Source organism: Myotis davidii, unplaced genomic scaffold (assembly GCF_000327345.1).
Source record: "Myotis davidii unplaced genomic scaffold, ASM32734v1 scaffold1, whole genome shotgun sequence".
NCBI lineage: Eukaryota > Metazoa > Chordata > Mammalia > Chiroptera > Vespertilionidae > Myotis > Myotis davidii.
This window is the reverse complement of record NW_006294681.1, coordinates 4,408,736-4,460,715: the sequence shown is the minus strand read 5'-3', so window position 1 is coordinate 4,460,715 and position 51,980 is coordinate 4,408,736. Positions and strand designations below refer to the sequence as shown.

The window sequence follows — 51,980 nt, the reverse complement described above, 5'->3', positions numbered from 1 at the left end:
TGAGAGAGAAACATTGATCAGCTGCCTCCTGCACACCTCCTACTGGGGATGTGCCCGCAACCCAGGCACATGCCCTTGACCGGAATCGACCCCGGGACCTTTCAGTCTGCAGGCCGACGCTCTATCCACCGAGCCAAACCGGTTTCGGCAAAATTCGACATTTTTAAGCGTAAAAATATCTATGGTGTTAACACCTTCAGCAAATTTGACATGAAGTTTTGAAGCTTGCTGTCAATACAGCAAAATAGCATACATATCAAATCACATATATGTCAACATATGTGTAACTCCATCTTTTGGAAAAAATCCTCATTATTAACCGGTACACCTGGTATATCCAGTTTTTCCAGCATCATTTGTTGTAAAGTCTTGTCTTTTTCTCATTGAATGGTCTTGACACCTTTGTCAAAAATCAATTCACCAAATATCTGAGGGCTTCTCTCTAGGCTCTCTAGTCTCTTCCATTGGTGTATCTGTCTTTATGCCAATATGTACCATACTGTTTTTATTATTGTAGTTTTATAGTATATTATGAAATCAGGAAGTGTGATCCTCCAGTGTTGTTATTTTTCACATTGTTTTGGGGATTTGGGGTACCCTAAAATTTCATATGATTTTGGCTTTTTTTATTTCTGAAAAAAAAGTCATGGAGATTTTTATAAAGATTGCATTGAATCTATAGATCATTTAGGCTAGTGTTGATATTTGAACAATACCAAGCCTTAATCGATGAACATGGGATGTGCTTCCATTTATTTATATCTTCTTTAATTTTTTCAGCATTGCTTTGCAGATTTCATTATACAATTCTTTCACCTCTTTAATTAAATTCCTAAGTATTTTATTTTTTGATGCTCTTGTCAATGGAATTGTTTTTGTAATTTCCTTTTTAGATAGCTCATTGTTTATGTATAGAAATGCAACTGATGTGTGTGTGTGTGTGTAGTCCAGGGTTTTTTATACCTTAAACATAGAAGATTGTATCATCTGTAAACAGATAATTTTTACTTTTCCATTGTGGATGCCTTTATTTCTTTTTTCTTTTTCTTTCTTTTCTTGCCTAACTGTTGTGTCTAGAACTCTGTTGAATCTAAGTATTTTATTTTTGATGCTATTGTAAATGGAATTGTTTTTGTAATTTTTAGATTGCTTATTGTTTATGTATAGAAATGCAACTGATTTTTGTGCATTGACTGTATCCAGCTGAGTTTGTTTATTCTAACAGCTGTGTGTGTGTGTGTGTGTGTGTGTGTGTAATCCAGGGTTTTCTATACCCTAACATAGATGATCATATCATCTGTAAACAGATAATTTACTTTTCCAATGTGCATGCCTTTCTTTTCTCCTTTTCTTTTCTTGTCTAATTGCTGTGGCTAGAACTCTGTTGAATAGAAGTCGTGAAAGTGTGCCTCCTTGCCTTGTTCCTGATCTTAAAAGTATTCAGCCTTTCACCATTGAGTGTGGTTTGCTTTGGATTTTTCATATATGGCTTTTATTATGTGGAAGTAATTTCCCTCTATTTCCATTTTGTTGAGTGTTTTTATTATAAAAGATTGTTGAGTTTTATCAAATGCTATTTATTATTTATTATAAAAGATTGTTGAGTTTTATCAAATGCTATTTCTGCATCAATTGAAATGATCATGTGGTTTTCCCCCATCCTTTTGTTGATATGACATACTATTTTGATCATTTCACATGTTGAACGATCCTGCTCTTACAGGAATAAATCCTACTCGCTAAAGATATATAGCTGTGTAATTCTTTTAACGTGCTGTCGAATTCTGCTTGCTAATATTTTGATATGGGTTTTTGCATCAATGTTCACAAGGAATTCTGTAGTATTCTTACAGTACCTTTGTTCTAGCCTTGATATCAAGGTAATGCTATCTTCATAGAGTGAGTTAGGACATGTTCCCTCCTCTTCATTTTTTAGCAAAATTTTGAGAAGGATTGATATTAACTCTTCTTAAATGTTTAGTAGAATTCATCAGTGAAGCCATCGGGTCCAAGGCTTTTCTTTGTTAGGAGATTGTGATACTGACTCCATCTGTTCACTAGTTATAGGTCTATTCAGATTTTATGTTTATTTGTGATTTAGTCTTGGTAGGTTTTGTTTCTAGGAATTTGTCCATTTAGGTTATGTGGTTTGGGTGCATATAGTTGTTCCTAGTACTCTCTAGTAATCCTTCTGATTTCTATAGAGTCCATATAAATTTACCACTTTCATTTCCAGTTTTAGTATTTGAGTTTTCTCTGTTTATTTCTTAGTCCATCTAGATAAAGTTGATCAATTCTGTTAAAGAACCAACTTTGGTTTCATCAATTTTCTCATTTCTCTATTTCATTTATCTTTGTTCTAATCTGTTTCCTTCTGCTCACTTTGGGTTTAGTTGGTACTCTTTTTCTAGTTTCTTAACACAATTGTTCGCATATTTATTTATTTATTTATTTATTATATTTTATTGAGTTTTTACAGAGAGGAAAGGAGAGAGATAGAGAGTTAGAAACATCGATGAGAGAGAAACATCGACCAGCTGCCTCCTGCACACTCCCCACTGGGGATGTGCCCGCAACCAAGGTACATGCCCTTGACCGGAATCGAACCTGGGACCTCCCAGTCCACAGGCAGGCGCTCTATCCACTGAGCCAAACCGGTTTTGGCAATTGTTCGCATATTTATAGTACAGTGCTGTAAATCATGTTTTTCTCTACAGTTAATGATAATATATTGAACCTCTTTCAATATAGTGTATGTAGAACTTCCTCTTCTATTTCTTGTGTTCTGCTAATACAGTCAGTGCTTCAGTGAATAAACTTCAACATATGTCACTGTATGTGCAAATGTATTTGTAGACTAAAGACCTGAAGTAATATTGCTGGATTGGAGGGTATTTGCATTTATAATTTTGGTGTTGCAATGTCACTTTCTATGAAAATTATACTAGTTTGCACTTTCATGCGTAATGTGTGAGTGTTTCTTAAAGCCTTATTATCAGAGAATGTTGTCAAACTGGATTTTTACCAGTTCAGTAGGTGTGAAATAGAATCTTTTAGATAAAATGAAATTCTTCTTAGAGTAGACTTTATATGACATATTAAAAGGAAGAGTTCCACTGTTCTTCCATGAAATATGTGTCAGCCTGGGAACTATTTTAACTAGTGTCCAGGTAATTCTGATTTGATGCTTAGACACATTTAATAAACATTGCTCTAGATGACCGTTTAGGACTTTATTGAAGTATACATGTTCTTTGACACTATATATGAGCCATCTGAATGCTTATTAATTCTCAATACATTAGAAAAGACAGCCATCACTGTTTACCATTGTGGTCCATTGAACATTTAAAAAAATACTTTAGGACATTTTATGAATAATTTTGCAGAAGTGAAAATAAAGGGATAGTAAAAAAAAATTAGTAACAGTCTGAACATACGAAACCCAGATTTTTATTATAAACTAGAGGCCGGGGCACGAAATTCATGCACTCGGGGAGGGGGTCCCTCAGCCTGGCCTGCACCCTCTTGTAGCCTGAGAACCCTCCGGGGATGTTCAACTGCTGAGGAGGCAGGAGAGGCTCCTGCCACTGCCTCTTGCACTCGCCAGCCCTGAGCCTGGTTTCTGGCTGAGCGGCACTCCCCTTGTGGGAGCACACTGACCACCAGGAGGCAGCTCCTGCATTGAGCATCTGCCCCCCCAGTCGTTCTGCTGTTTGAGCAATTTGCATATTACCCTTTTATTATATAGGATTTTTCTGTTTGAAGGTATCTCTAGCTGAAATGGGCGACGTCTTTTGAGTACAAATAATTGCTCAACTGTCATGAGTGATTTTGGAGCATATACATCTTATAAATATAATTCTACATACATCTCTAATATGTTCTAGCTTATAATTGCTGTTGGTTCTTTACTCAGTTGTCAAAATAATATACTAATTCTAGATTTCAAATAAATCTCTAATAGGTTCTGACATTACTATCTGGTAATTTTTCTACTTGAATTGTCAAAATGCAATACTTTTGCAAACTTTAATGGCACATGATTTTATTGAGAGGATGATCATGTGTGTTCTATATTTGCAAGTAATTTTCATTTATACTTTTTATGAACATCAATTAGAATAATAAGTGCAGTAAGTTTTTAAGAATATCTCTATTGTTTTCTTTTACTCACCTTGTTTGAACATTGCCTTCATTTGGCCACTTACAAGTCATATCAAGTAAATTTTGCTGCACAAATATAAAAGATTGAAGAAGATGGTAATATCCTTTTGTTACCCTACTGCTTCCTTGCTGGCCTTGCCCCGGCAACATCTGACACCTTTCATGTGTCAGGTGACCTCCAGGTTCTTAACTCATGCAGGAAAAATTTTAAGACACAACTCTAGGTGAAAGTGAGAGTAAGTTTATTCAGACCTAGCTCGGTGAGGTAAAGGAATGGTCCCTGGGGACAGGATTAGGAGGTAACTCCAGCACAAGCTGCCACTGTCTATTTCTTCCCTGGGTGCAAGCTTCATGGGGACTCTTAGAGCTTAGCTTAGCGTAGAAACAGCAGAGGGGGTGAGGCTGTGCTCAAAGAAGACAGTGCACTGTCTTTCTTAGACGTGTGGGTTTCTATAGGCAGGAATATTATGGGAGGTCCCAGGAGAGGATCTCAACCGAATGTTCATTAGATTTCCTGATGTGTAGGTTAGTCTGCTGATGTATAAAAATGAGCATATAGTGGGAACAGGGGTCGGTCATTCTCTGGTTTTACCTCTGTCTTGAATTAGACTGGCTCTAATTGTGTGTTTTTGTTGTTATCTATCTTTTTGACTAAGGTTATTTAAATCACTGGTGCTTAGACATCTTTGGTTTGGGAGAATACATTTAGACCACCTGCTCTTAGACATCTTTGGTTAGGGGGATGTAGTTTTGTGATTTATCAGCCAACTGTTAATTGCTCAGCCTCAGTTTTCTCATTCCACTTGCCTGGAAACATTCCTAGTTTCTTACTGACCTGTCCCACTTTAAGTAAAACAGATCCCAGGGACTTGTTTCAGAATATTGCATGATAAAGTCATTCCTTCTGAATGACTGTCTGAATGAAAAATCATATTTCTTTTATTAATTAAAGCTATATTGTTTATGTAATGATTCTTAAGTTTGAGGAATTTCAATTTTAGGCTTTCGCAACATGGAAACTCATATTTTTATATTAATATGATTATTTTTCTCATCATAAGAGTCTAGAATATATCTCCTTGTCTCTTTGTGTTCATCTTCTGACTTGTCTAATAAATGTCTTCCTCTTTTAGTTTTCTCACTGCCACCCTGAGTGAAAAATTCTAAATTATCTGCTGTGTTCAATGGATACTTTTTAGAAAAAAACAGCTACAAACATGGTATCTCTACACTTTACCTTCTTGGAAGAGGAGGCAGTACTTTGGGCAATACAAACTGAAGGGTGACTGTGTTAGGACCTTAAGATGGTTTTATGGTTGTACTTTAGGTTACTACCCCGGTATGCATTTCCATTATTTCCTGTGCAAATTAAAAAGATTTTGTACCGTTTTATTTTTGCACTAATTGAAGCTAATAGGTTACTCTTATGTTTAAAAGGGGAATAATTTGACATCCTGGATTCCTGTGAAAATGATTTATGGGAATAGAATGTTTAAGCACTTTGCTGTTGAGTTAAAGCAGTTAGCTTATAGAAGATTTTTTTTTTTTAAAAAAAACAAGTGTGTTCTAACTTTTCCACCTTACAGAAAAGATTTATTGATTTACTAGATCAACTTTAAGCTGAGACACTGGAAAGCAAATTAAGTTGGTGGCAGAGCTGGGGCTAGAACTTGGGCTGTTAAAAATTTTCCTTTATTTTTGAAATTCAGGAGTAATTGACATATTAGTTTCAGGTGTATAACATAGTGGTTCAATATTTGCATTACTACAGTAGGTCTTGATGACACCTATCACTGCACATAATTACAAATTTTTTCTTGTGATGAGAACTTTTAAGATGCACTCTTTTAGCAACTTTATACAGTACAGTATTAACTATAGTCATCATACCATATATTACATCTCCAGTACTTATTTATCTTATAACTGGAATTTTATACCTTTTGACCCCTTTCACCCATTTTGTCCATTCCTTACCCCTGTCTCTGACAGCCACCATTGTATTTATAAGTTTAGTTTTGTTGTTGTTATTTTTCACATATAAGTGAGACTATATAGTTTTCGTCTTCATGTGACTTATTTCACTTAATGCCTTTGAGACCACATGAAGCATAACATCTGCATCATCAGAGTATGAGAAGAAGAGAGAATGTAAGGGATCATGAACCTATTTGAAGAAATAATGACTGAAAACTTCCCTAACCTTGTGACTTCACACAAGTCCAGGAAGCACAGAGTCTCCCAAATAAAGTGAACCCAAAGAGGGCCACAGCAAGATATATCATAATTAAAATGGCAAAGGCTAAAGTCAAAGAGAGAATCTTAACAGCAAGATAAAGACAGTTACCTTCAAGGGAGCTCCCATTACTGTCAGCTGATTTCTCAACAGAAACATTTCAGGCCAGAAGGGATTGCAATGAAATATTTAAAGTGATGAAAAGCAAGTACCTGCAACCAAGACTACTTTAGTCAGCAAGGCTATCATTTAAAATTGATGGAGAAATTAAGAGCTTCCCAGACAAGAGAAAGCTAAAGTAGTTTGTTACTACCAAACTAGTATTGCAGGAAATGATAAAAGGTCTTCAAGAAGAAGGAGAAGAGGATTAGTTAAAAGATATAAGTACATACCTATCAGTAATCTCTTTAAGTGTAAATGGCTTAAATGCTCCAATCAAAAGACTTGGATGGTTAAGAAAACAAGACCCATATATATGCTGTCGACAAGAGACATGCCTCAGAATGAAAGATACACTCAGACTTAAAGGTATGCTAACGGAATGGGGAAAAAAAGCTGGGGTAGCAGTTCTTCTATCAGACAAAATAGACTTTAAAGCAAAGGCTATGGTAAGAGACAAAGAATGACAGTACCTAATGATAGATATAACCCCTCTAAACATTTCTTTACCCAATATAGAAGCACCTAAATATGTAAAGCAAATCTTGATAGACACAAAAGGAAAGAGTTACAGTAGTCAGTTACACTAAGGCATTTTAACACCCCATTGACATCAATGGGTAGATCTTCCAGACAGACTATCAAGGACAAGAAAATGGTGATCTTAAATGATACACTAGATCAGATTGACTTAATTGATATCTCTAGAGCATTTCATTCCATAGCAGCAAAAGATACATTCTTTTCAAGGGCATATGGAACATTTTCTAAGATAGATCATATGATAGGACACAAAGCATCTTCTCTGACCATAATGGTATGAAATTAGAAATTGATCACAAGAGAAATACTGAAAAACACAAAGACATGGAGGCTAAATAATATGTTACTAAATAATGAATGGGTTAACAGTGAGATCAAGGAAGAAGTCAAATGATACCTGGAAACAAATGAAAATGAGAATACAACAACCCCAAATCTGTGGGACACAGTGAAAGCAGTCCTGGGAAGGAAATGGATAGCATTACAGGCCTATCTTAAGAAACAAGAAAAACCTCAAACTAACTTGGCATTTCAAGGAACTAGAAAAAGAACAGCAACCAAAGCCTAAAGTGAGTAGAAGAAAGGAAATAATGAAATCAACAAAAATAAGTGAAATGGGGTCTATAAAACAATACAAAGGATTGGTGAAACCAAGAGCTGGTTCTTTGAAAAGATAATGTTGACCTTTTTTTTTAAATATATTTTTTATTGATTTCAGAGAGGAAGGGAGAGAGAGCGAGAAACATCAGTGTTAAGAGAGAATCATTGATTGTTTGCCTCCTGCACGCCCCCTACTGAAGATTGAGCCTACAATCTGGGCATTTACCCTTGACCAGAATCGAACCCGGGGCCCTTCAGTCCACAGGCTAATGCTATGTTCACTGAGCCAAACCGGCTAGGCTAGGGCAATGTTGACAAACCTTTAATCAGACTCATCAAGAAAGAAAAGAGAGAGGACCAAAATAAAATCAAAAATGAAAGAAGAGAATAAGAGACACCAAAGTAATATAAAAGATTGCAAGAAAATATTGCAAACTATATGCTAATGAATTTGACAATTTGGAATAAATGGATAAATTCCTGGAAACATACAGTCTTCTAAAACTGAATCAGAAAGAAGCAGAAAATATGAGTAGACAGCTTTCAATTATTGAAATTGAAGCAGTAATAAAAAAAACTCCCAACAAATTAAAGTCCTAGACCAGAATGGTTCACATGTGAATTTTACCAAACATTCAAAGAAGAATTAACACCTATCCTTAAACTATTCAAAAAAAATTCAAGAGAAAGGAAGACTCCCAAGTTCATTTTATGAGGCCAATATTATCTTAATTACAAAACCAGATAAAGACACTACAAAGGAAGAAAATTATAGGCCAATATCCCTGATGAACATAGATGCAAAAGTCTCAACAAAGTATTAACAAACCAGATCCAGCAACACATAAACAACAACAAAAATCTGAAATACCCATTTATCTTCTTGGCTTGAGTGTGTTGGTATGTGAGTTATCTCAGAGTTGGTCAGATAACTTCAGTTAATATTTGGAAAAAAAAAGCTCGTATGGGAGAAAATTTAGAATACTCAAGTTGTTTTTTTAAAAAAATACTGATTTTAGACAGGAAGGGAGAAGGAGAGTGATAGAAACATCAATGATGAGAGGGAATCATTGTTGGCTGCCTCCTGCACCTGCCACACGGGATCAAGCCTGCATGTGTCCTGACCGGGAATTGAACCATGACCTCCTGGTTTATAATTGATGAGCCGCGGCAGCAGCCGGGCTACTCATTGAGCTTTGAAATGAACCACTCATACAGTTCATTTCTTACAAGTAAAATGTAATCTTTTAGGTTACATTTAGGTTACTGGCAGAACTAAAAATAGAAATAGTATTAGATTACCAGCAGGAGCTGAAGGAGCCTGGCTATAAAACAATCTTTCTCCTCCAGTGTACCTTCAGTTCAATGCTGACAATGCTGCCAGCTGGGAAAGAGCAATATGTAAAGGCCCATCTCCATTTCCACAGAGCAGCCAGTAATGGGTGGATGTGGATATAAAAGGTAATAAACTGGTAACCGGATCCAGAACCTATGTTAAACCCTATACAGTTTAGGATATATTGTTATTTTGGGTTTAAAGAAAGTGCCAGACATTCATCTCAAAATAGCTAAACAGAATTTTAAAGTATATATCCTTGTAATACTTTTAAAAAATGTTTTATACTACTACAAAAAACAATTCATGGTGACTAAAAAAAATTGAATAATATAGAAATATTGTAAAAATTTACCTCTTATTCTTCAGGTCCTTACTCTCCATTTTGTTCATGTCTTCTGAAGATAAAACTATTATTAATAGTTGGTGTGCAGTGTATTTTCTATATGCAGTTAGTTGACCGTTGACCAATAAGGGTGTTAGGGTCATGGACCACTCTTGCAGAAGAAATCTGAATATAACTTAAGTCGGCCCTCCCCATATTCAGTTTCCAAACTGCAAATGGAAATACAAGTTGACTTTGAGAGGTCAACTGTACATATATTTGTATATTGGGATGGGCAAAATTCGGTTTACAGTTGTATTAATACAATAATTAATAAATAATAAAAGAATAATCTGTTTTGTGTATTCACAGCTGTAAACCTTTTGCCCACCCCTGTATATATGTATTTTCCCCTTGTGATAGAGGCTTTATAGATAGGTAAGCTAGATAAATCACATAACCCTTCTTTCTGATTTTCTAAACTTTTTAAATGGAGGACTTTTATTAGAAGGGAAGTGTCTCTGGATATAGTTTGATAGTAGTGGTAAAGGAGGGAGAGGAGGTTTGGTAGCCATTAATCAGTAAGGAGTTTTTATATAGCATAGATGTTCATATTTTCCCATATTTTATGTGTATTTTGCTAGTTACGGGTACTATTTAAGTTTTGGTGAGAATTAAATTATATAAATTTTTCTTTGTTTTTTCCTTAGAAAAATCCTGCAAAAATGTCTCTTTACCCATCTCTTGAGGATCTGAAGGTAGACAAAGTAATTCAGGTACGTTTAAATTGTTTAAATGCTTTTTCCCATATATTACGTCATGCGTTTTAGTTGCAGAAAGCAGAGCAAGAAATTTGAATAGATGTATTTGTTCATGTTCATGCATCATATACTTTTTTCAGTTTATTAATTGCAGACTACGTAGTTATAGAAACGCTAGCTATTCCTTTTTATTTTGTGAATTAATGAGCATGGGATATTCTTTCTTTAAAGCTGGACTTAAACTACTCACTGATAGGTATACTTTACGACTAAAATTTAAATACAGCATACATAAGTTGGTAAGATACACTCCAATTTTTTGATGTTGTAATTTTGGTTAAAATTTGAATGTTGGGATCTTCAGCTTTGATCAATCTTTAAAATAATTCTCTTCTCTCTGAAGTTAAAAATTACAGAAATAGTGAAGTATACATGCTGCTTATAGAAGAATAGTGATGTGAAAGCACAAGGAAAGTGTTGCGATCTATATCCTTTTAGATGTAGGCAGCAGGCATTGCACACGCTCGAGCTCTAAATAACTGTTAGAGATTACAGTATTATCTCATTAAGTCAGAACTTTCTGAGATCCTTCATGTAAGTATGGAGGCATGTTTCTGCTTCAGAAAGTTTGGGGATCAAGTCTTTCTATTTGTAAATTTTTATTATGCTTTTTTTAACGGATGAGTCTATCTTGATTCCTGTTTACTTTCAATTTTATATCTTACAAACTTAGAATTTTTTCAGCTATTGTTTATTGTTTTGACAAGATAATGCAAACTCCTGTTGTACTTTATTTCTAAAATCTTTTTAATATGATATTCTTTCTGAATTGTTTGGTACTTCAAAGCTTCTTATTACTCTAAAGATAATTTTACTTGAGACCTTGATCTCAGTTTATGTGAAGTGAGATTTACTTAATAATTAGTTAATGAGCATAAAAATTTTATTTCAAACTTATGGGAAGTCTTAAGCAACTTGAAGAATACAGTGTTTTTAGACAAACTGTTAGCCTTTTGAGAGTGAAAAACCTTGGCAGTAATAGTAACAAATATGTGGTTGAATTATTAACCTTGTAGTAATGTAATGTAATAAATGTGGTGGGGGAGGTCAGTGAACATACTCTTCATCATAGATCTACTGTGGATATTAAAGTATGGTTTGTAAAATCTCTCAAACCCATTGTTCAGCTGCCAAGGCTTTGATGCCTCAGTTTTAAGTGGCATGTTCAGTCATCTTAAATGCCCTATCATTTCTTCCTTCGTTTTTTGTTGGTGTTTTTCTCATGTGGTTTTTATTTCCACAAAGTTCATCTGAACACACACATTTTCTTTTTGAAAAGTCCTTATCTGAAATATTTAGCCTTCAAAGAGTAACAGTGAAGCCAGTAATGACATCAGCATTAAGTGATAAGGATTTGCAGATGGATCGGAAAGAATCTGTTTTCTTCCTTTCTGTTCCATTTTATTGAACTCTAAATTAACCATAGTTGACTTTGAGCAGACGTTTTTTATTTTGAAAAGAGCAGAAAAAGAAGGAAAGAGTTCATATTGACAAATGTTAGAAGGCTCTATTCTACATTAGGCTGACCTACATTAAGAAGCAGCAAATTCTGTGGGTATTTCCATTAGAAGACCTTTTATGTTTCCAGCAAAAAACTGCTTAGAGATAAAATAATGAGTAAAGAGGGGGACATATAGTTGTTTTTTTAAATTCTCACTGGATTTAAAAGTATTCTTAACTACTAAAGTCTTAGGCAGTTTTAGTGTGTGTGTATGTGTGTGTGTGTGCATATTCTTTTTACACAGTAATTCATACTTAGGTTTATTTTTGTTCTTGAAATACCCCTGCAAAGGTATTTATTTTCTAATCTTCTGGCCTTTTACACCACAGCAAAGCTAAAATGCAGCTGTAAACTGGCAGTTCATATATAGTAAATATTCTTACAGTAGCCATTAGTCTATGTCTTTCCACATCATAATTCCTGAACCTCTCTATTCATTACAAATTCTTAACAGGAGTCTGTGGTTGCTGTACCTATATAAAATAAGCTGTTAAGAAACAATGACACAGAGATCCAGTACTTAGTTTTCTAATGTAGTGAGCAGAGGGGACAATGACAGTTGTAGCTTACAAGCATGGTCTGTCCACATGCTTTCTGTAGTGACAGAAACAACATGCCCCAGCAGAAACTGTGCTCCCTTTTAAATAGTTTGAGATTTCAAATGAGTGTAAAAACAGTTTGTACATTCAATGACTCATAGTCCTTAGGCTCTTGTACTGTCTTTTATTATACCAGATGACATAATTATATTTGGTGGCAGAGAACTTTCTATATACGGAATGGGGCAGAAATAGGTTTACAATTGTGAGTACACAAAACAGTTTATTCTTGTATTATTAATTACTGTATTTTCCATATGAACTGTAAAACTACTTTTGCCACACCCTACATATTCTTACATATTCTTCAGTATTCCTTAGGAATAGTAGCAATGAATGAAAGAACAGAAAATAATAACCAATCTAAAAAGGAATAATTTTAAAAAAAAATATTTTTATTGATTTCAGAGAGGGAGAGGGAGAGTGGGCGGGAGAGAGAGAGAAATATGAATGAGGAGAGAGAATCATTGATCGACTGCCTCCTGCATTCCCCACACTGGGGATTGAGGCTGCAACCCAGGCATGTGGCCTGTCCGGGAATGGAACCATGACCTCCTGGTTCATAAGTCAACACTCAGCCACTGAGCCGTGCTGGCCAGGCTATCTTGTCATTTTTGGTGTCAGTGACAAAGTACATGTTTTGCATACTTTGTAATATTTTTGTATTTATTATAGTGTAGCTGCTTGTTATACTTGCTAAAATGAAGATAAAGTTCATTTCAGTAGAAAATGCCACAATATTAGCAACTTAATATTTAAAATAAATATTTAAATATGTAGGTATTTTTCTGATATGACTTTCATATGAATACTAGAGGCCCAGTGCACGAAATTTGTGCACTGGATGACGCAGGGGGGTGGGGAGGGCGCGAGGGTGTCCCTCAGCCCTGCCTGCACCCTCTCCAATCTGGGATCCCTCTCACAATCCGGGACTGCTGGCTCCCATCTGCTCACCTGCCTGATTGCCCCAAACCGCTTCTGCCTGCCAGCCTGATCGACACCTAACTGCTCTCTTGCCAGCCCGATCGCCCCCAACTGCCCTCCCCTGCGGGCCATCTTGTGGCTGCGGGTGCTGCCATCTTTGAGGGCGGGGAAGTCAATTAGCATATTCCCTCCTTATTGGCTGTGGGCAATAAGCAAGCAAGCCTCATGTTTCAAGCTGCCTGGCTGCCGGCCGCCATCTTGGCTGGACGTTAATTTGCATAGTGCCCTGATTAGCCAATAGGAAGGGTAGTGGTTGTATGCCAATTACCATCTTTCTCTTTTATTAGGATGATTGAGCTTTTTTTCTTATGCAGATTAAATATTTTAAAATTCTTAAAAGAACAATGAAAATAAAAATGGGTGGTCATGCATTTTTAAAATATTACTATATTAATTTGCTACAGCAAACTATGTGGAATGATGCTTAGTCAAGTTTTTTATGACAGTGTTACATATTTAGAATATGAAATATTTTTATAGATTTTCTTTGAAAAGTATATTATGAAATGTTTGAAACTAAACTTTCTTGAGTACAACTTTAATGTTTTAGTTTCTTTTTGGGAATAATGAATTAAACTTATAAATAAGAACTAGAAGTCTGATGCACAAAATTCGTGCACAGGAAGGGGGAGGGGGAGTGTGTCCCTCTGCTTGGCCTGCACCCTCTTGTAATTCTGATCCCTTGCTCCTAACCACTCACCTGCTCGCTCCTTACCACTTGGCTCTCTGCTCCTTACCACCGCTGCTGCTCTCACCAGCTGTGAGCCTGGTTTGTGGATGAGCGGTGCTCCCGCTGTGGGAGTGCATTGACCACCAGGGGGCAGCTCCTGCATTGAGCGTATGCTCACGGGTGGTCAGTGCGCATCATAGCGACTGATTGTTCTGGTTGTTATGCTGTAAGGGTTGCTGGGCTTTCATACATATAGATTTTAAGTACATATATGACATTGTTAGAATTTTCTTTTCTTTTTCAGGCTCAAAGTGCCTTTTCTGCAAACCCTGCCAACCCAGCAATTTTGTCTGAAGCATCTGCTCCCATCTCTCAGGATGGAAGTAGGTTTATACTTTGGATTCATTCTCCTTAAACAGAAATTTTTAAGCCTTCTTTCTTTGAAATAAGAAATCCAAGATTTAAAATTTTTTATTTAGCATAAAATTGGTGGTTAAAGCTCTAGTAGTAAGAAGAAAAAAATGTTTATTTCAAAGCCTAAACCTTTAATCAAGAAAGTGAACTATGAATATTAAGATGTGTTTTATGGCTTAATGAAATTAATTAAATTTTAACCCTCATAAGTTCATAACTTGAGATTGATGCATTTATGTGGACTGTGCCCATATTGCTGCTCTTAAACTGTCTTCTGTCTTGGGGGTGGAGGCGGTGCTGTGAATGTCCAACTGCCTTGCCTCCCTTTGGGGGCTGAGGGGCTTTCCCAACTCCTAGAATCTCTACTCAGTCTCCATATCCTTCTCTTTGGTCCCCTTTCCTTCTAATTTCGTGGGGATTCAAGAGAGAACCCCTAAATATGACAAGATACAAAAGGAGTGTTAAGTACATATTTGTGGCCTCATAATATTTATAACTTTGTTTCTTTTAGAAAACCCATTTTATTAAGTTACAAATAAATCATGTACAAAGGATCTTTTGGAAATAGTACCTACCTCTACTACCAAGTTAAATACTGTTAATATTTATACTGTTTCCAAGATTTTATTGGAATGTGCTTAATATTTTTTTAATTGATTTTTTTACAGAGAGGGAGAGGGATAGAGAGTTAGAAACATGAGAGAGAAACATCTATCAGCTGCCTCCTGCACACCCTCTACTGGTGATGTGCCCACAACTAAGGTACATGCCCTTGACCGGAATCGAACCTGGGACCCTTCAGTCCGCAGGCCGACGCTCTATCCACTGAGCCAAACCGGTTAGGGCGTGGTTAACATTCTTAAAATGCTATGACACTAAATCAGTTTAAAACGTTCAATTTTATTTTAATTGAATTATTTCATAGCCATGTTTATTAAATGAGTTATAAAGTAACTGCCTCGACAAGTAGACATTTTGCTCAGTTATTCTCCACTGGAGAATCAGTGGTTGTTCACAGAATTGCTAATCAAACCAGTTTATTTTAAGAAAAAGGAAAGGTAAGATAATTTATTTGGAAAAATTATTTCTACTCTTAGGAATTTTTAGAAGCCTAAGATTATTAACATAAGTAGAAGCCCATTCTAACAGTTTTCATTTTGAATATTCTAATGTTTTTTTTCTTTATTCACTCATTTATTTATATTAGATCTCTATCCTAAATTGTATCCGGAGCTTTCTCACTACATGGGCCTCAGTTTAAATGGAGAAGAAATAGAGGCAAATATGGCCATGGTCCCTGGAGCACCAACTCAGGGGGTATGTATAGTGAACTAATTTTGAATTGTATAAAATAACACTTTACGCATAAATATAAGCTGTCATCTTTGTGGTTAACTCACAGATTTATAACTTTAACATTGACCTCTCCTCTCAGAAATTTTAGACTCCCTTCTGAATATTACTTCTAAGTAGTCCATTTCCTTTGTGCTCTTCCCACTTTTCTAATTTCTTAGGAGTTAAACAAGCAGATGCCTTGACTAATCCATTCTCCTTTGTCTTCTGCATGTTTCTTATGTTAATTTGATCCATTCCAGTCCTACTATAACCGTATTCAGAGCTTCTATACTATACTTCTACCCTAGATTATTATAGTAGCCTCTTACATCTTCTCTAGCAACTTCTTATAACAAACAGTACTAAGCTGCTGCTTGAGTAATCATTATGAAGTACAGGTCTATCATATTTGTTTGCTCACAATTAAATACCTGATATTTATTTACCAAATATTTATTGCAAACTTGCTTATATCAGTTAGGGTGCATTTGTAGAAACAAATCACAGTAGATATTTTATCAGCGATAATTTAAGAAATTAGACAAAGAGGTTGAAGCATGGAAAAAAGCAAAAATGGAATATCACTGTAATTGTGGAAAGTCGTTCCGCCTCCTAGGATTGGGGTAGCGTAGGGAAGAGGTTGGAGTTAGCAGAACCTAGAAGCGTGTGGGAAGAAGAGCTCCAGGGAGCTGGGCCTCAGACCTTGGAGGAGAGGCAGTGCTGGTACCTCTGAAAGGTTGCAGTGAGGCTGGTTCTGGGAGTGTCAGTAAGTTCTGGAAAATGGAATTAACTGCTGCCACCAGGGTTAAGCTCTAGGACCAGGCAATGACGACAGTACCCAGAAGCAAACAAGACAGAGCACTTGTCTCTCCTCCAGCCTTCCAGTCTCCCTCCCTCTAGTTCTTCACGTGATGGATGCTAACCTGAAACCCGCTGACAAAGCAAAACGTTATTTGTACAGTTCAACCCCCAGCATCACCAAGTGGAGTCTAGAAGGGTGGGTTTGGAGCTAACAGACATATTTTGTTACCTGGCACTGCCTACACCCTTGACTACGCAGTCTATCCCTACACATCTACAAATATTATAACTTCATCTGAAGCAATAACAACTTTATAGTGTTCCCTTAAAAGATGCAGTTTTTCATAAAATTGTGGTTCAGTAGGGGGAGTGCAGGAAGGAGACAGCCTATCACGTTTCTCTCTCCCTAACCCTTCCTCTCTAAAAATCAGCGCTTCTCAACCTGTGGGTCGCGACCCCTTTGGGGGTCGAACGACCCTTTCACAGGGGTTGCCTAAGACCATTGGAAAACATATATAATTACATATTGTTTTTGTGATTAATCACTATGCTTTAATTATGTTCAGTTTGTAACAATGAAAATACATCCTGTATATCAGATATTTACGTTACGATTCATAACAGTAGCAAAATTAGTTATGAAGTAACAGTGAAAATAATTTTATGGTTGGGGGTCACCACAACATGAGGAACTGTATTAAAGGGTCGCAGCATTAGGAAGGTTGAGAACCACTGCTAAAAATCAATAAAAAACATTAAAAAAAACACCAGTTTTGTTCAAGAAAACTTGACAACAATGAGAAACTTGAAATATGGTACCTGACACAAGTCCCTGCTATTCTAAGGCAGTCTGGTTTGTGCCTACCATTGGCTAATACACAGATGTTTATTAAAGGTGATGAGAAATAATATTTGTGGTGTGCAGCACTCATGTAACATGCCCTTTTCTTTTAATCCTCACAATGGCACTGTTGAGGTAAGAACGTTGTCCTTTTTTTTTTTTAAAATATATTTTATTGATTTTTTACAGAGAGGAAGGGAGAGAGATAGTTAGAAACATTGATGAGAGAGAGAAACATCGATCAGCTGCCTCCTGCACATCTCCCACTGGGGATGTGCCCGCAACCCAGGTACATGCCCTTGACCGGAATCGAACCTGGGACCTTTCAGTCCGTAGTCCGACGCTCTATCCACTGAGCCAAACCGGTCTCGGCAAGAACGTTGCCCTTTTATAGAAACTTTAAAAGGGTAAGGAGTTTGCCAAAGATCAGACCATATAAAATAGAACCTCTGGAAAACGTTGCATAAGTTTCAAAAGTGCAATGTGGCCTTTTAAGTTCTAGGATCATACATTTGAGTTGAAGGCAAGCCAAAGTACATATGAAAAATGGCAGTGAATTCAGAAGGCAGCAGGCAGACAGGAAGGCATTGACTCCATTGAGGTGATAAATGTGGGAAGAAGTGACCTGAGGAATTGGTAAATAAAAACCAGGGTCATTTTTGCATGAATCAAACGATCTGAAGGAAATAATTTCCAGATTACTTTTTGGGAAACCACAACTTGAGTATATTCAAGTTACTCGTTTTAGTTTTTGTTTTTTTTCATGGAGAATGTTTGTAAATACTGATACATTGTGTATCTTTTTGTCAGCAGTTGGTAGCAAGACCTTCCAGTATGAACTATATGGTGGCTCCTGTAACTGGTAATGATGTTGGCATTCGTAGAGCAGAAATTAAGCAAGGGATTCGTGAAGTCATTTTGTGTAAGGATCAAGATGGAAAAATTGGGCTCAGGCTTAAATCTATAGATAATGTAAGTATTTTTGATGTCTATTTGTCTAAGTAGCTTATAGGACATTAAGTGATTTGTGTTGGAATAATTTAAATTGAAATGCTTTAATAAATTATAATGGTGTATTTATAATTGAGAATACTTTAAATCTAACAAACTTTTCCCACTTGGAGATGCCATATTCTGAAGAAGCAGAGTTGGGACGTCCAACATTACCTTGAAGATTTTTTTCTTTCTTTCTTGAGTCCTCTTCTTGGAATAAAGTTGACTGGTCTGTATAATAACATAGTTTATACAAATAGAAATCTGGCATTGAAATAGGGCAAGGGATATGGAAGTTAAGAAAAGACTGACCAGTGAAAATCAGTGGTCTTGTGATGAGTATTTTTAAGCCAAAGAATGATTATTTAACTTGTTATGGAATGGTTTTGCAGTTCTGTTATTGCCATCCTTTAATTTGAATTTAATAGGTCATTTTCTGAGCAAAGGTGACTTTCTAATTAAGGAAGCCATTACTTTATCTTTATAATTGCTTCTCATCTCCCCTTAACTGTACTGAAGAAATTAAACAGGGTTACTCTCTAAGGAAGCACTCGGGATTGTTAAGGACTTGCCCTGATGTATGGTTTCGGGTATTGCCTTATTGGGTTCCTTTTTAGTATTGAGACCTCAGCTCATTGTGTCCAACCTTTTCACATAGAAAATGAGCGTGGCACATATTATTGGCTTGACCGAGACTGATCTTGGCAGGAACCCTAACCCTGCCTGCCTACCCAGGGGCTGAGGACATCGATGCCTTTGAACATTCCTAGCTTATTGAAGACACATCAGGGTGCTTCTTTGGGAAGCTCTGACTTCGCTCTCTCCTTTTTTAGTGAATGAAGTATTTGCTGTCCCTTGTGCCAGGGTTTGTTCTCCGCACCTTCCTTTGTTCCAAAGAGACAAGATATTCTTCATAGGCCCCTACCCCCCACTGCAGTTATCCTTCCAGTGGGTTTGTCCATTTGGACAAAACTCCGTTGTCAGACCACTCACAGATGCTGCGTAGTTTTCCTGAACTGCCTAAACTGAAGTCGCAGACACACGACAGAGGTCAAGTCTGACCCAGCTTAAGATGGTAGAAAGGGTCTAGTCTTGTAGATGCTTTCATATTTTGTCAGGTTCATTCTTCTATACTTGTTTATATTTATTCATCTGAGTTTGAGTTTATAGAAGTAAAAATATCTTAAAACATATTTGAGTTTGTGTATTTCATAGTGGATTCTTTATAAGAACTAGAGTGGTATTGAATGTGCCCACCTTTTTTAGGCTGTTAAATAAACCCTACTCTTAATTATGCATAATTTAGCAAGTGGATAAAGGAATCCTTCAGCTCAAAAAGTGAGTTAGGACCTTAAACTATCACTTTTTAAACTGTAAAAGAAATCACAAAACTTTTAACACTTGATTTGCTTTCCCCCTAAATAATGATCATGTGGCCAAAACCTATTCAGTATTGTCAGACGCGGATGTAACATCTATTATAGTAAACCTTTATTTTCCGTAGTCTTTTTATTCCAAAATGAAAGGAGTGATTGAGGATGGGTAGATGGGTCATGAATTGAGGTATAAATTATTACTGAGATCTGACCTTTTTGCCTTCTTGGGATTCTTGCCTTTATAAAATTTTCAATTTCTTTTTTGGGGGTAACACATATACTTACGTAATTTTTTTTAACACATTTCATACCGCTCAGGAGTTTTCTTGTGTTTCGCGCACCATCTGATAGGGACCGCTCACAAGTGTTCTCGTTTTCCACGCCCATGGAAAAAGGAGCGAATCTAGATACTTACGTCAATTTTGTTTGGTCCCTCTTCATAGAGGAAAATGTTTTATGCGGTACCATACGTTAAAAAAGTACTAAGAACTTTAATTGTTTAATTATTTTTGTAAATAAAAATGTTATAATTATTGAAAAAACAACACCTAAAGTGCATTATGATGATTTAAATAACGTACAGTTTGCCCCAGAACATGCGGTCCCTGGCGTATGTCTTAAAGAGATTTCTATGCGGTACGCAATGTGTTAAAATTACTAAAGTAGACTTCTAAAGAGTTGGTCCTAATTTTCCATCATTTTAAAACTATATCATAACAGTGCTAAATGACCAAAGTTATTTTCTTATTCTCTAGGGTATATTTGTTCAGCTTGTCCAGGCAAATTCTCCAGCCTCATTAGTTGGTCTGAGATTCGGGGACCAAGTGCTGCAGATCAACGGGGAAAACTGTGCAGGCTGGAGCTCGGATAAAGCACACAAGGTGCTCAAGCAGGCTTTTGGAGAGAAGATTACTATGACTATTCGTGACAGGTAAGTTGACTGGACAGTTCAAATGGAAATTTAAGACAAGTTTCCCTTTTTCTTGGGCTTTTTGGATTCTGTGAATATAATATTTATTTTGTTGCAGAAAACAATCAAATGTTACTGATGAGCCTTAGAGTCTTAAAATTTGTGTGGTGCAGATTTTTCTTACATAGTTTGTTTTTTTTAAAAAAATAGTGTTCTGATTTTGCATACACTTTTATTTCAGAGCTTACAGAAATTCATCCTCTAAGAAGTTACTTTCCTATCTTAATCTTCTGTAGAAAATAGAAAATGGACATTGGAAAAGTGAGCAGCATGCATCTTGGGGCTCACTTTCTAATTTACTACTTAGACACCCAGTCTCCCTGCATAACTCCAAGTCTGTACAAGTTCCAAAAACAGACCTGGCTTTTTGGCTGGTTATGAAGCTCTAGTTGTCAGGGTGGGAAGATGGGACATTTTATTTAACAGTTAGTCCGTTTAAAACGGAAACATTTAGCACATGAAATCTGGGCGTCCATTTATTTTCTTGCCCCAGCCCTCACAAGTGTTAAGGGTGGGCCTCTGTCATATTGTTAGAGTTAGCTTTAGAATTTTTCTTCTAAAACTGTTATTTCTTGTGTTTCTAGTTTCTCACATGTGGAAGGTACTTAGTAAACATTTTATAGATGAATGCTATTTTTGCTTTATATCTAAGGAAAAGAGTAATAGTAATAATGTGGACTAATAGGAAGAGATGACTGTTCTGAATTTTATGAAAGCACAGGTTTATCAGAAAACCACCCATGTGATGACATGGCAGCAGAATTATAGAAAGGTGAGCAAGTATAACTGGCACGGTAGAGCTGGCTGCCTTATTGTAATAGCTACATGTCTTACTTTCTAGAAGCCAGTTAAGTCTTGGATACTTACAAAAAGGAAATATTAGTAATTTAGGCAAACCATAATGGATAAATTAAAAGAAAAATACAGTCGACCCTTGAGCATGAGTTTGAACTGCGCAGGTCTGCTATGGATTTATGGGCCCAGCCCGCTTGCGCTGCACCACTCTGCTCTCTATCACTATGGATTTAAATTAATATGGGGACCCGCGCAGTTCAAACCTGTATGGTACAGGGTCAACTTTTTTGAGCCACTGTTGGCAATCTGCAAATGAGGATGGCCGACGATAGTTTATGCAGAGTCAAAAGCTCTATGCAGATTTTTGACTGCTTGGAGGGTCAGTGCTCCTAACCCCCTGCATTGTTCAAGGATCAACTGTAATCTTTTATGCTAAGATATTCTCTGAATGTACAATATCACAGCCAAACTTAGTTGCTCCTATTGGAAACACTGAGTTTATGATAACAAAACAACTAGTATGGCAGAATAGAAGTGCATTAAAATGTTTACTGTGCAATTTTCAATTGAATCCATTATGTTTTACAGGCCCTTTGAACGCACAATTACCATGCATAAGGATAGTACCGGGCATGTTGGTTTTATCTTTAAAAATGGAAAAATAACATCCATAGTAAAAGACAGTTCTGCAGCCAGAAATGGTCTTCTCACAGAACATAACATCTGTGAAATTAATGGACAGAATGTCATTGGGTTGAAGGTAAAGAACTTGTTTTGTGTCTATTCAGATGTTGCTGTTTTCATATTGACCTCCAAAATATAGCAATACAGTGGTAGATATGTGATGGTGGGATCTGGGGCTCTGCTGTGCTGGCTATACTCAGGCCACTCAAAGGAGTTATCTGGGCTATTACCAGGAATTATTTATTGTTCCTATAACAAGGGGCTGGAGTAAATGATCTCTGAAGTCCCTTGAACTAGAATTTTATGGAGACATAGGCATTAAAGGGTTGATGGCATTTTTTATGAATGCTTGTACAACTTTTTCCAATTTGGATTATGGGCAACAAGTAATAGTTTCTATTCAAATTCCTGAGTAAGACTCTTAAGATCTAAAGGATTTCATTATAACCTGCTTATTTCATAATCTTTGGTTAACTGAGGGGATATTGTAATAATCTTAAGATTGTGATTCTACACTAAACTTGGTAAGGAAAACTAGAAAAAAATTATAAATACCATGAGTAAGGATTTTAGAGAGATTAGCAAAACATAAGAGGACATATTTCTTTAAGAAGAATAACAATTTTATGTTTTCAATAGGACTCTCAAGTTGCAGACATATTGACAACATCTGGAACTGTAGTTACTATAACAATCATGCCTGCTTTTATCTTTGAACATATTATTAAACGGTAAGTAGACACAGTTCTGTAACTTGATGCTTATGCTAATGTGACTTAAAAGGAAGCACAATACAGATATATTAATTCCCAAACTTTTGGTTCTTTACCTAAGGGGTGACATTGGAGTAAATTATTTAAAATCAGAGGATTTGGTTGGTAAGGATGACCCCTTACAATTTTCTAAGCTTGGAATAAAATTCATTACACTGGAAATTTTGACATTTCCTACTAGGAAAAGGATATACGAGCAGATTTGGGGAAACTTTCAGCTTCCAAAAATGGACTGGTTGCATGCTGCCTATAGTTCCTCTGCTCAGTAGAATTTACTCGTGGTTCATGATCGCAAATTCTTACTGGATGTTAGGAGTCACAGTTTTTACTCTCGGGCATCGCGAGAGGCAGGTAACGGGAAGACTGGAAAGCTGAAAAAGGAGACTAGAAAAGGGGCCGCATGGGTTACCTTCCCTGGAGCTTTTAAAATCCTGGCTCTAGCAGAACTGTTTTTGCCAACTTAGAATCCTTTTTTTCAGGATCTATTTTGCATATGGAAATAGGTGGATAATGTATTTTTGTTAGTTTCAGATGCTAGGTAGAAAGCAGCTAGCTACTTTTGGAGTATAAAAAAAGGAGTTACTGTCGAATAAGTGATAGCTGTCCCCCAGTTAGCCTCCCAGTTCATAACATTTTTTAAAAAAAATCATCAGCCTTAATATACAAAAATATACAAAGACTTACTTGTATCTTATCTAACTTTTCTAGCCAAGATACAGATAGTCTTTCACGGTGGACATTTGCAAAACAAGTAGATTACATGAGACCCTTAAATAAGAACTCATTAAAAAGACCTCCCCCCCCCCACCATCCCACTTGATGCTTCATGCTAACAGCTGCTAAGTTTGAATTGGAGTTTTCTTGGATCAACATAATGACTCTCTTGTAGGATGGCACCAAGCATTATCAAAAGCCTGATGGACCACACCATTCCTGAGGTTTAAAAGTCACGACACAATGGAAACTTGGCTGAACTTCTCCAGTTTACTTCTTTGGCAACTTCACTCGATATTATGCACAGGAAGCTTCCTAGGAGCCAGAGAGCATATGCTGCATGAGGTCCTTTCTGTCTTACAGTATGGCTGGGAATCTAACTGTTTGATCTGATAATAATTGTTCAGACTTCAAAATAGTTGTAGCCTTATCCTGGTTTTACAGATGTGAAACTCTCAAAATCAAGAGACTTACTTTCATAGATTAGTTTCTCTACTGGAAACCTGATGCTTTTATAAGCCATTATGATTAGAATGACTGATGCAGGCTTAGCTTTGTGTTGGAGCCAGTCACCTTTGTCCTATAAATCAAGTAGTGCTGTTACTTTAGTTCTATGGTGTATTTGCATTTTTACTGTTACCATAGGACATTTAGAATGATTGCTTTTGATAGTTGCTTATGTTTTGTTTTTTTAGTTATCTCTGTGTGTAGTGTGTTTCTGTAAACACCAATTAAATAACACTGGTTTCATTCCATGTAGGAAGCATTAAACAGTGTATGCAAGTTGTATTAATTAACTACCTTCACTTAATATGCTTGAACTGCTGCCTTAAGCATCTAGAAGAAAAGCCAAAATATAACTATTGCTGCCTTTCTAACACCCATAATGCAGTTCCATATTAAACTGACATGTACGTTAGCCCAGAACAAGAGCTATATATATAGCATAGCTGCTTAGTTGCATTTGAGATTTTCTAGTTATAGTCATTGTGTAATGAATGCAACTACTTCTCATAGTTCCTGGTATCATTTTCTGATAAATGAATTACTATATATTTAATGTAAAAATTCTTAATACTAAGTAGAATAAACTTTTGACTTTTTTTCATTCATAGGTTATATAACTTAACTGCTTTGGGATGGTCTTACAAACCATGTTGTAGGTGATTTGTTCTGTTTCCTAACTTTGCCCTGAAAACAAAATGGCATTCACACTTTATCCTGATTTTTTTCTCTTTGGTTTCTGCCTATTCCAATTAAATATGTATGTATAAATAAAGTCAAAATTCAGCCAGACTGCCTATTGCACCTTTTGGAAACTGTCCATGGCTTTCACTAAACTAGTACATGACCTAGAAAACTGGCATGTGAAATTCACCTGGGACCTGTGGTGGGAGTCCTCTCTGCAGCAGCTGACGTCCAGGGGTCCTGAGAAGGCCCTCTGCTAGGGGAGCAGCAGTGTCAGGAAAGGTGTTTCCAGCTGAGAAGCTGATGGACAGGTCTGCAGCCCTCAAGGTGAGCACCAGGAACTCGGGTGAGGCTGTAGATTCTCCCTAGCGATACTTGAGACCAAGTAATGTTTAATGGCACTTAAAACTGACTGAAAATTCTATCAGCCTAGTCTGACTCAAGTTTTCCCCTATGCCATACTGCCTGCAAGATGAAACTATTTTTAAAGAGTATAGAAAAATTTTAAATCCTATATTATTGTGGTTTAGAAAAGAAAAGTGTTATTGCTTTGCAGCTTACCTTGTTTGAAATTTAGCAAAGCAAACCAGTGTTTCCCAGTTTGATGATGTACTTTGCTGTCTGGACTTGGATCTGAAGATGGTTCCAAGTGTAAGAACAACATTCACATCACTAAGTATGGTTTTCTAGGCGGATCAATACTTGAAGTTCTTAAAAAGTCCTAGTTTTTGTAGTAAGAAAATGAAAACGTTGCATTACAGAAAAATATTTTTAATGTAGAAAAGATGAGCATTTAATAGTTATCATGAAATAAACTGTTCCTATACACAGTAAACTTACTGCTGTAAGAACTGCTATTCCCTCCTGGGGTCCCTGGAATCTGGGGACAGTAGGTTATAGAAAGTAACCACACCATGAAAACACCCAGAACCCAGGGGGCAGCAATGGTGTAAATCAGGAAGACAAAGTAGTGACTCAGTAGAGAATACAGCACATTTTCTTGGAAAATTCTAAATTGTTAAGTGCTTTCTGAATGTCCCCCAGCCCAAGTTAGCATCTCTGCCACTCAAACCTGTCTTCTGACCATCATCATACGGGGATGATCATCTGCCTTACAAATGTAATGTTCCTCCCTAACAGTGCTGTCCCTTTACCTCCCTTTCAGGATGGCAACTAACAATTTTCAATGACGTCACCATGACCGAGAAGGTTTAAAACCACAAACTTCTTATGTGGTAAAACTTCTAATACTACCATTGCACTTTCACCAGTTCATTTAAAAGTTTGGTTTAAAAACATTAGAGTTTTTAACATTCAGGAGAGGAAAAGGCACTTAATACTGCAATTTCCAGAACATAATTTTTCTGTCTTCCCCTCCTGTGATGATACTGCTACACTGTTCATTCATCCATATACAGGTTACAGCACCTACAAGGAAAAGACACTGGTTAGGGATGGAGTTGACAGAAGGTCCCCAAAGATATACTAAGAAGTGCTGTACTCTCTGATAACTGCTTAGTCCGAGGAATTTGTGAGGAATAGAAACCATTTATATAAGCTAAAAGAACTGGGAATTATGAGGACAGAATGCCGGTATTATGTACTAACGAAAATCAGGAAGCAGATAAGGGAGAGAATTGGTGTTAATCTGATGATTTACATCTATTTCTGTTGGAAAGAGTAAAAATGTTAAAGCTATAGTAAGTTGGGGGAAAAGGCATAGATACATCACTTTATAAAGTTAAGAAGCACTAACCCTAAAAACTGGGTGACAGGGAAGAGAGGAAAGTGAGAAGTTACTGCTCACAGTGGGAAGGTAGCAGATACTTTTAACCATTGACACTAGAAGAATTCAAAGCCATAAACCTTCTAAATGATCAGGAGAAAACAATGCAAATGTAAGCAAATATAGTGAATCTCCAGAAATCTAAGTGAAAAGACATATGACACTATTATGCAACCATCCTCTCAACGAGACACACCCTGGACTGAAACTGGAAAAGTCCTCTAAGGAAGACAAGTGGGGGGTAGGAGACAGTGGTGGGAATTTGACAGCTTTTCTCTTTGTAGTTCATTATATTGTTTTTAACTGTATTAAAAAATAACTATTATAGCTTTTACAATGGCTCTTAATTCTCCATATGGAATTTAATGTAAAAACTTCCTTTTAGGAGTCAAATGTCCAACATAAATCTAAATTCTGAAGGACCCAAGAGATACAGGCTAGCCAGGATGCTGGAGGGGAATGTTAGAGCCCAGAGGGCACAGGGGCTGAAAGAAAAGCAAGTTTGAATATTAACTGTATCCTGCTACTTGACTGAATTTGTTTATCAGATCTAATAGTTTTTGGTAGAATCTTTAGTATTCTCTCTATATAGTATGTCACCTGCAAATAATAACAGTTTTACTTCTTCCTCCCCAGTATGGGTATCTGTTTCTCTCTGATTGCTGTGGCTAGGACTGCGGGAAAGCAGGTTTGAGTTTGGTATTTTGGGAAGAAAGGTCAGGCTAATTGAAAACCCCTTACCTTTATGTCCCTGTATTCTCTCACAGAGTTTTCCTCCGAGGAGGTCCCAAACAAGAAGTTCACCAGACTGACTTCCGGATAAAACAGTATTTCCATCCCAGATAAAGCACCTGCAAGAATAATCTCTGTATAAAAGCCTAATATGCCAAGTGTCCCCTCGGGAGTTCAATTGCTAGCTAGGACGTGTGCTGACCACCAGGAGGCTGCGCAGAACAAAGGAAGTTCCCCCACCAGCAGCCACTAGGGACCCTACCCGTGCATGATTTTTGTGCACTGGGCCTCTAGTTGAGAAATAATCATTTCATTATTCATCATGAAGGAAGAGCTATATTATTCTGGCCAAAGCAAGCCCAAAGGCGCATGCTCACGAGCTTGTATGTAAATGTCTTCACCATTAGTAACCCCAAAAATGTACCTCTGGGGCTTGTCGGAAGTCATGGAGGAGATAAGCATTCCTGTCTGCACGTCTATTACATTCACACAGCTGTCTTCTCCTGTGCTGAGGACATGGCGACTGTCTGTAACACCAAGGGACACAGATAAAAGGTTACAGCTTCAGAGCGTGGATTATTCTGAGTTTTATTTCCGAGTCTGGTGGCCTAACGTTCATTCTCATTTTCCTTGAGCTCCTTGTTTTACTTAACCAATGACTATCCTCTCTTTGAAATGCTTCTGTTTTGGAGCATTTGAGATCTTGCTCACCAGCATGTGTCATCAGTTTGGCTCAAATTCTTAGGGACAAAAACAGAAATGCTGTGTTTCTAAGACACTGGGCAGATGCAATTACAAAGCTTACAAACTAATTTCTCTAGTGAGTTGAGGAATAAGTAATAATATCCAATACAGTTTTTCTACTCGGTACAAATGCCACGAGTATACTGTATTCTGCCATGAAGAAGCCTTAGCTATAGGCAAAACTACTTTTATCCGCAAAGTGTTTTTCTTTTTACATTTTTATTTCAAAGTAATAATTAGAGTCCCCCAGGACCATCTGTATTAAAAAGGACAATACTACCTGGGCTGAAAGCAGTGTCACACACAGTCCCCGAATGGCACTGAATCTGGTGCAGTATGGTGGCCGTCGTGAGGTCCCAGATGGTCACCTTGCCTTCTCTGGTGCCTGAAACCAACAGTGTGCTTGCCGCATTTAAACTGATGGTATCCACCTGAGCAAGAAAACATATAAATATTCCCTTTAGAATTAGGCTCATAAGCTATGTTTCCCTAGGCCAGTTCAAATATGTGGGCATAATGATACAGATTAAACTCTATGGTACAGTGTCCTGGTGTAGTTAATGCAGATGTATTTAAACATCACCTACTGAATGATAACTAATCTCTTCGTATGCTAGTGAATAGAATGAAGTGTTATTTGGGGAAATGTAATGCTGTTTTAAAATAGCCTAAACTTGTCAGTCTAATTCCATGAATGGTAAGTTGTAGAGATTTGCCAAACTGCCTGAAACACAGCTGATTGATGATTTGAGGAATTTGGGAGGGCGGGGGGGGGGGGGGGATATCTCAAGGTTATATCTAAATACTCATCTTGAGTTACATACTAAATATTTCTTGACTTCAGTTGATCTGTCAACCATGCAAACTAGGCATCAATTCCCAGCATCGCAGAAAAGGCCGTACGTACTGGGAGCAAGAACCGAGTGGGAACTAGTGGAAATAGCAACGTGAGAAAGGGACCAGGTGCCACCCTGGTTTTGCTCCTGACTGCACACACTTGGGCCAAATAATGTCAGTGTCCTCTGTGGTGGATGTGCATTATCCTAGAGCAGTGATGGCGAACCTATGACACGTGTGTCAGGTGACACGCGAACTCATTTTTTGATTGATTTTTCTTTGTTAAATGGCATTTAAATATATAAAATGAATATCAAAAATATAAGTCTTTGTTTTACTATGGTTGCAAATATCAAAAAATTTCTATATGTGACACGGCACCAGTTAAGTTAGGGTTTTTCAAAATGCTGACAACGCTGAGCTCAAAAGGTTTGCCATCACTGTCCTAGAGAGATGGTCCCTTCTACCTTCTGTGTCAGAAAATAGGAAAGACGATGGGGCACGTCTTGTTGGCCCAGATACTCTGAGGATACCCAGATATTCAATGTTGTGCTCAGGGAAATAGCAAACGGGAGGAAAAGGGACAAAGTAGACTTGGAAACCCAGAGTCAACTCGAAGGAAAGAACTGAGTCTATGATCAGTAAGCAAAATGACACAAAGCAAAAGATCATAAACACGTAGGTAAAATCAAGAATCTGGCCCCCAGACCTAACCGGTTTGGCTCAGTAAGAATCTGGCCCCCAAGTTCCTGGACTGAGAAGCTCAGCTTTCATGTACTCTTGTTGCCGGGACTCAGTACTCACACTGACATCATGTTCCAGCTCGGCCAACAGGTCAAACTGGTGTCTCTTGGTGCCTGTCATTTCTGCAGGAACACTAGACCACACCTAGGATGGAACAGAGTGCAGAAGATACTTGCAAACATGCAATATAAGATCATGTCTAATACACTGAAGAACTCTCGACTAACCAACGTCCATTGAACATACTTGCCCCAACTATGGAAGCTGCCTAATGCTTCTGTTTCCTCTCCCTCAGCGCCCTTATTCCGCCATTCTGTGCTTACCAAGAGGTGGCTGGACCTGTGTCTATTTCCATCCCTTGCACTTGCTGTCAGAAATACGTAATTTAAGCATTGTTTGAACTAAGGAAATACGAGTGCATAAGTGTAGTGTCTATTACTGTCTTGAGAAGACTCAAAAAGGCAAGGCACTAAATTGCATCAGGTGTAAGCAAGAAACTTATCTACAAGAATGGGAGGAAAATACTGAAGAAAATTTGAAGGAATTCTAACGGTTTTAGGTTTTTGCTTTCTTTTTACACAAATGCAGATTGGAAACCAAAGATGATGAGTACTGGTCTGGTATTCATATATGGTCCTACCTCAGCAGGATAGTGAATAAATGTGCATTTGTATGTTTTAAGTTTAATAAAATGCATTATCTCTTAATGATTCCCCACTTTCACTTGACATTTTCTATTTAACTGATCAATTGCTAGTCCCAATTGTGTTAGATAAAAGGCGTTGCATTTCTCCCAACACCCAGTGGAACACACAGCAGAAAAATCATGAAAAGTTCCTATTATATTGAAAAGTGTACATGTTTAAAAAAAGCAGTAATATTCAATATCCTTATATATCACTTACATGCTTGGTGAAAAATACTGAATTGAACACATTAAAAGTTGAACGGTTTATATTTTTATTATCCAAACATTGTAAGTTAGAAATTATATATAAACCTTCACGGTAGAATCCCACGATGCAGAATACAGCCTGTTGTCATGCCAACAGATCTTGCTAACAGCATCATCATGTCCCATTAATGTGCCTTGGCTCCTTCCAAATGCTATAGAATAAAAATAGCTAACATAAAAGATAATGAGAACTATTAAAACAGCATTCAACTTAATTTTAAGCCTCTTAAACACATATTCAAGAAACATTATGTTGTTTTATACTTACTATGGCCCACTAGAATTACAAATTACTTGTTCTCATGTTATATAAAAATACTGAAAATTTTAATTTAAAACTAGAAATTTCCAGGTCTAGCTCTTAATATGATTTCACCTCAATTTAAAACACAGAGAAATAGAATCCAATTGGAGAAATATTAGACTCAAATAATTATGTTCAAATCCAACAGTTTCATCCTCATCCAATATGTGTTCCTTTTTAAAAACAACAGTGTCCTGCCAATGGGGGACTCCTTTGCTGCTTGGTGTCCCAGAGGCAGTTACATGTGAGTGGAATGACAAAGAAGCATGCGCAGATACATACACATTATTATCCCATGAGGAACTTATAACAGTGTCATCTCCTGGTAAAAGTAAACAAGACGATAACGCCTGAAATACAAATGATTCAGCATTAATAATTACAGTAATTAGTAAGTCCCCAACATGGCAAAACCACCATACAGGATTCCCCCCAAATTAATGCTCAGATTCTGTTCGTTAGCCTTTTGAAATACACAGTTTTTTTCAACTGGCTAATTGCAGAAGCCATGTTTCCTCCCAATGGCAGGGAAGTCTGTATGTCAAGCGCGCGAGGACTTGCCTAATGCTCAGGGCTCTGCAAGGCCCCGGAGCACTGGAGGGACCCCTCAGCGGTGGGAAATCACGGGGGAGGGTGGCCTGGGGACTGTCAAGAATGGGAACACCCTCAGGATTACAGATTCATGTGCGTCAGGAAAACTCCCAAAATTCTTCAGGGGATTTCAAAATCTTTCAGGTGACTGACATTAACAGTAAAACCTCTTTCAGAATCACTGGGGTTCTAGTATTAGGTATCCCACCAACTCAGAAATGCATTAAGTTATTTTAGTAGCACATATACATTTATCTGACAGTTCCAAAACAGGAATGATTTATTAAGAATTCTGCTGGGTAGCAGTTCAAGTTGTTTAGGCTACCAATGAAATCACATTATTATGAGAAAGAGGCAACTTGGAAAAAAATGTAAATTTAGAAGTAATCTAAGGTATTCTGTCAATATCACACAGGAATCAATTGTTTGGGGGGGAAACAATGTCACTACACGAGTGTGTATAAAACAAAGTGCTACATGGATTTCTAGCATGACTGGGAATGAAAATGAACTCACCATATCTGAAAATGATATACTTCTTTGTAGCATTTTGGATTCTGTAGAAAACATTTTCAAGGTGTTATCTAATAAGGAAAAGAAACAGGTAAGAAGGACTTCCTGCCTCACAGATGACAGCGACGCTGCCTCCCTCTTCCGGAGGCTCCTCCCCAGCAAGCAGGTGGGGAACGAGCTCTTTCTGTCCTTCCCCTTAAAGTTTGGGAATCCTCAGCCACAGGAAGGCATTCTTATGACCTTTTGGCAAACCACAATGACACTGTATGCACTGTGCCACAAATTAATTGCTCTGAGTTTATTTTATTGGGGGCAGCACATGCAAGTACAGTCAGTCCTTGACCTGAAAGTCATGAAGCTTGGACACCACGGTCCTCGGAAAGCCATTTTTCAGGCGGAAAACATACCTTGTGATGTCGTAAAGACTGATGAGCCATTGCAAGAGACCGCTATTCCAGTGACCGCCCTGTTCAAAAACAAAGTTTTATGAATGGCCTCAATCATGCACTAGGACACTGGTCTCCTTCAAGCCCTTGGTTTAATTTTACCAAGTTTCCACAGCTTGCCTGCTGCATCCGTCCCACCTGATACCTGCCCTTACCAAAGCATCACTAGGCCACTTCTGATTTTGTTCTGGCAGGACTTATGGCTGGAAAACATTCCCACTCAGCTTCCTGAGCTGCCACATTCAAAGTATAACACATTTCTGACAGCTGGAAAACTGCTTCTTCAATTCCCTTTTATTTGAACATCACCCAAGGACTGAAACTCTTATTTAAAATCAGTTCTTGTGCTTGGTCACTGAAATGAATTTACCAGCATCTGCACAATGATGAGACCACTGTCCAGACAGAACTAGTCTAGCACATCCTGTAAAAGGTTCACTCGTGTCGTCACTGCCTTGGATTCATGCCATTTAGAGAGACTGAGGAAAGGCCATTGTTACAATGAATAAGGAACTATTCTCTTTAGGAGGCTGCACTCTGATTTTAAACCACTAATCTAAAGTAAACGGGCGTTTCACCCATGTGATTTCAAAATGTCAGACAGGATGTCTATGGTGGAGGAGCAGGACACAGCCTGGTCTGGGTCTGTGTTGGTTTTCTTTCATCTGTAACAGGATGGATCAGGTGACTTCAGTGCCTCTCAAAGTCTTTCTACCAAAGTATAAAAATATCCTTAATAGCGGAAGACAGGGAACACTTGTAACCCCTCGAGGTCTAGCAGGAAGCCCAATGTCTTGGAAGTACAGGCATTATTTTTAAAATTGTAGGTGGACCAACTATAGAAATGAGAACATGGGAGGCCGACACAAATCCATTTTGTTCCAAAAGTTCCCTTGCCACATTGACATCAGGTGGCTGATCACTATAAACACTTGAAGGAGACAAAAAAAAAACAACCCAAGATGACATTGAACGAGAACTTCCCCTTTGATTCAGCTTAAAACAGTATTTTTAAAAAATATATTTTTTTTATTGATTTCAGAGAGGAAGAGAGAGGGAGAGAGAGATAGAAACATCAATGATGAGAGAGAATCATCAATAAGCTGCCTTCTGCACACCTACTGGGGATTGAGCCTGCAAGCCAGGCATGTGCCCTGGCCAGGAATTGAACTGTGACCTCCTGGTTCATAGGTTGACGCTCAACCAAGGAGCTACACCGACCTGGTTTAAAACAATTTCACCCCAGGCCAAGACGCCAACTTCTGCGAGGACAACACAGACATTCTTACTCTTTGTGGAGTTTATGTTGCTCGTGCAACTGCAGTTTGGCTATGTTATTCCAGGCCAGTTTTTTGCTTTCTTCAGTCAGGTCCTCAAAAGACTCTTCCCCTGGAGAGAGCACATTAGATTATTGCCAAGTGAGTCAACTCCATCACTAACAAGCATCACAGATAACACGTATCCGAGTCACAGTGTCTTCTATTAAAATAAAACAACCAAGAAAACAAAATAGCCCACCAAAATGTAATAGCTTTGAAATGTGTTAGCTAGCTCCATGTTAGTTAAGGAAAAATAAAGTATATAGTAGAAATAAAGTAAAAACCATTTGGAGAAAGATTAAAAAGTATATTTAAATACTAGGGTATTTTGTTACTTTTATCAATGTTTGCCCCTAATTTAAGAACTTCAGGAAATACAAGCCCGAATAACTGTTTTCTTGTCAATAATATTTGCAAACATCAGAGGGTTCACTAAGAATGCTGCAGTTGTTTTGGTTTTGTGGGGGAGAAAGCAGAGATGAAAGCAGTGACTCCAAGTGCTCCTGGACAGGACTAAGTAATCCTTCACTTCTGTTTTTAGTAGGGCTGGGACAATTACCCTTTAATCACAAGACAGTGATGTGAGCCCGGTGAGTAAGCAGAGCACGGGTTTAAGAGGCGTCACAAGATAATCCTATGATCTTTTTGACTTAACTCTATGGGGTTATCGCTTTGAGACATACTCCCAGCCAGCCCTGGGTCACGTGACTCTGGTGAGCTATTCCTCCACAGCTGAGAGCATGCTCAGCAGTGTGTGCCTATAAAGTCTGAATGTGCCCGGAACAGAGAGCAGAAGTGGAGATAAGTGATTTTGCTCCCAAAGTTCCATATTGTGTAAAAATCCTGAGAGCCAGGAGGTTGGAGGCTGTTTTAGGTGAAACATAAAACAATAAAACAAGGGTAACTAGATCAAAGTGTGGGAACATTCCACCTTTTCCAAATACGAGATGTGAGGACAGTGTCAAGTTCATCTTAGCACCTGGCATATGCCTGGCATAGAACAGACACTTAGCAAGTGTTTGTCAATTGCTTGAATAATACAATCAAATAAAGAAAGCAGAGCACCTTGAATTCAAGGTCTGTAAGCTGGAGATGGAGAGAAGAATGAGAGATGGTGGAAGTAATTTTGGGGAGAGAGTAGGGCCGAGGGTGACAGTTAAAGCAGCCATGGCCAGGATGTATCAATAGAAAGGGAAAAGCACAGAATCAAACACCAGCTTGGAAAAGCACAGAGAAGAAACAGAACCATAACAATCACAATAAAAATCCTGCCAGGTTTCAATGACCAGAAAACAGAAGTACCTTGTCTTTAAAGTGAATAGTTAACAACAAACAAAACACCAACAAAAACAGGTGGCTGGGTTTGGTTTTTTGTTTTGTTGTTTTTTTTTCAGGAGAACCGCAATAAGATGGTAAAAATATTATCTCTGAACAGCACAACACTCGTGTTTCCTTTTCAGAATCATTAGAAATGTCTTAAAGAAAAACGAAAGGTGCTCACATTTATTCTCTTTGCAAAATTTACCTGGAGAATCTGCTATGGAAACGCTATCACAGGAGGTTTGGGGCAAACTTTTGAACTTTTCGGTGATCCTTTGAGGATGTGGTGTCACAAAGAGCTGTTTTGGTGTCTGCCCAAATTCCAAGATTTGGGTCAGCATGGCTACTTTCTCGTCCGGATCCTCGATGCTTTAGGACAGAACACAAATAATGCCGTGAGCCCCTAGGATTCCCATCTCCTGAAAGCACACATTTCAGATGGTACAGATCAACCAGAGAGAGTTTCACTGTGTGTCAGGATTGTCTAAACCTTAGCACAGATTTTAAAAAATTTTTCCGAGGCTCAGTAACTCATATAATAGTAAAAGCAAGATACAATTCACTGTAAATTTCCCATATCTTAACATTATCAAATAAGCACATCAACCATTTAGTTAAAGAGGTATTTTGTTCAAGTCGAAGCTCCTTATAGACATAAGTACCTGTTCAAATCCACACCTCCTTCATAGGTCAGGGGATGAAATACTGGAAGGAGAGAAATAAAACATCACTGAGAGATGTACTGTTGAGTTACACACACTGTTCAAAATTTTAAAACCCAGTGACAACTTTAAACTTGTATTCAAAGTAACTGATGGTTCACTCTGCAAAAAAGACCAGTAAGGTCCAACTTTCAACTTGAATTATCCTTTGCTGAGCAGAAATCTCACTGGCAGGTCGGAGGACCGGTTACCTCAGTGTATTTCTCCGTCAGCTTATCTTCCCCTGGGGGGAAGCAGGTCACTCGGCCCTCTGCTCTGGCTGTGAGAAATCAGGCCTGAAATCAAGCTCCACTTCCTTGTCATCAACCCTGAGAAACCTGGAGGCAGGTGAGAACCGAGACCGATGAGGAGGTCTGTTACTGCTGGTTTCTTCCAGCTCGATTCAAAGGAAACTCTGTGGCCCTTCCTAGCAACTGAGGTCGCTGTCCCATCATGTTCTGATTGAGTTTTAATTGAAATTATTGAATGGGATAGCGAGTACTTGCTAAAATTAGAAGACTTTAGAACAAGACCTCTTGGGATCATGCTGAAATAGATGTTCTTTAGGCAAAAGGACTTCCTCCTCTCTCACTTAGTATCTAACCCAGGGTCGCTGAGCCAGGAGGCACTGTTTGCTGAGAGAAGTTTCTGCTGAAGAAATAAGCTTGACTACTCTGCCCTCATTTTGTTTTTTGTCTGTTTCATTTTCAGCGAACACTAATGAACTTTCAGTGACTGTGACATACCATTATGGGCCCCAACTGCCTCGCTTCCTTTTTGCTTGTAGCCAAACACGAGGTCGATCCACTCGTGAAGGTGCTCGGACACATAATTGCTTTCCAGTGCCTCTTTGCTCTTCTGGAGAAAGTCCTCGGGACCTGGTAGATTAGACTCCATCAAAACACGGCAGCGTCCACTTTACTTTCTCTCACTTCCGTCCTCTACCCACAGGCACATAAAGCTTCTCGGATAGCCAGGAGGCATATATCTCTTAATGACATTTTGTCCCCATCATGTAAAATATAAATTTTGTGGCGAGAAAAAGTGGCAAAATCATTTTCCCACCATTTAGATCTCTCAAATATATGTCAATATTTTTACAGCCTAGATTCATAGAATATTTTTTATTTGGAATAGGACTGGTATTGTCTCATTTAGGTAGAGAATGACACTGTTATTTTTCTTAAAATCTAGGCAACTAAGTAATTAATCACACTGCAACTGCACTGTCAGGGAAGGACTTTCTACAATGGCACACTGCTGAGGTACTCACTCTGTGCCCAAGGCGGAAGTTCCACATCATCCACCATCTGCCCTCCTTGTCTCTTCCCCAAATCCAACTTCAGACTATTGACTAAGAAGCTGACATCATCACCATAGAATTCTGGAATCAACTGAAGGTGCCAGGTGAAAAACAAAAAAAGAACAGCAACATGTTTTAAAGCAGTTAGAAAACACCAGCCCCATGAATCATTAACTTTTTAAACCGCTTACCTCTTTAAAATCTGTGGCACCATCCAAACAATTTTTCCAAGTTTCTGCAATACTAAATATAAAAAAAAAAATTAAACTGATTTTAACTCAGGGGTGTAGAAACAGCAACCACAGAGCTTTCTCTGCACCTAGGTGTTGTTCTACACTTTACCTATATTAACTCATTCTCTCGTTAATGCAATCCCCCTTTTACAGAAGAGAAAAATTCCCAGGCTCACATGGGAGACATGGGAGTGAGCAGGGAGCCAGAACAAGGCCCAGATGGAATGTCTCAAAGGCCGTGCCAGGAGCCTCTGCACCCATATTGCCTCACTGAAGGACCAATGGAGGCAGGTGCTTAACCACCAGAAAATTAGCACAACTATGTTAACAGCTCATCTCAAAAAGGAATGATAAACAAACATGTGTAGAGCGTAAACAAAGATTGGAAAGACACAGACCAAAGACGAGTAATGAAAATTCTCTCAGTGTGGACGGATGCCAACCTGAACTTTATTTTCCTTTTTATATTTTCTGATGGTTTTTTTTTTGTAAAGAAGTATTACTTTTATAATTTAAAAAAAGTTATTTACAGACCCACAGGGAACTGTATTCAACTCATAGCAAAATTATTGACCTATGAACCAGGAGGTCATGATTCGATTCCCAGTCAGGGCACATGCCCAGGTTGTGGGCTTGATCGCCAGTGTGGGGTGTACGGGAGGCAGCTGATCAATGATTGTCTCTCTTCATTGATGTTTCTATCTCTCTCTCCCTCTCCCTTCCTTTCTGAAATCAATGAAACTATATTTTAAAAAATTATTTAGAATAATGAAATAATGTTGGAAACACTCCAAATGTCCAATAGAGAAACAGTTAAAATATATTCTGGCATACATTAGAATGTGATATAATATTTTAAAAAATGAGACGTTTTAAAAAACTTCTAATAACATGGGGATAACTTCAAGATCTACTATGGATATAAAAAGTGGGACACAAACTACTTAAAATATGTTCTCACATTTACATGTGTCACACACACAATCAGAAAAAGCCTGAAAGGAATAGATATAACAATTAGTGATTTTTTGCATACCTTTACATTTTTGGCCCTATATACTAGTTTTTTTAAAACAAACATATTGTGCACATATATAATTAGGAAGTTTAAAAAATGGTAGGTGAGGCATTTATGTCAAACCTGTTGAACATTCTATCTGCATTATCAAATCTTCCATTCTGTAGGCACAGCATATACTCTGGTGCTGGAGGGGGGAAATCGGAGGTAATGAGATACAGATTCACTGAAGAGTCCCCGTGAAATAACATTGACTGGGGGTAATGATAAAGAACCTTACCAATCCTGACAAGATAAAACAGCACGTAACCTGGGGAAGAGTAGTGACTGCCATACATGAACTTTGGCTCTAGCATCTCTTGGTAGCGTTCCTATAACATGTGAGAAAAAAAAGACTTCTAAGTGGTGGCTATGAAAATAACAAGTGACTTGCCGAAACCGGTTTGGCTCAGTGGATAGAGCGTCGGCCTGCGGACTGAAAGGTCCCAGGTTCGATTCCGGTCAAGGGCATGTACCTGGGTTGCAGGCACATCCCCAGTAGGAGATGTGCAGGAGGCAGCTGATCGATGTTTCTCTCTCATCAATGTTTCTAACTCTCTATCTCTCTCCCTTCCTCTCTGTAAAAAATCAATAAAATATATTTTAAAAAAAAATAACAAGTGACTCATGTAGCAAAAACCTAAAAGAAATCACGGCATGAGTACATTATACTCCTTAATTTCTTAAAATAGGAAAAGGAAACATAAAAAGAGGGTGGAAAATCTGAACAAATACAGCATTCCTGTGACAAGTATTTTGGTTTTCTTGGCACAGTGGTAACAACACTGGGACTGGATTGAATGGAAGATGGAAGGGATTTTATGTGTCTCTTGTGCAATTTACCAGAGAGAACCCTCCATGAAAGTAAGTTAGTACACTGGTAATCAGGTCAGCCTCCTACTTCCTGAATCGTAGGCAAAAAAAATGCAAATGGTGAGCAGCTATATTCATTGGGGAAGGCAGCAGGCAGAGCGGCAGGAGTACGGAAAAAAAAAAAAACATGATCACTCTGGACAGTGTTTGCCCTAAGCCTTGATGAAATGAGTTTCAGTTACTATAAAAATATAGGAAGTTCCTCATAGACCAAGAATCCTTAAGTCCACGCACCAGTAGTCTCTCCAGTCGCTCCTTATTTAGGGCCCCTACTGGTTTCCCAAGATCCCGGAAGGTTCCTGGGTTTGACAAATCTATGTAAGTAAATAAATTTTTAAAAATTAATTAATTAGAATAAATAAAGCAAGCAAACCTATACTTAATAACATTACCTCCATGAACTGATTCACATGCACACATTTCCACAAAATAAACAGTTTTTAAAAACTGAGATCCATTAGAATTACAGTATTTCTGATAGTTACTTATACAGCTGTAAAGGTGAGAACTTTTGAGTTTTAATTTAGCAACATCCATTCGAGTGATTCCCAATTTGAAAACATCATAAATATGGATTTTTTTTAAAAAAAGGCCTATGAAACAAGCTATATTCCAAGTAAAACAAAAAATAAATAAAAAATAAAAACCAAGTTTAAAAGCCCATTATTCTTCTACTAAGATTTACTTTGTAAGTTTGAATTACAAGCATAATTTGAGAACTGGAGACCTGAATATTATCAGAGAAATAAATTATCATATTCCTAGAAAATCTGTTATTTCTTTCAAGTACAGAGTTCAATAAGTGAACTGTCCAAAGGAATTTATTGTTCACAATATATAATTTTTAAATATTAAAAAATAAAATCACAATACAATCACTATTTTTGTTAAAATAATTTGAGAGAAGTACATATACCACAAAATTAAAATGGCTACCTTTCAGTAATGTAATAATTGATGATTTTTATTTCCTTTAAAAATATTTTAGTACATTCTAAATGTCATATAATGAATAGTTATTAGTTTGGTAATCACATTTTAATGTAAATTTTAAAATAGGATAATCTAAGACAATTTTCAAAGTGAAAAACTACAGTATTTCAAAACTTGGTATTTGTAGATAGTAATGATAATATGGCTTAAAATTATATGCATATGGGGTGGGGGTGGCCAGGGAGAGGTCAATGGGGGAAAAGGGAGACCTATGTAATACTATATGTAATACTTTAAACAATAAAGAATTTTAAAAATTATATGCATATTTTCTGGGCATGTCCTTTAAGAATATGTGAGTACTATTTTTTGGATTAAGAAAATTAAGAGACAGTGAACATAAAAAACACACATAATTTATATTGACATTGAAATGACAACTAGCAATCTTTAGTAATAGTTAAAATGGGTTTTAATCTATTCCAAGATCACATGGTAAGTCTACAACAGAATATTTCTCTCTCCTTTAAGAAGTAACTTTGAGGCATTTACCCAGTTCTGAGCTGCAATAATCGCTGATGATCCACGGGAACACCGGGTACTGCGACAGGTCGTTGCAGCTGCGGTCGGCCAGGTTGTTGAGGTGCAGCAGGTACTGGTAGTTGGAGAGGTGCCCGCGCTGCCACTGCAGCGTGTAGCTCTCCGCTGTCCGCTCCGCCACGTGGTGCTCTGAGGAGGACAGGCCGCAAGGTCACCACTGAACTCGGCAGATGTTGGCTAAGCATGTAAACACTAGATACTTCAAGTGTAGTCTTTTCAATGCATTTTAAAAAAAAATGCATTTTAAGAAAAATAAAAGTAGGGTACAGTTTGTTTTCGCTATAGATCTCAGAACAGAAGAGGATGTTGGCTAAGCATGTAAACACTAGATACTTCAAGTGTAGTCTTTTCAATGCATTTTAAGAAAAATAAAAGTAGGGTACAGTTTGTTTTCGCTATAGATCTCAGAAATGGCTTCACTGTACACCAGAAGAGCAAACGAAATTAAGATGGTATTAATAAAATCCCAACATCTATTTTTAGAAATCATTCTATTCTAGTCATCTAGCAACTTTGTAAACAAGAATAACAACAGTCAGCCATACAAATTAATATATTTACACATGAAAAGAAAAATACAGGTGTTCCCTCTAACAAGGGTGGGAAAATGTACACTTTCCATGCAAGACTGAGAAAATATTAAAGCAAATTCAGTCCCACAGGTACTATATTGAGCCTCGAGGTTCACGTGTTTCTTTTGTGTTGTTTTCTAAGTTCGGGATTAAGCCCACAATTAATGAACACAAACATATGACTGGAGAGTTCACTGCCTCTCACATTAAGGAACTGAACATGGTTTTCATAAACTAATATAAGACATGACTAGACATAGAAATAATTAAGTGGAGTCTTTATAATCCATTCAATTTATGTGTTGTTAAAAATCCCAAAAAAATTAAATGTTTTTATCAAGTTTTTAAAACACACAATGAACTATTACCAAAATTCAGTTATGTTTCCCTTAGTTTTTTAAAATGCCATCTTGCCAACTGTAGTTACTATGGAGAAGCAATGGGTAAAACCACAGAGAGGCGATTCTAGATCCAGCATTTTTCTTTTTACTTCTCTTATTTCCTATCCTGGTTACTTAGGAGTTGAACTACCTTCATACGAACAGAACAAGGAAGGGTGAACACCAGACCTAGATACGTAGCAATATAAAAATAGAGATCATCTCTATCTTGAGGGTCGTAGAACTTTAGGTAGATGTCAGAACACAGGTCATCTTCTGTGCAAAACACTTCCAATCCCTATAAATTCAGAAAGAAAATAAAACAAGTAGCATTTCGTTAATCTTACAATTGCAATATAAGCTATACAATCACAAAAGCCTTCCAATTAAACATCTACCTTTTTAACTTGTAGCTCTTGTATTCATTCTCCAGCTTTAAATTTGATTCAGCGATGCATATACATATAAATTTCCTGAGAACAAGACTTGTATTTTTAAATTTTGTAAAATCCCTTTTCGTGATTATTTTTATTGATAGTACCTTTTGTGAATTTAGTATTTTGAAATTCAAAATTGGCTGATCCATGTCTTCACACATCTTCAAATATAAATGTTTAGCTTTCTATTATAATTAATTATGCCAATCTAACAAACTGATAATTGAATAGCTATTCAACTAATAACTTGCAGTTATTTTCTTAAATACGTTTTTATTGATTTTAGAGACAGAGAAGAAAGAAGAGGGAGAGGAAGAGAGAAACATTGATGAGAGACTGCATCCTGCACGTTGCCCTACTGGGGATTGAGTCAGCAACCAGGCATGTGCCCTTACTGGGAATAGAATAGGCAGGACGATGCCCACCCAACTGAGCCACACTGGGCAGGGCGACATGCAGTTATTCTTAAGAAAACTATGAGCTTTGTGAATGTTGTATTGATAAGCCTGAGAGAGGACAGGAATAGACAAAGAAATGACAAAAGCAGACTTGTTCTTGGTTCAAATACAGGCTTTTACCATTTACTACTTAAGGAAAAGAGGAAATTAACTCTTAGACTCTCAATTTCTTTATAAAATAGAATATCATCTACCTCACAGGGACTGTCATGATAATAAAATATTGTACCTAAATTGCCCAGTACACAGAAGACACTTAATGTCAATTTCTACTCTTTTTCTGACTGTGTCTTTATACCCACAGGAGGAGATTTTCAATAGTATGCGTCCATAATTCTCTATTAGCACTAGAAATGAAGAGTATCCTTTTAAGTTAAATAGGCAGAAAAGGCAAATTTCACAAATATGAAACAAAAATGAGGTGCTTAACATTCAACAGTGCTTTGGTAATGCTACCTACCAGGTGACTGGTTAATCTTCAAAGAAGAACAAATGAATTTATACTGATGTCAAATTAAAACACTCTGGAATCACGTCTTATGTGGGGATTGGTTTCCAAGGTCAGCATGTAAGACTAATATAAATATGGACATACGCCTCCCTAGGGGAATGGTAGGAAGAACTGCCCAAATGATTTAATCGGTTATTTTGTTCATTTCTCTCCCTTCCAAGCTGAAGGCTGAATTACTCTAAGCTAACCAAAGACACTGCAGATTCACTGAAGAGTTAATTTTGTACTAGCTTCCAAATTTTACTCTGAGATCTAGCTGCTGTGAGCAGATGGTGCAAGTCACACTGGATTGCTCTGCATAGCTTATCCCTGCATAACCCCAGGAACTCTGAGTATATAGAAGTGAGGAACTCAAGGCAGCACACCCTATCTCTCTTGCTCTTAGAGCCAAAAACATTCCCCACGGCAGCCTTCTTATGCAGAAAAAGGGACTATTCCTTTATAAATTTCTAGCTCATCCAAAAGAAAGAGCAGCATGACCAAGAGTCCACTTGCTTACAATACAGCATACTTACACTTCTCAGACAGGCCATAGGTGTTTATATATTAACTAGAGGTCCAGTGCACAAATTCATGCACTGGTGGCATCACTCGGCCTGGCCAGTGATTGGGGCTGGTCGGCCAGGGGGAGGGACTGTGGGAGGTTGGCTGGCCGGGGGAGGTTGGCCATGGGAGTTCACTGACCACCAGGGGGCAGCTCCTGCATTGAGCATTTGCCCAATGTATTATTATACATTAATAATTCACTGGTTAAACTGAAACTAGGACAATCATTCACCTAAAACTGACATTCCGCTTGAACTCACCAAAGGCATGAGGCCGTGCCTCCTTTTGTAAATGCGGCAGACGTCTTGGAGTGTGATCTGGACCACAGGTTTCTGTAAAAGTAAAAAGACTATCTCAAATGCCAACATTCTGACACAATTAGAAGTTGATCTTTAGTATCAGAAAGCGGAATCAAATGACCGAGTCTTGCCTTCCTGATGTGTTACAAGATGAACAACTGGAAAGGGAGATCTTAAACGAGGTGTCTCTGGTTTAACACTCCAGCCTGCCCTTTTTTGCTTTGTGACCTTGGACAAGTCTCCCTACCTCCATTCAGCACCACAAATATGGTAATACGTCTATCTTTCAGGTTATCGCAAGGTGGTCAAGGGTTATAAAATGCTAAAGGATTGGTCTAGAGCAGGGGTGGGCAAACTTTTTGACTCGAGGGCCACAATGGGTTCTTAAACTGGACCGGAGGGACGGAACAAAAGCATGGATGGAGTGTTTGGGTGAACTAATATAAATTCAAAGTAAACATCATTACAGAAAAGGGTACGGTCTTTTTTTTCAATAGTTTTAGTCATGTCAAACGGGCCGGATTCGGCCCGCGGGCCATAGTTTGCCCACGGCTGGTCTAGGGCCTGGCCGGTGTGGCTCAGTGGCTGAGCATCCACCCATGAACCAAGAGGTCACTAGTTCGATTCCCAGTCAGAACACATGCCTGGGTTGTGGGCTCGATCCGCAGAACCTGGGACCCTTCAGTCCGCAGGCCGACGCTCTATCCACTGAGCCAAACCGGTTTCGGCACTAAAAACATTTTTTAAAAGGATTGGTTATAGATAACCTCTTAGGAATTTTGCTATTTTATAGAGCAATGGTTTCCTTAGTCCTCACTCATTTTAGAATCTTGTTTTTTGTCTCCTTAAAAACTATAGTGTATTAAGGCTCACAAACAATTATAGTATAAAGCAGGGCTTCAAAACTTTTTCTTTCATAAGGAGGGTAATTTTCTCACTTCTTTAAAACCTTAAAATGCTGGTAAGAGATGAATGAGGTTAGAAAAGGCAATGAGGTTGGCTAAAAGCTGACAAGTTTATTTTCCTATTTCTGAGTGGAAGGGATCAATGCTCATACTATGAATCCTGAAGCTATGGCACATACTCATATTTTTCCAAAAGTTTTTGACCCTGAGCTATGGTAACAGTAGTGGGTAAGCCAATTTTATTGCATGGCTAGAGAATGCTCATCAGCAATGAGTACTGCTTCTATTGGAGGGTTTGGCAAGCGTGCCCCACCACCTGGTGGACAGAATTATTACAGCGTATCTTTCACTTAGAAAAGTATTGGAAGTTTTAGTGCCATATAATGACTGACCAGTTGGGAGTATTTCCACGGTATAGCCTGTGGCAGGAGACACTCCTGTTCTTCAAACTTCCCTGCTAAATGGTCCAATGGCACCATAAGAGCATATTAGGATTTCTGCTCCTTCAGTGAGCCACTCCCCAAAGGGGCTAGATCTGGATAAGGCAACCCATCTCTATAACATGTAGCATGGAGATCTGAGTTATTTTCACTTATCGGCCTCGGAAGTCTAACGTCACTGTGAAAGGGAGACTAGTTCCTCTGCCACAGAGGCGCCCTGCAGCTGCCCCCTGAGCATGGCTGGGTGCACCTGCTCTGGCGGGGCCAGGACCACTTCCCACCGCCTTTTTGGGAAAGATTCAGATTTCCTGACTTGGTAATAAAGGAAAAACAAGAAGTACCAACACAGGCATATATGTAAGCAGATATACAGAAAACATTCATTTCTTCTTAATCTTAATGTATTGCATTTGTCTCTTGTAGAAGTGCCTCCGAGTAGAAAGGTAGAATGCTCTCATGACCCTCTATTAGAGTCGGGAGGAGCAGGGTTTCTTTTCACAGCACTGAGAGCAAGTGACCCCGAAAGGAGAACAGATCAGAAGAGCTCACACTCAGATTCCTCAGGATTCCACGGGGAGCCTGTGACAGACACAGGTGATGGAGGGGCTGGGGAGGTCATTCTGATCCTCACCGAAATATGAGAACACTGAGATGGTGAAGTCAAGCTCCCAGGAAAGAGCGGAAGGTGAAGGGCCCAGTGCTAACAGGTCTCCACCTGCACAGCAGTCGTCACGTACCGGGTACCCATTGAGGGGCTGAAAATACAGGGTGGTGTCAGTGATGCACACATGTCCGGGGTTTGTCACCAGAGGGGTCACCATTTCTGCTTTGCATTCCATCTGCAGCTTTTCAGAAACACTTTGGAACCTGATAATTTCAGCAAAAGCAAAAAAAAAAAAAAAAGGAATCAGAAATCGATCTACTTTCTAGGTTTAACTTTACCTAAGAGAGTTACAGTGTGACTTTGCATAAGATCTGTCTAAATACCGACTTTCTACAACATCAATGGTAATATAAATCAGTACTGCTTCTACTGGAGGGTTTGGTGAGCATCACAAAAATCGGTCACAAATAAAACTGACATTCTTTTAAATGGTATAATGAAAATTCAATTTTTAAAAAAACAGGTGAGGTTATGTAGTGCAGAGGAAAGACAGACAAGTAAATGAAGCCAAATAACCCATTAGCTTAAAGTAAACTGACGTAGAAACTACTCTTAACATTTTCTATTTTTTCTGTCATTAAGGCCTACTTTCATAGTCACGTAGGCCATTTTTGCATAGGTAGCATTTACTTCACACTACACTTCATAAGACTATGAATACACAATTACAATAACGTGAATGTCGGTTCCAAAGTCCAGCTGACCCATGATCAGCACAGTTTGAACTACAAGGATCCACTTACCTAATGATTTTTTTCAATAAATCCTGTAAATGTATTTTCTCTTCCTTATGATTTTCTTCATAACACTTTCTTTTCTCTAGCTTACTTTACTGTGTAGTATATAATACATATAACGTACAAAATATGCATTAATCGACTTTATGTGATCAGTAAGGCTTTGGGTCAACAGTAGCTATGAGTAGTTAAGTTTTGACTATGCAGGGGTTGTCACCACTAACTCCCACATTGTTAAGGGTCAACTGTACATTCTTTTGTGGATTTACTACAGTAAAACTGATCTAATAAAGATGATTTCTCGACTAGCCCACTGTAAATTATTTAGACAAACAGAGAATAGGTTAGTATCAAAGTATAACTGTTTTCAGAAAATACACTGTACACTTAGAAAAGCTAAGAAAATCAATAATAATTTAAAAAACCCACATTAGACCAATAAAAGTGTAGTCTCTTGGGCCCCATAGGATACCTCCGGAAGGTACCTATCACAATTTGAAGGGCCAAGAAAAACTTTCTGGAAACACTGACAGATAAGCTGAAATCAGAAGAATCAGAAAGAGTTAGCCAGGTGCAAAAGAGTTGAGTACTCTTAGCGGAGGGCAGACGCACTAAGTCCCGGAGGTGAGAGACCACGTGGCTCACTCAGGGTCTGCATGCAATGCAGAGCTGGAGCATGGAATCCAAGAGCAAGCAGTGACTGGAAGTTGTGAACAAGGACTAGACCATAAGTGGACTGTGCGCCAACTAAGATTAAGATTTTACCCTGAAGGCAATGGGCAGTCTTAAGAGTTTAAACAAACCAGTGATACAATTAAGTACATTCTTTAGAAATAACATATATTCTATTTATTTATTTAACTTATTATTTTTTGTTGTCACCCAAGGACATTTTTCCATGGATATTTAGAGAGTGGAGAGGAGGAAGAGAGACAGAGAGAAACACTGATGGAAGAGATGCATCATCGAATGGTTGCTGCCCCTAGTGGCCTGCAACCGAGGCACATGCCCTTGACCGGAATCAAACCTGAGAGACTTCAGTCCTGGGCTGATGCTCTATCCACTGGGCAAAACCAGCTGGGGCAGAAGAACATATTTTAAAAGTACAATAGTTACCGTGGGGAAAAGGGGATTAGAGAAGGGAAGACTGGTGTCAGGCAGACAGGCTAGAAGCTGTCACAGTGTTCGGAGTGGGAAGTGATGGTGGCCTGGCCTGAGGCAATAACAGTGGGAAAAGACAAGCTGACATACAGGAAGGATGTTAGAGAGCCTCACCTACTGTCCTGACTGACAGGTGCCAGGATGGAGAGAGTGGAGGAAGCCCCTGACCCGGCTCCTGCACTGAGGTGGGCCATTCCCTCAGAGAAGCAGGTGAGGGGTGAGGAGGATGACAGCATCAGTGTGGCCATGCTGAGCGAGGCAAACAGATGAAGATGTCCACTGCTTTTATAACCAGTAAGCAAAATCATTAAACACTTACCTGTTCTTGTCAAAGGATGTTCTCGCCAAGCGTGACTGCAAAATAGCTGTTATCTATGAAAACAGAACCATTTATAAAGTATGGATATAAGTATTTATAAGTAAAAATCAATACAAGTTAATTCATAATAAAGATAGAGATCTTCAGAAACTCTTACCATAGCAGTTTGGTCCCCTAGTTTGTCAAGGCAGGATGCTCTGTGAAGCTACAATATTATAAATATTACATGAATTTATTTTTTTCTCTCGGATGACAAAGATATTTTCTTAGAAGCAATGAAATAACAGCAAGCATTCTGTTACTTAGTAACAGTTCAGAGCGCTTCTGATGTATGTATGGCTTTTTCCTAATATACAGTTTTAAAATTCAACATAACCAAGTAAATATGATTCATGTTTATAAGAGATTAGGGTTTCAGTAAGATGTATAAATATAAAATTTTTTAAGTTTCTGCCTGAGTTTGTTTTGAATTATCAGCCCAGTAAATGCCTGAGTTAGGCACTGGCTTACCTGAAGCAACGTCTCCACAACATCTTCCACTTTCCCTGAAACATCCAATTCAAAAATATATTCCATTCTGCCCTACCAAGAAGAGAAAGGGATAAAAACAGAGGGAGAGATGAAGCATGTCCAAACCTCGCGTGAAGAGCATTTGCAAATCCCTGGCTTAAGGCCACACGCATCCGCCTGGCGTGTCCTCCCTCACGCCACCCAGAATGAGAGCTCCGGGGAGCAAAGCCCATCGGATTTACTGCTATATTTATTCTGCACTTAATTCTGCTAACTTTGGGTTTAGTTTGCTGTTGTTTTTTTTTAGTTCCTTGAGGTATACAGTTAGATTTGAACATTTGAGGTCCTTCTTTTTTAATGTAGGTGCTTATCACTATAAACTCCCCTCTTAGTACTGCTTTTGCTGCATCCTGTAAGTTTTGATATGTTGTCTGTTTGTCTTGTGATATTTTGAAATTTCCCTTTACATTTCTCCTTTGATTCACTGGTTGCTCAAGAACGCCAATTTCCACATACTTGTAAATTTGCCTTCTGCTATGGATTTCTAGTTTTGCTTCATTGTAGTTGCAAAAGATACTTGGTATGAGTTCAATCTTCTTAAATTCATTAAAACTTGTGTCGGCCCTGGCCAGGGCAGCTCAGTTGATTAGGCATCATTCTATGCACTGAAACGTTGCCGGTTTGATTCCAGATCAGGGCACATGTCCAGGTTGAGGGATCAGTCCCCAGTGGGGGATGTGCAGGAGGCAGCAGATCGATGTTGTGCTCTTGCATCAGTGTTTCTCTCTCTCTTCCTCCCCCTTCCTCTCTCTCTAAATATCAATATAAAACAGAAAACTTGTTTTGTGACCTAACATGTGATCAACCCCGAAGCATGTTCCACGTGTACTTAAGCATGTTCCATGTGTATTCTGCTGCTGGTGGGAAGAATGTTCTCTGTGTCTGTTAGGCTCATTTGGCCGATAGCGTTGAGTCCTCCGTTTACTCATTCATCTTCTACTGGGAGGTTCTATCCATTGTTGAAGTGGGGCATGAAGTCTACCATGACTGTGTTGCTGTCAATGCCTCCCTCCAATTCTGTCAATGTTGGCTTCGTATGTGTGGGTGCACATACTGAGGTTGGATGCCTATATGTGGTGATGGTTAATTCTGTGTGTCCCATGCTCTCCTTTTCCCTTGCGCCCGAGGGAGAGTCTGCTTCGCTGCACAGGCCTCTGTGTGCCGTCCTCAGGGCCTCTGGGGCAGCAGCGTGATGCCCCGCACACTCTTGCTTTCAGTGGTTCCAGGCCGGGTACTGCCAATGCTCCCAGGCAGGCAAGACAGAAGCCAGTCCCTCAGGCAGCTGCCCCCGGAGTCAGAACAGTGGCCATATGGTCCAGGGTTGTCGTTCCCTCCCCAGGGAGAAGGTGGGAGCTGGGCGTTGCCTCTCAGTCCCATGGCACTGTGCTGGCGGCGCTACCAATTTTCCTGCCAGCTTCAGTGAGGCTGCCTGCGGTGCAGCAGGCTCTTCACTGGTTTTGAGTTGCTCACGAAGGGAACTGGTCCGTGGATGGTTGTTGAAGTATCTCCGTGACAGGAATGAGGGTCTGGGGCTTCCTACCCGACATCACCGTTGATGTCACTACCTCCCCCCTTTTTAAATCTGAGGATCCTTGGCTTTCTAATTCACATTGGAATAAAAGACCTCTTCTTTGCTTCAACCTCACTCATTTCCTTTGACCTAATTTTCCCACAGCCGGAGTGCAGCTTTGCACTTTAAGGTGGCCTTCAGAGAGGGAGCACCCCAGGCAGTGGCTCTCAGCTTGGGGGGGAGGGGGAGCATGTGGTGCCACACACAATGGGGGAAGCAGTGTATTAGGGCTTTCCGTGGGTGGGAATAGGCTGTATGAGGGATAGCCCCACCCAATAAAGCACTATCCTGCCCAAAATGCCAACAGCACCACCGCATCACATCTCAGCATTTGTAGTTTTGGACTAACTGGTGCATGCAACCATTCCTTGTCTATAAAACCCAAAGGCCACCACAGGTAGCTCATGCATCCCACAGGCTGCTGGCTGAGATCAGCCTGTGTTTGCCCAGAGAGGGCAACTTTTCCTAATTCACAGAGGTGTCAGCATAAGGAGCACTGGCCCTGACGCCAGGTCCTGGTAGAATTATCCCTTTCCTGTACATTAAGCTGAAGCATAAGGAATGAAATAAAACACAGAATGGTTAAATGTAATTTCTTTGCTTACTTAACAGATACTGTATTCAAGTCTACTCATGGCTTCCACCCAATTAAGAGAATTTATAAATTATTACTGAGCTCTCAAATAAGGGTATTAAAACCCATATTTCTCAAAAAATAAATTCTCAACAGTATGTAGTAATCTTAAAAATGATGTATGTTTGATTTCAATTTCTATTCTAATAACTTAAGCTCTTTTTTGTCTATTAAACACTTTTTTAAGTCAAAAAGTTCATTGAAATCTCTTGGACTAAAATCTGTGATTCTTGGGTAATTTTGTCACAACTGTTAGGTGACAAGCTTTGAAATACCCATTATTATTATATTTTAATAAAGATTTTAACAGAGTTACAAAACCTTATTGTTCAAAAGCACTATATTAATTCCTGGGAATAAATAAAAAGCTTTACTTACTCTTTCTATTTTATATGGTGCAACAATGTTGTGTTCTTTAATGAAATATACCTGAGAAAAACAAATCAATATTTGTAAAATAAAAATTTTCAGTCATACATTACTATAAATTCAATTATGAACTGAATTTAAATCGTTACACAATCTCCATTTGCCAAAACCACTTCATTGATATCAGTGCAGTTTTAAGATTCTGATGTTAAAATAACAAAAATTAAATTAAAAAGAAATGCATCAAGGCAACCAGGCATCACTGGTACCAAGTAACCAAGCAGACAGGTGAAGGAAGCTAATGTAAGTGCCGGTGTTCTAAAAATACGGGTAAAACAAATCACTGGGCATGAAATACATTCATTAACACCAAGAAACTTCTCTTCCCTGGAGGCGATCTGGTCACCCCGTGTTCTTACCGGCCACCTGTCCTTACCCTGCGTGTTAGTAACCGTGTCAAACAAGCAACACCATCTGCCAGAGCCAGCAATGTCCTCACATGGGCACCTCTCTGCCTGCCTTCTCTCCTGCTGGGGTGGAGGGTCTGCCAGCTCCCAGACCAGGCACCTCCTAGGGCACAGATATGAACCCC

The 51,980-nt window shown here is 38.4% G+C and overlaps 2 protein-coding genes across 4 annotated transcripts; one reads left to right on the top strand and one right to left on the bottom strand.

Annotated features, from left to right (window-relative positions):
* Positions 1–10,076: 10,076 nt before the first annotated feature.
* SDCBP (syndecan binding protein) lies at positions 10,077–24,916 on the top strand. 3 transcript variants are annotated; one of them, XM_015567426.1, is made up of 8 exons: positions 10,077–10,142; positions 14,246–14,324; positions 15,563–15,672; positions 18,146–18,304; positions 20,457–20,632; positions 22,055–22,226; positions 22,790–22,881; positions 23,813–24,916. In XM_015567426.1, exons 1-8 carry the CDS (start codon positions 10,092–10,094, stop codon positions 23,865–23,867), a joined length of 894 nt encoding a protein of 297 aa, XP_015422912.1. In that variant the 5' UTR covers positions 10,077–10,091; the 3' UTR covers positions 23,868–24,916. The 3 variants fall into 3 exon arrangements, with proteins under 3 accessions (XP_015422912.1, XP_015422911.1, XP_015422913.1); XM_015567425.1 differs by having other exon boundaries at positions 18,143–18,304; XM_015567427.1 differs by lacking the exon at positions 14,246–14,324 and having other exon boundaries at positions 10,126–10,142; positions 18,143–18,304.
* Positions 24,917–25,580: 664 nt separating this feature from the next.
* NSMAF (neutral sphingomyelinase activation associated factor) lies at positions 25,581–51,492 on the bottom strand. Its single transcript, XM_015567428.1, has 26 exons — positions 51,398–51,492; positions 48,756–48,827; positions 48,403–48,450; positions 48,246–48,298; positions 46,102–46,231; positions 43,981–44,052; positions 41,958–42,066; positions 40,769–40,945; positions 39,518–39,597; positions 38,652–38,742; positions 38,495–38,558; positions 37,312–37,363; positions 37,091–37,211; positions 36,564–36,695; positions 35,779–35,821; positions 35,322–35,485; positions 33,767–33,866; positions 32,439–32,497; positions 32,035–32,102; positions 31,210–31,277; positions 30,669–30,792; positions 29,729–29,812; positions 28,368–28,518; positions 27,768–27,870; positions 27,353–27,462; positions 25,581–26,253 (listed from the first exon to the last, which is right to left on the bottom strand). Exons 2-26 carry the CDS (start codon positions 48,819–48,821, stop codon positions 26,159–26,161), a joined length of 2,364 nt encoding a protein of 787 aa, XP_015422914.1. The 5' UTR covers positions 48,822–48,827; positions 51,398–51,492; the 3' UTR covers positions 25,581–26,158.
* Between the last annotated feature and the right edge of the window lie 488 nt (positions 51,493–51,980).

What these genes read in the sequence shown, in the direction of transcription:
- SDCBP (XM_015567425.1), top strand. Translation starts at nt 10,092, where the DNA reads ATGTCTCTTTACCCATCTCTTGAGGATCTGAAGGTAGACAAAGTAATT. An exon ending in GGCTTAAATCTATAGATAAT is followed by an intron (nt 18,305 to 20,456) that starts GTAAGTATTTTT and finishes CTTATTCTCTAG; the next exon opens with GGTATATTTGTTCAGCTTGT. An exon ending in TTTGAACATATTATTAAACG is followed by an intron (nt 22,882 to 23,812) that starts GTAAGTAGACAC and finishes ACTCTCTTGTAG; the next exon opens with GATGGCACCAAGCATTATCA.
- NSMAF (XM_015567428.1), bottom strand. Translation starts at nt 48,821, where the DNA reads ATGGAATATATTTTTGAATTGGATGTTTCAGGGAAAGTGGAAGATGTT. An exon ending in TTATATTGCTACGTATCTAG is followed by an intron (nt 40,946 to 41,957) that starts GTCTGGTGTTCA and finishes TGTCCTCCTCAG; the next exon opens with AGCACCACGTGGCGGAGCGG. An exon ending in AGTCTTTACGACATCACAAG is followed by an intron (nt 32,103 to 32,438) that starts GTATGTTTTCCG and finishes TTTCCTTATTAG; the next exon opens with ATAACACCTTGAAAATGTTT.